This window comes from Ammospiza caudacuta, chromosome 2, assembly GCF_027887145.1.
Source record: "Ammospiza caudacuta isolate bAmmCau1 chromosome 2, bAmmCau1.pri, whole genome shotgun sequence".
NCBI lineage: Eukaryota > Metazoa > Chordata > Aves > Passeriformes > Passerellidae > Ammospiza > Ammospiza caudacuta.
In genome coordinates this window covers 113,603,536-113,675,410 of record NC_080594.1, presented here as the reverse complement: position 1 = coordinate 113,675,410, position 71,875 = coordinate 113,603,536, and the positions used below count along the sequence as shown (strand labels likewise).

Genomic DNA, 71,875 nt, shown 5'->3' with positions numbered 1-71,875 from the left:
TGAAATTCTGTTTTTCTAGCTCTGGGTTATGTGGAGTTTCAGACAAAAGTGTGGCAGACTTGTGACAGGCTGTCTCAACCTGAGAGAAAGGGAGTGAGAGATTTATTAGGGGAATCTCCTTTACCTCAAACACAGCTTTCTTTGAGGGCTGATCCCTCGCTTCTTCCTGGTGCTACCTCCAAGGGCTCTAATTCCCCAAGTGACAGCAACAGAACAAAACTCACCCTGTGTCTGTCACCATCTTTGTCACCAGTGTGGACTTAGCCCATTGCTTCCTGAAACTGCCCTGGACTGTCCAAACACAAATGACCATCTCAGATCCTACCTGAGCTGCTTCACTGGCCATGCTGGCTGAGCTGCTGTTCCATTTGCTGGCAGAGGTCAACCCCAGCTGGGTCTCACATCCTTTAAAAGCAACTGCTCCAGCACAGGATAGAGGAGCACTGAGCAGGAAGCCTTGTCTTGCTAATGCATGGGGAGTGACTTTACTCTGGAATCAATTCCTCTGGAATGAAGGCATGCAGGACAAGGCTTTCTGTGATCACCAGCTTGGTTTTGAAAAGCAGAGGAGAAATAGCACACGAGAGGCCACCCTCAGAATGGAACTGGCTGCTTCAAATTCCTTCGGTGTGAGTCCTGCCTTTCCTTAGAGCCCATGGAGTTCTGCCAGTGATTGCTCCCTTTGTGTAGCATCCAGCAAAGCATGATCTCCACATCAACCCAGAAGATGGCACAGCACTGATTTCTAGTCTGAAAGAGCACACAGAGGTACTCTGAATATGTACCTTATTCTTAACTTTCACGGTCTGTGACAGCTACTTTTAGTTATGTCATACCCTGCACAGCAAACCTCTCTTCTTGTAACACCCAAAGGCAAACAAAGGCTTGTTGTTTCTCTGGAATACTAGACCTACTCTTAATTTCCATCCAGAAAAGCCCTTCCAACATTAATTCCGTCCAGAAAGCGATCATACATGACAGTAGGTGAAACACTGACTGATATTTTAAAAAGTTTGTCCGCTGCTCTTCTAGCAGAGGAGCCAGGAAGGGCTAAAATTCTAAATAACTAAATAACTAAACTGAATAACTAAAGTTCTTGAGTCTTACTAGGTACCCCTAATGCCTAAAAAGTCCTTGGGATGTATATTTTTTAAAATTATTAGATATTTAAATTAAAATTATCAGATTTCAGTCTACTCACATGCCTATATAACATGCCCAGCCACCATCAGTGCTGTTCCATACTGAGTCTAGAATATAATTCAGGACAAAAATCAAGCACTCAGCTGAGCAAGGGCATTTAACAAGGTCCTCGGCTGTCTTCTCTGGTGGGGAAGGAGGGTTTGTGCAGTATGTGATTCGTCTCTTTGGTGTCTTTTGAGCAGGGTGTGAGCAAGGATCCGTCTGTCCATCTGGGGCATTCTCTGGCAGGGCTGGCAGCTCTTGCACAGCAGCTTCTCCATCTGGGAAAGCAGAGCCCCCACTCTTGGTGCCAGGCTGTCAGTCTGCTTGGAGTTTTGCAGTCTGGGCTCACACTCCTGGATAGGTGGGTGAATAACATGAAGAACTTTATTAAAAACTAGGCCTAGGCTCATCAGTACACACCAATATAATTTTTTGGGGGGCACATGACCATTCAAAATGTGTCATCCTGCATTTGGCACTGCCTTAGGTTCCAGTCTGTGGAAGTTCCAGTCTGGGAGGTGGGTCCAGGGCAGCTGCTGCCCCTGCGCCAGGTCCTGCTGCCAGCTGGATCCTTGGCACTGAGGTCCCAGGGCACCTCCCTGGCCTTGGACATGCCATGCCAGGGGAGTAGGTGGCATAATTCTGGAAACCTCCCCCTTATCTCAATTCCACAGGTTGTGGCAGGAAGTTTAATTAACATTTGCCACTGTGGTTTGACCAACAAACCGAAGTGTTTCCAGTGGCCCCTCACCTTTAAGGAGGATTGGAAGAGTGATGTAGAGAGTTTGGGTTGTAGGCAGCTCCTTCTGTCCTTTCAAAAAGAGGATTCTGGATTTGGATGGCAAATACTTGACTTCAGGCAGGTTTAACCACAATATCTTCCCAACTCCAGTTCTTTGCTGCAGGCATCAGATATATGACTTTGCTACTCTTTTCAGGCTCACTCTGTTTTGGTTTTTAATATTACCACATACATTTCTGGGTGAATTGTTTAATATTTATTTCTGAGAAGAAAGTTTGTTTTTATAATGCATAGATGCATATAGCAAACTAAACTGGTAAATTAAAACTAGCATCATCTCATCCAAGTAAAGAGACTACACCACAGGGCAGCTGTATTGCAAAAGTGCCTTGTAATGCCCATTTCATTCTTGTAAACAATGCATCTCTGTAAATGTGGACTGCAAAAATCACACACAATGCTTTGGTTCAGAAATCCGCTGGCTGATTTTCTGAATCACTGTTTTTAATATAGGGGATGTGGGCGTCTGAAAAGCCTTCTATATATAATTCTGAAGAGCCATCTCATTCTGTTTCTGCAACTTATTTTTACCAGTTTCTCCTGATTCATTTTTTAGTGAATGCTGAGCATTTTAAGAGTAGAGACTGAGCAAAAATGCTCTACATAGATCATCACAGTTTGCAGCTCCGTGACTTCCCAAGAGGTTATTATAGCTCAAGCAGTGAGAAACAGCTCTCACTGCGTAAGAAATGATTCCATTGTGTAGTATTATTCAAGCAATTAGAAATCCTACTGTGTACAAAATACTGTATCTCTAGGTAGCAATTTTGGGTGTTGTACCATGCCTACTTAAGTGTGCAGCTACAGCAAAAGAAGTACTATGTTAACAATACAACCCTTTCTAAATCAAAAGACTAACAAATTCATAAAAACAGCAATATGCTGTCATTGAAATGCATTTTTTTATTTGCTTTAGACATCAAAATTCCCAGTTCCAGAGTGTTCTGGATTCTTGATTTCTCTACCATTTATAAATTCCTTATCTGGCCAAGGAGAGTGAGCAATATTTTATAGAATGGAGAAGATGTTCACAGGAAACAAGAGGTAACTTCCCTTTCCTTCCACAGCACTCCTGACTCTTAACTGCTCCAAGACACCCAAAACCTGGTTTTGCATTTTTCTTGGCTGGCACAACATACTGCCATAAGACTAAGCAGAACATTTTTAAGAATTTCTGAAGACCTGTAGTCAGCCTTTTTCTTTAGAAAATTAGATTGTGTCAGCATATTAACTTGAAGCATCATGTTAAACACAGCTTTGAAAATTATATAGATGTGGGCTAAGAGGGCCAGAGGTTACCAATTACCCAGCTCTTAGGGTAGATTTCTTTTATAGACAGAGGCAGAAAAAAGACTAATTTATTTTTTAAGTCAGCTAGGATACTTTTATTGATATTGGCTTCATTTGATAAGCTCCAAGGTACATTACAGTGATATTGATGAAAAAAAAGTGGCACAACATGCCAGTGAGGTATGGAGGTGCAAAACCATGATTAATACCTACCTAAAATTCACAGTCAGTGCCAGATGTGACCACAGGAGGAAGAGCTCCCATCTTGGATGTGGCATGAGGCTGCTTAAAGAGGAAATGTTTTGTGCAAAGAAGCAGGGGATGTGTGCTGGTCCAGAGCTTGGAAACCCCCCCCAGCTCCTGTCAGAGAGCCCACCACCAAACTCTGAGCTCAGGACCCCCCACTCCATGGCTGTAACTCCCTGCATCCCTGGGGAGGCTGAAGGCATGATGAGTTAGCTCTTGGTGCTCCTTCTCCACAGCTGTGACCTTCAGGTATTGCTGAAGGACTCCCCACCCCTGCCTGGAATGGCCAGACACTCACAGGAGCTCCTGTGACAGCTGGGAGGATCTCTGCGGGGCTGAGGATCCAGGCTGAGGGCACCCTGCAGCAGGCACTGCCCCAGGCATCCCAGGGCTGAGCATCCAGGCTGAGGGCACCCTGCAGCAGGCACAGCCCCAGGCCCAAGGCTTTGGGATCCAGGGCTGAGGGCACCCTGCAGCAGGCACAGCCCCAGGCCCAAGGCTTTGGGATCCAGGCTGAGGGCACCCTGCAGCAGGCACAGCCCCAGGCCCAAGGCTTTGGGATCCAGGGTGAGGGCACCCTGCAGCAGGCACAGCCCCAGGCCCAAGGCTTTGGGATCCAGGGTGAGGGCACCCTGCAGCAGGCACAGCCCCAGGCCCAAGGCTTTGGGATCCAGGGTGAGGGCACCCTGCAGCAGGCACTGCCCCGGGCATCCCAAGGCTTTGGGATCCAGGGCTGAGGGCACCCTGCAGCAGGCACAGCCCCAGGCCCAAGGCTTTGGGATCTGTTCAAGCTGTTGGCTGACTCTGGGCCTCCTCACTATTCAACCATCCATAAAAGCCCCAGGGCTGGGGGGAAGGAAAGAGTGAGTGTGAGAGAGGCAGGAAAGCACAAACACCTCTGTATGTGATGTCTGCATTTCATAAGGCTTTCTGTTTCCATGGCAATGAGCAGGGTATAAATACCCAGCCAGATGTCCCTTGTGGCAGTGCGTTCTGCTGCTCCCATGCTGCAGGGCCAGTCTGTGTGCAGACATTTTGATGGGCATCTGCAAACCCTCCCTGGTAAAACTGTCAATGATTTTATTCAATCTCAAGCCTATAGTTCGCTGAGCAAAAGTGCCCTTTCCACTTCATTCACCTCAACTTACTTTCTGGCTCCTACAACCAAGCAAATAAATTATTTCAAAACATAAAAAATGGAGTATTGCATCCTTATTAATTTCTATTTAGGCTAAGTAATCTATAGGAAGAACAAACATTTTAGTTGCTTTTGTTATATTTGGAGTCAAACTCACCACAAGCATTTCCAATAACAATTTAGTGTGATGAAAACTGCTAATGCTGTTGAATTTTGAGTTGTAATTGAGTTATAACAGATCCATGTTAGCCAGTCACAGAGAAGCATAGCCTTAAGCTGAGTGCAATAATTAAAAAATAAGTGCCCATGTTTCATAACACAGAAACACTTCAATTGATTTTTCCAGGATGGGTGCAGTCTTGCGTGAGATGCAGACAGAAATAGGTGGATTTTGTTATAAAAATCAAGCATGATCCTATGTACAGAATTAAAATATCTTATTTTAAAAGGTTCACTGCCCCCTAATTAATTTACAGGTATGGTAATGGCAGTGACCAGATTTGCCAAGACATCTCCTTCCCATTCACCCCCTGCTTTTGGAGTGTACAATTGAAAAGAGGAAAATGAAATGGCAGAAGAACAGAATATATGTTCCTTTATATCACATCTATGCAGGAGGGCAAACTACTTCACAAGGGGAAAAAAAATGTCTTCATTTGGAAATGAGGTTTGCTTTTATGCTGAGAAAACTCAGTCAAACTCAAATTCAAGAGTGCTGGTATTTTCCACATAAACTAGCTGGGTAAATTACATATGGGAATCCCACATAGGTTAACCCAACCTGTTGTGTGGAGAACAAAATAAAAATGTCAAGCTGCCTGATTTTATCTTATGGCAGTTAACAGAGGATCAAGCCAAAATGCAAATGAGAGAAATATGCCTTGAAAGAAATCCATACTGGGATTAATTTCTTCCTGTATCCTTCCTGGTAAGAAGCATGTAATATGGAAACAAATGGGGCTGGCAGCAGGAGGAGAGCCATGGAAAAGCCAGGGTTGAAAGAACCCTTCCTGCTACCAACACTGTGTCACTTCTGACAAGCTGAAATTTTCCAGAGCAGCACTTACCCTCCCTTTAGGTTCTGAATAATACAAAGAGCCCAAATGTGAGGGAGAAGCAAAAAAAGAGTGTTAGCATAATACTCCTTAGCATAACTGGGATGGGTTGTAGTTGAAACCATGAAGAGTAATTATTTTTAATCCCAATTCCTGACCCTCTTAAAATGAGTCTCTGCTTCTTCCCCCAGTGAAAGTATAGTTTCCTCCATGTCTTCACTTTTTATTTCTAAGCCAAACAATTAAAAATAACAAGGGAGAGCTAGAGAGAGCACTAAAGGAGTTTGGAAAAGGAAAATCTGTGTTGGCAGTGAGAGCCAGTCAAGATGTGCATTAATCACATTTTGTAATAGAGACAGTTCTAATAGAATTGTACAGTAATCCCATGTTAAACTGAATCAGAGCTCATACAACTCTTCACACTAAATAATGTCACGATCCTGCGGTACTTTTAAATTGAAAACTCTTCCAAGAACTGGGAAATTGGTTTGACCTTTCCTTGGACACAGGTGAGGTGATTCATGTAAGGACTGGAGGGGGAAGGGGACACTGCATGAGTCACTTCTGTTTGTTATATGACAAGCACTTTCTCCTAACTGTTTACTTCACCAACTTTCATTTCCATCTGCTGCCCTTTGACCATGACAGAACATGTCATCCCCAAGATGTGGCTTACACTTGCTTCTTAGAGCTGAAATAGATCACAGAGGCCATTCAGTGGACCCAACCAACTTGAACAGAACAGGAAATTCTTGCTTGTACTGAAAAAAACCACTTCTCAGCTACTGGCATGATTCTCATCTGGGACCTGTCACTGTGGCTGAAGCCAATGGAGGTGAAAAAAATGCATGAAAAATGGTTTCCTGATTAGCATTAACCACTTCTTATAAAAAATATCCCAAAATAACAAATATCACCACTCCTAATAACAAATATCCCACTCAGTTAGACCTGTAGTCTATCTAGCTCAACAACTCTTTATCCAATAGGGGCCAAACCCAGATGCCTAGAAGAGTTTAGAAGCAGAGGGCAAGTATTTTCCTTAATTTCCCTGCTTCTAGAAGTCCATAGCTCAAGGACTTGCCTGTACAAAGATTCCTGGGACAGATTTCCTGTGCCATGAGGATTCATTTTTTTACAAGGACAAATATCTGCCTGCAAGGATTAGAATGCCCTGTATCACTTTCCCATGCTGTCCTGAGGATCAGAGACAGCTCTTGCCAAAGGTGAATGCTGCTCTGTAACTCCAAGTGTTCAACAAGTGCTCCCAAGTGATTTGTGGGGACTTCCCCAAGCCATTTGCCTGATGACAGAGAGAGGGCTAATGGAGAAAAAAACACCAAAAGTCAACATTTTAAAAAAATTTTAGTCAAATATTACAATTTCAAAAGTGTACATTTGGTGAATGATAAATAGAGAATACTAGGAATGGGCTGAAGGGTTACTTTTCAACATTTTCCTTCCATGTGAGCAGAATGATAATTGTGTCCTTGATGTGTCAATATCAGTCACACACTGAGAGAATTGTTTTAAGATGGTTTTATAAATTCTTAAATCAGAACACATGCACCAAGGTGAACATGCTGTGGAGGCAGGAATATTGTCACTTCCCTAAGAGTGACAGCATCACCACTGTCTATCAGTGACACACTGTAAAAAGGCACAATCTTCCATAAAAGCCTTTCCAGTAATTTTGGGAAGCTGCAGGCAGGAAATCCTCTGATGCCACAGACTCTGATGTGCCATCATCAAGAGCATAACCCCCAGGATGTCCCAGATATGGCCCTGTGTTGGCCTGGAAGCTGGACAGGGTTACAATCTGCAGGCTTTGCACCTCTATCAGAAAAGGAGCCCTGGAGTGTGTTACAGACAGGTTCATAAAGAGAGACAGAGATGCAAGTCTTTCCTTTTCTCTATTCAATTTCAGGGCTGTGGGTGAGTTGGGCATGCCTTGCCAATGTTCTTTACAGTGAATAAAGGCATTTTTTCTTCTGTTGTTATCACCAAGAGGTGATATCCATGTGCCTGCTCTGCATTCAGCTGGCACCTCTGACAGTCTGGCCTGCACTCTGTCCACCAGCACTTGACAGTGGGCTGTAACCTCAGATTAAAGGATGCCTCTGAGTGCCTGTGCATGCTGCTGCCCATGGATGGCTGCTCCATGCCTGCAGGAAGGCTGTGGGAGCCAAGGAGAGAATTCCTACAGGTAGATAAGCATATTCAGGTGCTGCATGCTCTGACATGCAGCAGAGCATCTGCAGCAAACTAGGACTACACTGATGGGGATTAATAAGAAAAACATTTTGCCTAATGCCAGAGGAGATTTTAAATTGGACAGAGAGGGGAAAAAAAAGAGAAATATTTTTGCGAGATACTAAAACCTCAAAAAAAAAAAAAATAGCAATGATTCTTTTGCAATTGGATCCATAAAAATATACTCCATAATCCATGGAAATCTGCCACAGTTCTCTGCTTACTGTGGCATTACATCCCTTGGTATTAACTGGAAAGGCAGCAGTGTATGTGTGCATATGAGTGAGTGTGACAGCACTCAGGAGGATGAGAACGAAGCTTTTTTCTGTTTGACTGCCTTTTAATGAATGAAAAATGAAAAATTCAAAGCTTTGCCACGTGATACTCATCTCCACATTTGGCATCTGGGATTAATTCTGCAGGCTTGCTGTGTGTGGATGCCCCTGCACATGTCCAGCATAGAGACACGGAGTGCAGCATCCAGCCCAGGGTGCTGCTGTGTCCCTGCTCCCTGGGGATATTGTCTCATCACAACCAGGAAGAAAAACAAAACAGAAATCCAAGCAGGCAACTGCAGAATTGGCTTATAGACTTAACATTCAGGATAGGTTACAGCAACACCTGACTACCAAACTATTGCATTTGCTAAATATTTCAGCAGACAATGCAAATAATTGCAGCTAAAACCATTTCTTTGTGAGAAAAGAATATGGAGAGACAGGCCAGGATCCTGTTTGGCTTATGCTGGGCATATTAAATGAATCTTAGCTGGTGTTGATAAATCTGTCAATCCACAAGAGGAGAAAAAATGCCTTAAAGGAAATAAGCAGAGCAGGAAGAAGGAAATCTGTATTCAGGACAGTGCTCTGGGTACTGGATTGCAGCAGTGATGGAGAGAGTGGAGGTGAAAGGGAGAAGCACACACTATTCCATATGCTGTCCTGATTATCAGGCAAGCTGGCTGAGGCACTGAGTTATCTGACTGGGAATAGGTGTGTAAATAGCAAGCAAATGTTATCTCTGATCCTTTTAAGATTTTTAATAGCTTTTTTAGATTCAAATGCTGAGAAACATACAAGGAAGCTGACAAGGGTATGCCTGGAAAAGGGTGGAGAGCAGCCACCTCTGTAGTTTCCATGGATGCTGTCTTCACCAAGGGACAATCCTTACCCAAAGGAGTGCAGGGCACTGGCAGGGTGCTGTGCTAACACCACTTCTTTTGCTGAATAAGGGAGCATTTGAAAAAGCATTCAAGTGCAGTTCTGGTTGAGAAGCCAAATGTCTGAGTTAAATCCATGTAGTGCCAGACTTACCATCCCCTGCTGAGAGGCAGGGCCATGTTTGCATGATTGTACAGGCTCCTGCACTGCAGCTGGACAGGAACACTTACTTCAGAGTTACTAAATGCTGTACAAAGGTAAATATTTAGACATCTCTGCATACAAATGCACATTTGATAGTTTTACAAATGTGCTTATGTAGTTAGACACCTGCTCTCAAATCAGTGTGAACCTTCAGTAACGAAATCCTTCTGGAAATCCCACCAAGTGTGGTGTTTTGTCTTCCCCTTTCCATTCTATAGGATCCAGCCCACTGACTGTCACTGAGGCTTTATGTACCTTTGTGTCTCAGTTCCCCCTGAAGATGGAATGGAGGCTTCTGCATCATGTAGATAACTTTCAATTTCTATTGTTTTCAGCCACGTGAAAAAGAAATCAAATAGAAGATAAGGCACAGAATCTCTAACAGGGCAGCCCTTGTCTGGCTGCCCACATCAGCCTATGGCCACAACTCCCTTCCTCATCCATTGCTTTAGGACTTTACACTGTGAGGATGGACAGAAGATGTCCAAGGCCAGGAAGGATCCAGAAAGGTGGTGGCATTCCCAGGGTGACAAGGAGCACAGCTCCTGCATCACTCCTGTCACAGGCTCCAAACCACTTGGAAGGGCTGGACTTGTCCTGCCCAGCCCTGGCACAAAGCAAGCTCATGCAGTTTGCCAGTGATGCTGACCCATCAGGTCCTACAGGGAGCAGTATTATGTGGAGGAATGGGGGGCAATAATGCTTGACCTGACAGGGATGTTCATTCTGGAGGCTCCCAGATTCACAATAATGAGGTTTCTGGTGCAGCTGATCACATTTCCCTTTGAATTTTCTCCTTCTTGTTGAGTTAACTTAGGTAACCTTGGGCTTACACATATGGAACAAGCTCCAGCCTCAGTCAGTGGACTGGCTGTCAGCCACAGTCAGGTGACATCCTGGCCTACTTTGTATGTGAGCAGCATCTCACAGCTGAATAAATGGCTGATGCTGAGCAATCTCTGTAGAAATCTGTGGAGACTGTTCTACCTGTGGCTGATGGGCTCACTGTGCCTTCCTCACCACCCGAGGGATTTGCACTTGACCAAAGTTATAAGTGTATTTATGAATTCCAAACTTTGTTATTGTAATTCCCTAGTCCTGCATATACAATTGCCAAGTTTAAAGAGGAAATCGATTTAGAACATCACATCTTCCCAAAAGCACAGCGTGCAACCAACAATACCTCATCCTCTATACCCTATTCTCAATTCTGTTGCTACCCTGAATACTGAAAAAGAAACTGAAAAATCCTGTGTTCCTTTCCTGGGCTCTTCAGGGGAGTGCAAAATGTCCCCAAGGGCTGGCTGCACTGCGTGTCATTTGGATCTCCCACAACACCTCAAGTGCTCAGCTGTAGAGTTTGTGGCACAGCAAACTTTTAGAAGAGAACAGGAACAAGCCACACTTTACTTGAAGAGAAATTCAAGACAATTTCTTTAGTTCTAATACAGCTACTTATCATTTAGGAGGGATACCTAGACTCCTGTGATGAGTGCTAAAGAGACACATATTTTAAAAAGGTGAGAGGAAAATGTACATATACAAAACCCACAGGCATGGACACACATTTCCAAGCATTCTTTAAAATGCTGCTCTTCCTACCTCATACCATAATACAACCTTATCCTCTGGACATATCACACAGAGGTCTGAACTCCTCAGAAACAAAAAGGGAGGATTGCTGCAAGGTCAGGAGCACTGAGTACTTACTGCAGACACCACTGATAATTAAAACACTTTTTTTTTTTGGTCAGAATTTGTCCATTTAATAATACCTTGCCTTTCTGCAATCAGTTGAATTCCAGCTGTAAATGCCTCATTGTGAAGAGCAAAGCTATCAGCATAATGGGCACATTTCATCCCTGGGGTGAGATGTGGCAAATCTCAAAGGAGCATCAAAATCCCTCCTCAACTGCAGAGTTCACCTCATGATCCCATACAGAAAAGTCCCAGGGCTCAGTGGTGTGGCAAGGGGCCAGTGGCTCAGCAAGTGTCTTCCATGGAGCTAAAAGTCATACCTGAGAGGATCCAACCAATATAAACTCTGAAATTACCCTTCCAGACTTGCTCTTGCAAAAGGGAAGTTTTTCCTGCCTTACATTATCTGAATCCCAGAAACTCAGCTGCACAGGGCCTTGAGGGTCCATTGATTGTTTTAAAAGGCTCCATGAAAGGCAATTACCAAAAGATTCATTATGGGGAAAAAATCCTTAGGGATCTGAAAACTGAAAAAAACAAAGGATAAAAGCTACAGGTTTAGTCTTCTGCCTTCTTCATCCTTCCTGGAAGCCTCTACTGGCATGGTCTGGAAATGCTTTTGATTATCTCCAAAAATGAAGAAGATGAAGGCACTCAGCACCTTGCACAATCAGGTACTTAATGTCCCTACCCTCCCTGGGGCTCTGCTGCTGACAGCAAATGAACTGATAGCTCCTGCTGCTCCCACCAGCCTGGCTCTCTGTGTCATCCACCTACACACCCACACATTCATTCTCTCCCTCATGATTTATTCATTCAATTTATTTATTTTTGTAGGTCATTTTCAGTAGTAGTTTTACAAACAATGGCAAGAAGTGAAAAGAGAGCAAGAGAGAAACAAAGTTAAGGAGAGAGCTGGTGACAGGCAGGGGATGGCGGGGGTGGGGGGCTCTGCTGTGCTGAAAACAAGGTGTGTGCCAAGGAGCGCTCCTGATTTCCTCCTCAGGCAGAGCCTGAGCAAATTCCAAGCGACACCAGCTTCACCAGCCTTTGCTGCACTCTGACTGCCACAGCCAACCCACCTGGGCTCATGCCCTGCTCCCTGGCCCTGCAGGGTCCTTCTGACTGCACTTGAGGCCTTCTGGAGCTCTCTGAAGGCACTTCTCCATGTAGAGACAACTGTTTCATTTTTCCAGGCATTTAGTCACTAACTGTGTTTTAAAGCTTTGCTCACAGGGGTCTTTGCAGTAAAGAACAGGCCTATTTATATTGCCTAACCTGTGTGCCTAAATTAGATTATTTCCCTTTATTTCCTTTTTATCCAGCCTCAAAAGAAACTCCCTTTTCTACACTGAACCCACAGGAATTCCAGGGAAATCACCTTCCTAAGGATATAATCAGCCATGGTAAGCTGATTTTAAGGCTTTCTGTCCCTGAAAGAAGCAGTCTTGTTCCTTCACCTTGTGTGCTTTTTCCTGTCTTCCTCCTCTTCCTTCCCCTAATTCTACCTGTTTCCCACCCATGCTTCCTTAATTTTGACACTTCCCTGACCCCTGGCTGAGCAGATTCAGCTCATTGAACTGACAGAAAATAAATCCAGAGACGTAAAAAGAAAAAAAAAAAAAGGCCAGTTTTCTGATGGGTTAATGAGCTGCATCAGCTCAATGAATATGAAAGCCAGCCCAAGGGTGAGTCAGGATCATGTAGGAGGGAGTGTGAAGAGCAAGGAAGATTGACCCTTTTCACAGTGGAAAGTGATCAAAAGAGCTCAGTTTGTCTCCACTAATGGTATCCTTATGTGGGAATATAAAGTAGATGCCTGGAAACAGACAGAATTTATCCTTGCTGTTCTGTCTCTGCAGTAATGAATTTATATTTCATTTTCTTTCCTTTCTATGCTCATCTGGCATGTTCTACCACAATTCATAGCCTGAGAGTGTTAGAGACCCCCTTCAAGCACCGCATCTCTACACTGCTAAGAAAATCTGTCTCTCAGATGCTTCACAAATACAAGAAGCACTGGAAAACATTAGGTGTCAACTATGACCTGCCCTGTTATGGAATCTAGTGGAGAACCACATAAGGGGAGCTCAGAGCAGCACAGCTGTCAGACTGTGAAAGTCAAACTGTGGCAATGAAATGAAACCTTGGCTGCTCCATTTTTTGATACCTTCATGTCACAGACATGTTTTCTGAAAAATCCCTTTCCTTAGGATTTTTTCTGCTGAGAAGCTGAGAGGCCTCAGGAACAAAATGTAAACAATGATTATCTGCTGCTGTGGAATGCAACAGGTGCATCTGTGATTGGTCTCATGTAGTTGTTTCTAATTAATGGCCAATCACAGTCAGCTGGCTCGGACTCTCTGAGTCACAAGCCTTTGTTATCATTCCTTCTTTTTCTATTCTTAGCTAGCCTTCTGAAGAAATCCTTTCTTCTATTCTTTTAGTATAGTTTTAATATAATATATATAATAAAATAACAAATCATCCTTCTGAAACATGGAGTCAGATCCTCATCACTTCCCTCATCCTCAGACCCCTGTGAACACGGTCACACCTTCACACCCAGACTGGGCACTTTCTTCATGGCACACTGTGCCAAGCATAAGGAACATAACATGTTCCTCTCAGCAACAATGTCAGTTCATTGAAACTGAAGGTTCTGTGATATATTGAAGGTCAAAGAAAATAATCTTATATTCCATAAATCTGTAAAGCAATGATTACACAATGGGGAAAAAAAATACACCAAAGCAAGACTTTTTACTTAATGAGCACAACCAACTCCCATTGTTCTTCCAAAACAAAGAGGATTTCTCCCTATGTCCTTCAATTTGGATTAGTAATCCTTATCTAACAGGAGGAGAGCTCCTTTTCTTTTGATCTGTGGACATGAGCACCAAACCAGCAATTACAGCAATTGCAGGTGTCTTCTCTGTTTTTAGAAAAGTAATTTTTGAATGCACATGGGGCATCTCAGCATTCTCCTAGCAATGTTCTGGAAATGCTTTTGTCACTTCTACTTCTCCCACGGTGTAAGAAATTATGTGCTCTGCCCCAGACTTTCCTGCTCAGGCTGTGATAGAAGCACAAAGCAGAACATGCATCAAAGGGTTAAATACCACGTGGAGACCTTCAAGGCCCTGAAAATGTAATCTCTATTCTGAATGCAAAATCTGCAGAAGATATTTTATTTCAACAGGGCTCTCAGCCTCTCTTCATGGGTTAAGGAGAAATATTTTCATTTCCTATCTTCATTATCATTTTTTACATTCAGAACGCATGCAGACAAATCCAGTCTGAACTACAGACATTAAACAGGTGGGTGCCTGCCCTGGCAATAATCTGTAAGGCTTTTTTTAAGGAGTCTTTCTGTAAGACTCCTTGAATCAGAGTCCTCCAGTGGTCTAACCAGTATCCTAGTTAGCTTTCATCCCCATCATGACAAGTTATGGATTGCATTTCTCCTGCCTCTATTTAAAACTAGTCTGGCTTCCTACGGTTCCTTCATTTCTCTAACCTTCTCCCTTTTTCCTATGACTAACATTTGTTTTTCTGAGTTAAAATTTGTGACAGGTTCCTACCCATGGCCCAGGACTAGTGTAAATAGTGACTCTGTTCTGTAGCAAGTTGGTTTCCTGTTGCAACATCACCCACACTGAGGAAACCACATCTGTTCAGACACTGACCCATTTTAAGAACAGTTATTTTTAGGCTGTAGAAGATTGAGACAAAGGGCTCAGGTGAGTCCTTAAAAAAATAGGAGAGTAGGGAAAGCCTTCTGATATACTGAGATACTGGAGGCAGATGGGAGAAATACCATTTGCAGGTTGCTCTGCTTAGGAGAATTAAATTAATTATTATTTCAAGATAGTTAGAGAATTTTTGTGTTTGAAAATGAAACAGTGCTCTGACAGGAAGTACTAAACAGACTAATGGGTGAAATTGTTGTGGGCTACAAGACAGGCTTTTCTACTTCGGTGTGGGCAGGGAGGATGACATCCCCCATCTTCAGTGCTCTTTGCCACTCCTCCTGCATGTTCTCAATACTGTGATTTATGGCTCTTATCACAGGAGAGATTAATGCCCTGGCCAGGTTGATCCCTGCCTGCTGCTGTGCTGTGCACACAGATGGACACCTCCAATGCCCGAGTGTGTGCACAGGGGCTCCTGTCACCTCTGCCCCTTTGGATGCAGCTCACAGCATGGCAAGAGTCCCAGTCCTCCCAGGTAAAACACCCAGAGCTGATAAACTCCTGCCCTGTCCTTCACTTGTCCCTGCTCACCCCTCTCCAAGATGTGGGGATACATTTTGCCAGCACAGTGAGGCCCTGGACACAATTTCCTCATGCACTGTAATGTTACAAACATGGAGGTGATGCGATACCTAAGGTGGGAACCTCTTCAACAGGGAAACTTTGGGGTGAAATGAAGGGACAGCTTGATAAGAGCTCAGACTCAGCACTCCCTGGGGAAGCCTTCATTGTTTTCCTGTCACATTTCAGACTGATAAATACCTCTTGTGCATAGAGATTTGTTGCTCTTTTCTGGCTGGATTAACTGCAATTAAGATAGACTTTCTTTGCATGGAGAAAAGGCTCTGCCCAGCTATTCTGGCTGCAGACATTTTGCACTACAGAACAACGTGGTCTCTTTTTACCTATTAGAAACAGATTAACCTCCACTGCAGAAGGACACTGTTTGTACAGTATTAAAGGATCTATCCAGGGAAAGGTGCAGAATAATCAGCTTTTAAGTACATATTTCACTGATTTTCAGCAGCTTTCCCATGTACACAAACCCATCCCTAGAAATGTTAGGTTTCTTATCTACATTCTAGCAAGTCAAAGGAACAGGAATTGGTTTTAGTTTTCATTCCTTCTTTTATTCCAGAAAATGTCAGTTTTTATCTCCTGATGTACTGGTATTTTATGTACTGTACCTCTGAGTAGGGCTCTACAAGATCTAAAGAGAAGGGGGATTTTTTTATATCTGTCTTTGTAAGAAAACATATTATACATTTATGAAAAAAAAAATCATCAAAAAGACCGCTCTGTATTTCTGTCTGCTCCAAAGCAGCCTTAACACAAACCACTGATAAGTCCTGTTCATATGCTTGTGCAGGGAACAGGTTTCCAAAGTCCTGTTCCAGAGAGCCCTGATTAGATAACACAACAGAGAGAAACCACGGGCTAGAGGACTTTGTTTTCATTTGCAGCTCATTAGAGGCAGCCCAGAGCTAACCTAAGCCTCCTGGCTGGGAGATACTGGATCAGGATAAAACCAGGCACAGACAAAATAGCACTGTTTACACTTGATACAGCTGTACCCTGAGTTCCCACAAAACCAAAAAATAATAAGCCACCAAAGGAAGAGGCACTGTCTTCAAAAGCCTCAAAATCCATGCACTCAATTGCTGCAGTCCTGTACTGGTGGGGGTTCTTGCACTATAAAGGTGGCCAAGAAAAGCACCCTTAGCCTATGGAGGTGACTTTACCCTCCTACAGTTTCAGATAGGAAATTAGACCAAACTCTCCTCCTGCTGCAGAGGATGAGACAGGCAAGTGGTGGAGGCAGGTCTCAACCAGTTCCACCTAGACTCGACATAGGGCTCCCTTAAACCAAACTATGAATGCCACCTTAGAGGTGGGGAGAAATAAGAATGTCTAATATAATTTCTAAATTCATTTAGTTAAATCAGTATGTGTTATGTGAGCAAGGCTTATTGTCAGAAAGCTAATTCTTATAAAATGAGAAATAGAGTGGTGTCACCTATTACAAAGGAGACTTGGGCTGGAACTACAGCTGAATTGCATGATGCCTTCTAAAAATACCAGAATGCAAGGATTAGGTACAAGAGAGTTAATAAGGTGTTGCATTCTGAAGGCTGCTCAAAATTAGCTGTGAATGTGCTTTTGCTTATCCTAAATGCATTGCACAAAGACAGATGTTTTTTTTTCTTCTCTTTCAGTCTTCCTTTGAGCTGTCATACTCTGGAAGTCTGGGTCTGTAGGCACTAGAGGGAGAGATATTGCTCTGTTGTTGCTCTTCTTTCCAATCTTGCTCTCAGGCCTGAAGGAATCAGTTCCAGTAAGTGACATTCTGAGGTGAAGCACAGTCATTTCCCCACACAATTTGTTTTGTTTGCACTATGGTGCCATTGGGCAGTGCTGTGCTTTCTGGTGAAAGCACATATTCACAAAAAGTGCCCACTTTCAGGATCAAATAATTTCCTATAAACCAAACAAACAAAATATAGAAAGGGGGATAGAAGGGGCTACAGTTCTCCTGGCTGAACCCCAACTGAAAATAAAACATTGCCAGGATTTACTGAGATTCTACTGTGTCTTCTGCATTCTACAGCTGTGCAGAAAGGTTACAGTTTGTAGCATTTTGCACAGCGCTGCAACTAGCCACAGGCTATTAATTACTTCTGCAATCAGTAGGGCAGGGAATCTTCCAGGCTCAACTGTAAGCAGCATGAACTGTGGGCTACATGCAGTTCTCAGGATGTGGTCTGTGCTCCACAAAAATCTCTGAACCATCTCTCAGCCAGGTGCTGCCTGGCCCCACGCAAAGCATTTCCTGTCCCTCTGCCACAACAGGCTGTGTTTGGGTAGGTTGAGAAGTTGGTGCTTCCAGGTGAAATACAATCCTTGAAGAGAGCCGATTCCACCCTCAACCTACAATTTCTGATCTTCCAAAACTGGCACTGGCCAAAACTGCTGCCTGCGTGGAAGCCCCTATAGCATCTGAGAGCAACCTGCACCTATAACCTACTAGAGAACCATTATTCCTGCACTGCTGCAGATATGAGTTTGCCTTTTTACTGTACTCTTCAATTTTAAGGGACAGTGAATTGTTGCTGGAGTTCACTGAGTCAACCAAGTTTTCAGTCACAGTTAAACACATAATCAGCTCTTGAGCCTGGAGCCAAACCTGTTCTGGCATTCCCCGTTGTCAGAGCTGGCATCTTGGAGCTTTGTGACACAGGCAGTGCTTAGATAAGATTCTAACTGCTACAAAAAATGCTGGTGTATCCCTTCTGGGGAAAAAAATATCCCAGTCTAGAAGCTGTGCAAGAAGGAAATTTCTTGGACAGCATCTTAGCCCAGAAACTTCCTTCACATCCAAAGTCTCAGTGGAGGATGGCAGCTCAGACACAATCCTGCATGTCCTTACTCCTGAGAGGGAGGGTCAGCATTTAAACCTCATCTGAGCACAGCTGAGATCTACAAAGAATTTGCAATTAAGCGTGTTCTGGTACCCACCTTTGTCTTTAGAGGAGCGTGAGAGTTTGCACTGTCTGAATGTATCAGGCAGCAGCAGTTAAACACAATCGAGCTGTCTACTCCTAAGGTCAGGGCAGAATCCTTCACAGCTGCAGGCCTGCTCCCACTGGGTATGACTAATCACATCCACTTCCCTGACATTCTCTCCATCTCTTTTAGGTGTTTGCACAGATAAATTCTTTCTGCCCCAAAGTGCTTTCATGTTGAAATAAGGGCTCACTTTGTATTTTTTCAGCACACATGTATCTTTTTCAAATACTGAGTAACACCCAGGGATGGTCAGACGGGGAGGAATCACAGGGTTTGGAAGGTATTGTCAAATTGTCCAAGTCCATGACTGAAGAGTGCAATTCATCACTTTACCCCCTTGTGCCAGATTGCCAGATCAGGGGCTCTTTCTTCTTTTCAAATATGTGGGGTTCAGAAAGGATGTCACTGTTTTGCTCCCGTTTCAGAATTACTTGTGAACAAAGCATTTTTTTATACACAGAAAAAAAATGCATCTTCTATGGTTAAAATAGTAAATTGAGTTGTAATTAACTTAATGGCAATAATAATGAAAATACAGTCTTTTGAGGATAGCAAGGTCTTTAGCTGGCTTTAGTTCCAGCCTGACAGAAATAAATCAAATTAAAATTTACACTGGATATCAACATTGTTAGTAAAAAAGCCTCAAAAGAAGCTCAAAGTAATACAGCTATGTTCAGTATTAAAAAAAAACATCCATTTTGCCTTATAATAAGAAAGAGGACTTTTGTAAATTGAAGTAAAATCAAAGATTCTATTTTATGGCTTGGAGAATGTTGCTTTTCTTAAGTTGTTCACAACACATAATTAGAACTGGGGTGTACTTTACTACACACCACACAAGAGATTCTCTGTCTCACTAACCAGAGTGACTGATGGAGAACTCTCAATCTGTTACTATAGGTCTCATCATTCAAAAAAAATAGTTGTCAAACTTAATCCCACAGACAAAGCAGATAAAAAAAGAGACATAAAATTATAATTTCAATGCAATAAATTGGAGGCTTTTTATTTTTTTAGTTGGTTCCCTTTGTGACCCTTTTAATAAACAGAAAAAAAGCAGAGCACCTGCAATAACCAGCTACAAACCCTCTTCCTTTAACACACACACACAAAATTTTGCAAAGAATGCTTTATTTTTGGTGCAGCAAGCCCTGCACAAATCACAAAACAGTGATTTGTGGCTTGAGGTACAGGACTGTCAAAAAATTAATTAATTTTAAAAGTACTTTTAATTAAAAAATAATAGCTAATAAAGATACAGGACATACAATAATTTGTGTTTAAAAGGTCACTGATATTTTTCTACTGGACTTTCAGCATAACATTATAGAAAAAGTCTTACATTCATGCAAGTGTTATAATAGAAAAATCTAATATTTTTTCAGTATTGGTGTTTGATTTAATAGTGACACATGAAATCTCATTAGAATTTAAATATATATCTTCACTTTTATTGAATCATAAGCTCTGTAAGTTTATAATATGTAGCACTGCAATTACTGATACAGTATGTGGGAGCTCTCCCACACTATATCTGATTCTCTCATGTCTTCTAAAATGAATGAAAGATATGAGACTCTTATTACTCATAATTTATATGGGCATTTGGATATAACATCCCAACACTGTATTAATTAAATGATTAACAAGAAATCTTTGCAGTATATTTGCATAGTATTATTTTTTATTATTTTAAAAAATACTTAAATGTCAAGTCCAGGAGGTGCCTGTGTCATTAAACATTTCTCTTATTTAAAAGCCTGACAGAGAAATGGAATGCCCACGCTCTGAGCCGCACAAACACAGGACAGCTCAGAGCTGCCTTGTAGAGCACAAAAAGGTCTGGGCTCCCTCACACTGAACATTCGCCCCAGGGCTCCAAGAACAGTAAATGTTTAACTTCCCTGGAAACAGAAAGTCACCTGCTGTGCTTCCCATTAACTCTGTAACCCTGTCAGCTCCACAGTTAATAGCAACAGGTTCTGATCAACCAACAAATCCCCATCTGATGTCAGGCTTCTGGGCTCCTCAGTAGGGCTTTTTACATACAGAGGGGTGCAGTGACTAGAATCATGGAATCACAGAATAAGTCAAGCTGGAAGAGACCCACCAGGATCATCAAGTCCAACTCCTGGCCCAGCACAGGACACCCCGAGAGTCACACCATGTGCCTGACAGCATTGCCCAAACACTTCTGGAGCTCTGTCAGGTTTGGTGCTGTGACCACTGCCCTGGGGAGTCTGTTCCAGGGCCCTGCCACCCTCTGGGGGAAGAACCTTTTTCTAATACCCAGCCTTAACCTCCCCTAACACAGCTTCAGGCCATTCCCTTGGGTCCTGTCACTGGTCATGAGAGAGAAGAGATCTGTACCTGCATCTCTGCCCCTCATGAGGAAGCTGTAACTGCAGTGAGGTCTCCCCTCAGTCTCCTCTCCTCCAGGCTGAACAGACCAAATGTCCTCAGCTGCTCCTCACACGGCTTCCCCTCCAGACCCCTCACCATCCTGATGCCACACAGTGGGGCACACACAGGAGCTGGCCAGGCTGATCCAGAGGCTGGCTGCAATGCTGGGCCATCTCCCTGTGTCCCTACCACACCCTCCTGCCAGGCAATCCACTCCTTCCCCTACAGCTCTAAGGCTCTGTCTGTGCTCCATGACAGAGCCAGGCAGAGCTGCTCATCAAGATGGCTGCTTTTCTGTGAGGCCCTGCCACAGGGTGACCAGAGAAACCGTGGATGCCCCATCCCTGGAAGCGTTCAAAACCAGGCTGGATGGAATTCTGAGCAACGTGCTGTAGTGATTGAAGGATGTCCCTGCCCATGGCAGGGGGATTGGAACAAGATGATTTTTAAGGTCCCTTCCAACCCAAGCCATTCTATGATGGGTTGAGGATTGTGCCTAAATTCACAACTTCAGCTTGAACGAATTGGAAGTACCTTCTAGAAATCTCTTGGGGTGGAGAAATGTACATTCATTGCACGTATGGGCCAGCCAAGCCTGCACATCAGGTCACTGGGCAGGACCCAGTGCCACTCTGAGTGTCTGTGTGAGGGGCTGTTTGTCTGCAGGAAAGCCTCAAGTCAGAGCCAATGCTTGTGTGAGACTTACCAGGCCTGTTATCTTCCCATTGCTATGAGAACATTTGTCACCAGGTTTAAATGGCAGAAGTTGGAATCTGATGAATGAAGAGAATAAACACACATGAAAATACAGTAGCCTTTGCAAGGAGCTCTCTCTACCCAGAAGTCTTGCTACTCTTTCCAGCAACCCCACTGGCCCAGCTTTCTCCTTCATGTAGTTTTGCTTTTTCCCACCCCAACAGATTTCTGGAACCTACTTCCAGTTCCTTCAAGCTGAAGTTTTGAATTTAGGCACAATGTTCATCCTTCCTCAAAGTACTTGTGTCAAAGAATGGTAGCACTGCCAACCTCAGAAAGGCAACAAGAAGCAGGAAACTGAAATATTTCTTTTTCACTACTGTTATGTAGGCCAAACAATTGGTTTTGAAGTCCTAATGCTCATCTCCATCAGTTAAAAAAACTGATCTTGCCAAGTCTCCCAACAGCACAATTGTTGTGGGCACAAAACTGTAATCCTTGACCTCCTGAAATTTCTCTGTAGCTATTCTTCCTTTCTTTGAAAACAGTATCAAGAGCTTCTCTACTATGCAGCCATGTGAGAGGAGAGCTCAGCACAATCTGTGCCACAGCACTGATTAACTTCTCTCCAAGAGGAATGGAGCAAGGCAGACACAGAGGACATCCATCCCTCCAACCAATGCTGAAAACTTCACCAAGACCAGGAAGGATTCAGCAGCAAAGTTAAGCTGCATCAGTATTTCCCACCTGCTTTTTCATTAACAAAGTCTGAGCTTGTGCCACTGAAATCAATGGGAACTTTATTACAGACTAAATCAGAAGAGAAGAGATGGGAATAAGGAGGGAAAACAATTAAAAATCCTGTATTTCTATGTTACAGTTCTTATAAAGAGCCTAATGAGATTCCTGTGTAAGTCAGTATTTTCTTCATGTGCAGCTAGCTGGCTGTAAAAAGGAGTACACTGCATTTATTCATGCATGTAGAGTGAAAAAAATAAAAGATTTTCATACATTTGGAAAGAAAAATCTTTAAATGGGCAGACAAGAACTTAAAATACATTAAGTCAATAACCTTGATCATAATATGATCCAGAAAGTATTTATCATTCTATCCTTTAGAGATTAATTTATATAAACAGAACGAATATTTCTTTCATCTGTATTGAAAACAAAAACAAACCCTCTCAACTAATCCAACCCCCCCCCAAAAAAAACCTGATAAAAAACACCACAATCAAAACAAAAAACCAACAAAGGTTAGGTATAAATACATTTTAATGATTTTAGGAGTAAAAAATTCCCAGCCAACAATCATCATCCAGCCCCAGCTCAAAGGTTCATCTTGCTGTGACTGAGGCAGCCCACAAACCTTGCATGGCTCACAGCTGCAGCAGTACTGCCCTTCCTCCCTGGATGGGTTATTGCTATTGTTATTATTGTTAAACTGATTACACACTTCTCAGGTTGAAAAATGTTTCCTTTAATATTTAACTTTCCTGGAAAAATATGTGTAAGAGGAGAGGTTTTTAAAATCTGCACTTCATATAAAACAAATAGGACCTCTCCTTCTTTTTAGTAAACCTGGAGGAGTTTGGGTATTTATTATGCTCATTTCAGGGGTTTCTTTGTAATCATAAGGCAAGCATTTATGATTTAACACTTGACTGAATCATGACACAAACCACCCAGGATTTATAGTTTCCTTACACAGTTCCCTTTGGTAACCAGTACACAACACATCAATCTTCAGCTGTTTGCAGACCTCCCCTCTCCCTCCCTTCAGTAGTGCCAGTTGATCTGTAAGGCAGAAATATGAAGAAGTTCCCAACGGTTTGTGTTTATCCCCGAATCCCACTGGATGTTCTGCTGCTCATGGCTCCCTTTTCTCTCTTTAACAATGATCTCAAAGGATGGTGAGTGCTTCTCACTGGATACCCCTCACGAATGCATCATCAGGAAGGGACTGGCCAACCTGGAGTCCAGCAGAGCCCACTGCTCCTTGACAGCCCCAAGAGCTGCATCAAAGGCACTGTTATAAATGACCAAATCTTGAGCCAAAATTTTCAAAAACTTAGCAAAGATTTATTAATTTGTCTGTGAGACCCAAGTTTGGTCATCGAAACCACCACAGCCAAAGAGTCAGCGTCGAGCCCGGGATCGGCGCCGGGTGAACACGGATCTGACCTCCAAGGGTCAGAGTCTGCCCCGTTCACGCTCGCGGCTTGGCGCAGCGAGGTTTTGCAGTTTATTCTGCCCAGGAAAAGATGACCGAATGTTCTTTGTGTCTCTTCACATGCATCGCTGTTGCTTTCCATGTGCAAAGGTGGACAAAAGCCTCGTCTAGGTGTGTCGTTGGTGTCAGTCGACTCCGGAGAAGCCGTGTATTCAGGTGTATCAGGGTGGCGCTATCTCTACAGATGCAATCGGCAGGGCGATAATAGCTTTCGGGTGGTACCCGACAACTCGGAGAAACCAACGATTATCACCCTGGAAGCTTCTATTCTTACCTTAAAGCGTCGATGTTTATCTTCACCTGCGGTCCGGGAACTAGATGTATATGAATAAGACAGCTGCTCCCGGCCAGGGTAGTCGAAAAGACATGGTTTGGATTTTACAATATTTTATACCATACATTAATTGCATGAATTATCACTACCATATACCACAGCACTTTTGAGTCTATAATCGGGTTCTCCTTCACCCTGGATTTCAGTAACATCAGCAGATACAGGGGCAGGGAGGGGATCCTGTGCCTCTGCTCAGCCCTGGTGGGGATCGCCTGGAGTGCTGTGCCCAGTTCTGGGCTCCTCAGGACAGGACAGACATGGAGCTCCTGGAACTGATCCAGTGAAGGGTGACAAAGATGATGGAGGGACTGGAGCATCTCACTGAGGACAGGCTGAGGGAGCTGGGCCTGTCCAGCCCCGAGAAGGGAGGGCAGAGAGGGGCCCTGATCCCTGTCAGTGTCTGCAGGGAGGCTCAGGGCATGGACCAGGCTCTGCTCCGTGGGGTCCAACAATGGGACAGGAGGAACAGGCAGATTGATGCATAGAAGTTCCATCTGAACATGAGGAAGAATTCCTTCACTGTGCAGTGACCGAGCACTGGGACAGACTGCCCAGAGAGGGTCTGGAGTCTCCCTCACTGGAGATATTCCAGAACGGTCCGGACACAATCCTGGCCATGTGCTGTGGGATGGCCCCGCTTGACCAGGGAGGTGGGACCAGACGGCGCACTGTGGTCCCTTCCAGCCTGACCCATCCCGGGACCGAACGGTCCCGTGGCGCACGGGCAGCGCCATCCACACGTCCCGTCTGTGTGTCCCTCTGTCCATGCGTATCCCTGTGTCCGTGCGTCCCGCCTCCGTCCCCCCGTCCCGCTGCCCCCGCCCCGCCCCGCCCGCTCTTCCCGGAAAAGTTCCCCGTTCGCTTCCGGTTCCGTGCCCCATCATGGCGGCGGCCCCTGCGCCCGGCGGGCTCTGAGCGCTGCGGAGCCGCCCCGCTCCCGCCGCCCCTTCCCCGCTCCGTCCGTGCGGGGCGAGCCGGGCGCGGTGCCGGCGCCACCGGGAGCCGTTCCCGGGCTGCCGCGCGGCTCCTGCCCGGGGCCGAGGCGCCGCCGCCGCCATGGCGCCGGTGCAGCTGGAGAGCGCCCAGCTGGTGCCGGCCGGCCCCGCGTCAGCCCCGGCCCCGCCGGCCCCCGGTGCCGTGACAGCCGCCGCCAGCCCCGGCTACCGCCTCAGCACCCTCATCGAGTTCCTCCTGCACCGCACCTACGCCGAGCTCACCGTGCTGGCCGACCTGTGAGTGCCGCGGATCGCTCCGTGCCCGGCTGGCCGTGCCGCCTCGCAGCATCCCGGGAGGATGCGGAGGCCTGGCCGGGATCCGTCCCGGAGCTCATCCGGGGCTGGAGTGGGGGGAGGTGGCCGCGATTTCCCATTCATAAAATGGTTTGGTTTTGAAGGGACCATATAGGTCACCCAGTTCCAGCCCCCTGCATGGGCAGGGACACTTTCCCCTAGCCCAGGTTGCTCAGAGTCCCATCCATTCTGCCCTTGCACGTGCCAGGGATGGGGCATCCACAGCTTCTCTGGGCAGCCTGTGCCAGGGCCTCACCAGCCGAACAGGGAAGAATTTTTTTCTATATCTAACCTAAACTTACTGTTTTTCCATTTAAACCCATTCCCCGTTGTCCTGCTCTCATAAATACCCTTGTCCATCCTCCCACCCGGGCAGATGCCTGTGCAGGCACGCTGGTCTCTGCATCAGGCTGTCCAGAGCACAGTGAAAGCTGCTGAGTGCTCTGTCATAAACAGAGAAAATGACTCTGAGAACTGAGAGCAGCTGCAGATTGGCTGCTTAAATGCTTAAGTCTGTCCCCAAGTTACTGCCAAAAAACCCCAAGTGGAGTACTGGTACTGATATCAATGTGTGAAACTGGAATGTCTAAAACCGAGATATTTTCAGATGCTGCAACTCCTTGACTTACCTCTGTAGTTTTTAAAATATCATTTGATTATTTTTGGGAAATAAGTTATTTTCATTTACTTAATGATTTGCTATGTTGGTGTTGTTGCGTTTGAACTGGCAAAACAAAGGGATGGTTTTGGGCCAAGAAAAACTTCACTTAAAACATTTGGACTCTGAATAAACCTGTTTCCCCTCTTACTTTGTGGGGAAGCTGTGTGTTTCAAGAAGTGACATACAGAACAAATGGGAACAGATAGGTATAGCTGTTGTACAGTACCATGTCTGGTGAGGGTGCAAACAGAATTTTGCCTGGTGTGAGTTAAAGAATGTTCAAACTCTGGAAAGGATAAGGAATTTTAGAGTTTTAGTTTGCTTTGAAAAAACTTCCAATATATCAGTCAAGAAGTCCTTCCTGTATGTTTATGGCACATGTAGAGTAACTGATCTCAGCAGCCTCCATCAAACTTTTCAGTTAATTTGAATAGTTCCAGTGTTTTAGTTACAGGTGACCCATGGTGTTATTTTTTTATGTACTTTGTAGTTGTGTAGAATTTCCTGTAACTGAAAGTGTCCAACAAAATTTCTGGAATGTAATAGAATGATATATAATATGTCTTCTTTTTTCCCCCTCTCTTTCATATAGATTACCAAGAAAGACTGATATGGAAAGGTGAGTTATGATAAGAGAATCTGTAATACATATTAAAATATAGAACTTCTTTAGGATTTTAATATTGATATACTGTTGTTTAAATGAAATCTTTTTCACGTAATTTTAGATTTTATGCAAGAAAATAAGCTTTGTCTGTCTTGCTGTCCCTACATAGTTTCAAGATTTTACTCAGCATCCTGACAATATTGGGGTTTGTTGGTGTTTGGATTTATAGATTTTTGGGGTTTTGTTTTGTTGCTGTTAAAGTAGGTGAACTGTTAAGGGTGTTTTTCTCTTCATGAATCTTGAAGCAATGAATTGACAGTAAAGCTGACATGAAAGGGAACTTTAGAATTTATACAGATTCTAGTTAGTGTAATAAAGAAACGTTTTGTTCAGAAGAAAGAGTTCAACAATGACAACAAGGTAAAAACCTCTTTTCTGCATTTTTCCATGGTTACCTGGTCTTTCTTATCATGAACAGTTTTCTGCTCCTATTCTATGTGGTTTTGAAGTTTGAAAATTATTAGAGAGCAAATGTAAGAGACCAGAACAGCATCCTGCTGAGATGAAAAGAATCCATTTACTTTTCTGTTTCTCATAATAAATGTTATGAAACTTGTCAGAATATTGTTCCCTTTATTTGACATGTTAACTGACCTAAATTTCTTCACAGAGATATAGGAGCTATGATATTTCTAAGAATCTTAATAAGAAATTCTGTGTACCAGGGTGATCATTAATTGTTATCTCAAACCTTCCCAAACTCTCATAAAATGTGGAATTAATCCCATTTTCATGGAATCATAACCTGGAATGATTACTTGTACCTATTTTCCTTCTGCTTAGTGTTTTATTAAGAGAAACAGTGTGGGTTTTGATTTGGTTTAGTGTGAGTTTTTAATTATCACAGTATTTACTGAAGAAATTACTTCTGACCTGGGTCCAGAGCTCCCTTGTACTCATGGGAAGGCTTTTCCCATCTAGATATTTAGCATTTCTAGGTAAAGTTGGATTCTACTTTGTTGGGCAACAACAAAGGGTGTGGGGCAACAACTTAAATCCTACTGGATTAGAGAAAATAAAATAAGACAACTTTCAATGTACAAAAAATGTCCTTCGACTGAAATTGTCTGGAAATTAAATGTTCACATCCTTGTTGACTTTAACTCAGAACTTCTTTTGGTGGAATGGATTTCCTGCTCTTGGAGGAGCTCATCTGTAGGAATGTGGCTTAATTATCCATATTTTCTCTAGCTTTGAGACTCTGATGGATTCTCTAATTGGGCTTCAAGCTGTTTCTTGCAGCTAGAGCCTGGTCACATGGCACATATACTTTGGTGAATATGTGATGGTGTTATCCTCTAATAAAGTTCACATAAAATATAAATTCTGTACTACAACACCTATTTAAAAGATGCTGGGATAAGAAAAACTGATGAGAAATTATATGTCATGATGCTTTTTTTCAGGGTCATTTATTAGTTATCAATTATAGGAATAAATAAGTCTTACATGAACGTGGTTGGATTAAAAAAGCATTAGTACTGTGGTGGAAAATTAATAGTGCTGAGTTGTGGGGGAAATCCAGGGGCTTTCTTCTGGGTAATGGACTATTGTTATCTTTCTATGGATGACCTACTTCAGTCTTTGACCACATCACTGTGTTTGTTTCTTTTCCTCACATCTAACTAGTTTTTCACTGGTTTAGTTTGTAGCTGTTGTACCTTGGCCTTTTGCACTTCTGAAAAGTGTCTGATTCCATCTTCTCTACAATACCCCTGTAGGTACTTGAAGATGTCAGTAGGATCTTGCCACACAGCCTGTTCTTCCCAAGCAGAAGCAAATTCAGCTTCCTCAGCCCATCCTTGTATTCCACATGTTTTCTGGAAATGTAAATCCATCTTTTGATCTCCCATTGACCACAGAGCAGTTCATCCTGTAGAAGGCAATCTGTTGATCAGGGGTGGTTTGCCCTCAGCAGATTTTGGTGATTGTTTCCAGGTTAATTACATGCTTGGTGTTTATCAGGACATAGCTTAGAGAAAGATTTGTCCTATGAGATTTTTTTCTGAACTGAACTTAGGCCAAGTGACCTATAGATCCCAAGATCCTCCTTTGCCCTCTTGAAGAAGGACATGGTGCTTGCCTTTTTGCTGTCATCAAGACCTTTGATCACTGTGGGTTTTGAAAATGATAGAGAGCATCTTTACAGTGGCATGGATCAGCTCCCTCAGAATCCTTGAATGCAGCCCATCTATCCAGTGGACTTTTTTTTGTCAAGCTTGCTTAAGTGGTCCTTAACTTGATTTAATTCTACTGTAGCTAATGCTTTACTCCCCAGACTCAGCCATTAGTCTGAAGGATCTTAAACCTGAGATCCAAATTTAGCAGTGAAGACCAAGGGTAAAAAATGCAGTGAGCAACATGGTTGTTAGAAAGATTTTTAATCTTTGTTTCTTGTTCTTCTTTCCTTAAGTTTCATCTTCCTTGAATGTAAAATTTTGTGTAGCCCAGCAGGAGGTTATGTACCTATAATGAAAGGCAATGTAGCAAATTTGAAGGCCTTTATGTTTTATTAGAGAAGTAGCTTCCCCATGCAGTTGTCAGTCAGGGATGATGGAGGTGGTTCTGGAAGCAGGATTCTGTCAAATCAAAGTAACAAGTCTTCTCTAACTTCATTTAAGTGGTATTAATGGAACAGTTACCAGAATTCTCTGTCTAGATTTGTCAATCATTTTCATTATTAAATTGTTGTGCTTTTTGGGAGCTGGTTTTTTAAATTTCTTCTCAGTCACAGAACATCAATTTGAATTTTTCCTGCTATCGTGCTGCTTTCACTGTAGATGTTTGACATAACTTGTACCAATGTCTATGTGGAGTTCATCTGAGAGATTAGATTGCTGGCTTTCTAAAGTCTCATTGTAGTCATCTTTCAAATCTCATAAAGTTTTCCTGAATCTTTCAAAATTCTCAACATGTCGTTTTCATAGTGTGGTTACTGTTAGAGCACTGTGTATGTGTAGCAGTTTGACCACCACTTGAAATCTTAATATCAGGCTGAATGCCATTCCAAAACATGTGCTCTAGAACACAGAGGCATTACTGGCTTAATGCCTAAGTTCTTGGATGAGGTACACAGTATGTAATGGAAGAAACAGGACCAGATGGTATTAGTTGTGCTTCTGGCCTTACATGTTCATCTGCTACATGCAGATAATGCTTGCACAGAAGAGTTAACCTCATTACAACCAGCCCTCTCAGCAGAATCAGGCTCTTTTTGTGTCATGAGTTTGTGTTTTACAGATTGGGATCAGAAGGAAACCCATATCAGGAAAACAGCTTAGGTTTGGGGTTTTTTCCAAACTAAGTAGAAAACCATGGTGAAATTAGTAAATTGAACACATAGAAGGGGAGGAAAACCTCTATAAATTGTTGATGAGGTTGTATTTTGGAGTGTATGGTATTACAGGTCTACACAGTAGATCTGTGTCTTGTCTGATGCATCTCCCATGTAGATCTGTAATAAAGCATGAAAATCTGCATGTGCCCCTATTGCATTCTCTTTTACAAAAAATAGCTCTGAAGGCATGCAGACATACACTCCTTCATTTTGACTGTCTTCTACAAAAATGATGGGAGGAATACTGAGAGTCAGTAAGTTCTTACCTTAATTTCTTTGCAAGGCAGGAATGGAAAGCAAAGGTAAAGGATGGGGTTTTTGTGGTCTTCCCCACCACCACCCTATTTCCATATTGTAGCATACTGTGTAAAGATGTTGTAAAAATGCTAGAATTTTGTTTAGTGTATTATCTATCTATCTATCTATCTATCTATCTATCTATCTCTAGTGTACATAAGTGTATTGTTACTGTCAGGTCCTGTAATCCTTGGGTATGTTGCCTACTTCAAACTTAACCTTAAGCCTTGGGGAAATCCTATAAAAGCTGTAAAGATAATTCAGTTGAGCTCACTATGGAATTGTTTCTCTTACAGTCAGTAATTAATTCCTATTAATATGCTTTTTGTTTCACCAGACAGTCATGATTTGTTAGAATCCATGTATGTTGTTAAGTATTCAAAACAGAGACTTTTTTCCCTCTATGCTGTTAATCAAACAAGCCCCACTGCATATTACTGATGCCTGCATTAACACAATTAAAAGTTATCGTTATAGCTTTTTTTTTTTAATTGTCATACAGTTAAATTACAGCTTTATTATGTATCTGAACACTGGCTTAATGTGCCATTTATTTTTTTCCAGAAAAATAGAGATAGTGCAGTTTGCAAGTCGCACTCGCCAGCTGTTTGTTCGTTTGTTAGCCTTGGTCAAGTGGGCTAATAATGCTGGGAAGGTGGAAAAGTGTGCGGTAAGTTAGACACAGTCTGGCATGAAAAAGGCTCTGAGGGATATTGCTGCACCCTGACTTCTTACTACAACTACAGAAATTTAAAAAATATTCCTGTTTAGAAATTGTATAATCTTGTTATTTACAGGTCGTGTTCCCAAAAAGTCATCAGTGGCATCAAATGAAAGGCATGTCTGCACATAGTGTCAGAAATGATTTGGGTTAAGATAACAGGACAGGGAAGATGGTGATCTGAGTGTGTTAGTTCTTATTATCACTTTCATCCTGATGTTGGATAAATAAGAATAAAGTCCAGAATGTTGCAGAAAAACAAGCCCCTACTGATTACAAACAAGTATGGTTGCATTCCAGTAGCAATCAGCAGATAAAGAACTGGGTGCTGTACAGATCCCCCACAGCAGCAGGAAAGGCATGTGGATTTTAAGTGTCCTTGCATGTGAATGTAAGCCTTGGCCAGAATATTCATTCTTTCTTTGTTTTGTAAATGCAGTTACTTGAATAGGAAGTAACAGATAAACTAAATATAAAGGGCCATTGATTTGTGCATTTTTAAAATTTGCTTCTTTTTCTTTTTTAATTCCTTGTCGTCTACAGATGATATCCAGTTTCTTAGATCAGCAAGCCATCCTGTTTGTGGACACTGCTGATCGTCTGGCATCTCTGGCTCGAGATGCTTTGGTTCATGCCCGGCTGCCCAGCTTTGCCATCCCGTATGCAATTGATGTTCTGACAACTGGATCCTACCCTCGGCTGCCCACCTGCATTAGGGTGAGGAGCTGCCCTGCCTGGGGGGTGTGGGAATCCCCTGCATGGTATCAAATGCACAGTAATCAAACTAATTGTCCGTGTGCAGATGGAGCTGTAGCTCAATACAGGCCCAGTGCCAAGGCTCTGCAGTGTCAGTTTCTCATGCAGAACACTTCCTGTTTGAGCAAGTTGTGCTTTCCCAGTAAAGCATTCCCTCCATTTATTTAGTTCCGCCAAATTTAGTGATTTTATGCAGTGGTCAGTCTTGGGTAAAATGTAATGAGGTAGAAAGCAAATCTGAGTGTAAGATATAAACTTCACTGGGCAATGGCCTGTAGTATTTATATTTTCAGAGTTCTGGTCTGGCTGGTTTTCACAATTGCTGCTATCAATCTGTTATACATGTCTGAGGTACATAGACTTGCTTGTGTTTATTGCAACAGGATAAAATAATCCCTCCTGACCCAATAACAAAGAGTGAGAAGCAAACTACACTTCATCAGCTAAACCAGATCCTTCGCCATCGACTCGTGACTACAGATCTCCCTCCACAGCTGGCAAATCTTACAGTAGGTAAGAACTGCAATTATTTCTTGAAGGATACATTATTGCAGGCTGATATAAAAGTGCTGTTTTAACACTAAAGCAAAGCTAAATGATAGCTTAATTGAGATCATTAAGGAGCTTCATCTATTAATACTGGGATCCGGTCTTTGTATGACATCAAAACATGTGGTTTTCCCCCTGTTTGAAAAATGAGAGCACTGATAAAATTGCTGAAATATTATTTATTTTCAGGAAGAAATCCTGTGCAGGTAGTGCCAAAAAGTTTTAGACGTTGTCTTGCTCTTTCAGTAAATGTTCTGTGAAAGTCTTTGGGCTACTTCATCTTAATTAAATTTTATAATTAAACTGTTAGGTCTTTCTGCAGAAACTCTTTGAACTTGAGTTTAAACAAGTCACTCAGTGTTGCTTTTTTAAGCTGTTTTTATATTCATGTTCAGGCACAGAATTTATTCATATTTATGCATGCCTTTTGTTCAGTGGCTCACCACAGTACAGATCTCTTAAACTGTTTTGGGATCTGTTTTCATTTAGCCCAAACATTAAGACAAACTTTTGTATAGGAAGGATGGCTATAAACTGGACTAGGTTATTGCAGATTCACAGAGAACAGGGTGGGAATGGACCTAGTCCATGCTTTTAACCAAGACAAGGTTAGCCATTTGTAAACCATTCCCCACAGACCTAGATCAAAGATGTTCCTGAAGAATCTTAGTGCTAGTTTTCTCTAGTCCCTGTGTGAGTGCTTGCAGTATCAGTATCAGAGGTATTTTTGTCTAATGGAAGTATATATGAATGATATATGAATAATATGTCTGAGCTCTTAAGAGTTTTCAGTCAACTAAACATTTCAATAACTGTTATTTTCTGGTTTAGAGTGTGGTTTGTTTTAAGAGCGTGCCTGGGGTGCTCTTGAAAATGAAATTTCCTGAGTTAAATGGTTAAATGTTTTGCAGGAATATTGCTAAATGTCTTTAATTGTAAAGGTATATAACATAGTTTGTTAAATGATTGAGGTTGACGTGAATGTCAGAGTAAAGACTTGTACTTACTTGTTTGCTTTGCCTCTCATTCTTTTTATGACCTTGCTTGCAGTTTTAAAGTCCTTGCTCCCAATTTGTGAAACAGATAGCAGTGTTCACAGGTGTGAGGATGCACATGTCAATTAGATAAATAATGTGCATAAACTTTGCTTGTTGTGTATATTTAAATTATGGAAAATATTATCTTCCTCTCATGAAAATGGATTTAAAATATTCTAATATTAAATAATACTTTGCAGTGAGATGTGTTTTCAGGGCTGGATTTCAGCCTGGGCTGAGATCCATGTTCTGAATGTCATTTGAGTATTGCTGAAAGCATCCATTGTTGATAGTAGCAAAGAATAGGAATATTTCAGCCAGATGTTTTGTTTGTCAGGCTGGTAGTCAGCTCAGTGTTACTCTGTATTAGAGAAGCACAAGTGTTAACAAGTGATAAGATTTAACAAGTTACCCTCAGGACAGTTTGTACATCTCTCTGTGCTGCTTATTGACATTGGGTCTGTTGCAGACTGTAAAATGTTCACAGTTGCACAGAAACATAAGCAACAGAACAGAAATGATTGGGAAGTAATCCATTATGACTACCAGGAGCTACCACACTGTTATTTTTCAGGCATCTTAGGAGGCTGAGTGAAATAAAACATTCTTGTCTTCCTCAGCCAATGGCCGTGTGAAGTTCCGAGTTGAGGGTGAGTTTGAGGCCACCTTGACAGTGATGGGTGATGACCCTGACATCCCCTGGCGCCTTCTCAAGCTGGAAATTTTGGTTGAAGACAAAGAAACTGGTGGTAAAGAAAAAATTCAACCTTTACACTTTGTTTTTAACATGATATTAATCTCTGACACTGTATAAGTCTTGTTTATGCTGGGTTTTCTGCATATCACCACTTAAGAGAATGAAGTTAGATGTACTTGTCTTGTTTCGACCTTGCTTTATAGGCACTTAATACCTTAATAAAGCTGTACAGTGACTGTGTAGTAAAATGACTGAGTAAACCAAGAGTAAACCAAGAATTTCCAGAATAAACCAAGAATTTTGTTGTTTTGTTATAATACCTAGTATGGAAATTCCTTGGTACAGTTGTATCTTTTTTATTTTTAATTTATCAATTTACTGAATTAATTTGAATACCTACTTTCCTGATGGTTAATGTGCCTTATTTTTCATTTGCTAAAGATGGTCGAGCCTTGGTTCACAGCATGCAGATCAACTTCATCCATCAGCTGGTCCAGTCCAGGCTGTTTGCTGATGAGAAGCCCCTCCAGGACATGTACAACTGCCTACGTATCCTTCTGAAAGGGGCTTCTGGGTTAGGGGTCTAATGCAGCCTTGCTCTTGTTAGCTGGAAGTGAGGAAAGATGAATTCCCTGCTAAGCTTGGGGGAAATGTCTGGGCATGAAGTTATGGTGGCCTTGAAGTAAAGGATGGCCTTGGAAGCAATAATTCTCAGGTGCATGTCAAATTTAATTCTACACACTAAATCAGCAAAGGTGAGGGTGAGGTATTCAAGGCAGCAGGCTGTCTGCTAAGTCAGTGCAGCAGCAGCAGGTAATTTTGGAGATGAAATACAGAGCTGACTTGGAAGTTCTGGGAGCTAGCAGTTCTTGCTACCAAGAACAGCAGTAAAGTGCAGTTGATGAGGGTGTGTTAACTCTGTTGTATCTGTGTGAATAATGAGAGGAGATACAGGATGTGCAGTGATTTTCCACTTGGAAAGGGCAGATTGATCGACAGTGTGAAATGGATTTCAGTGAAAGTCTGTCTGCAAAAAGAGTCATGTTTTTTTAGGGTCACCATGGGAGTTTGGGTTAGTGGTAACTATAGGGTGGGTGGAATTTCTTTGTTAGTAATCATCTTTTCAGTAAAAGGTAGTGACAACCAGAAATCTGTAAAATTGGGCTGTGACTTTCTTGTCTATCAACCTGTGCTAGGTTAGAGTTTAGAAAACCACAGAAATAAACCCCTTTGAGAAATACTTGGTGCTGTTTATCTGTCTGTATCTCTGGATTAGTACATTTGCATGTTTTCAGACAGCATCTTATGTGACTTAGATGACAAAAGGGTTAATGCAGTATACAGAAACAGCTTTGTGTAGTACAGAGACTTCCTGGGCATCTTATATTTCCTTAGCTCCATGCATTAGACTCCTTCTGCCTGGCTCTGCAGCTGGAAGTGCTGCATTCCCAAACACTAATGCTGATCCGAGAGCGCTGGGGTGACCTCGTGCAAGTGGAGCGCTACCATGCAGGGAAATGTCTCTCACTCTCTGTTTGGAAGTAAGTTCATTTCAAAGGGATTGTTAACAAACAATTAATGAAATAACAGGAGGGATTATGTTTACCAAGCTTGGGGCATAATTTTCAGAATTGTACTTTCTTTTTGATGTGAGACTCCTAAATTTAAGTACTTACATGTGTTACATGATTTGCAAATTAATGTACAGAAGAGCACTAGATGCAGTTATAAATGAGTTTGTATTTACACAGATATCTAAAAATTTATTAGATCTCTGTCAGACTTCTACTGTATTTATTGCTTGGCTTGCACTAGATAAAATTTTAAAAAGCAATCCGAGTACACTTCTGACTGTGTTAAATTTGCAGTAATCTAAAATTCTTCATGTGGTTACAGTTTACCAACAGTTCAGCTTTAAAATGTCATCTGAAACAAATGCCTTTTTCAGTTCAGCTGGCATAATGTTGTTTTTAACCAGAGCACACAAAATCAAGGTTTAGCAAAAAAACATATTTCCTGTTCTTCCAGTTGCATGGTTTAATTATTCTATTTATTTTAAGTCAACAGGTACTTGGCAGGAAAACAGGGACTGCATCTGTCCATAAGGTCACTATAAAAATTGATGAAACTGATGTCTCAAAACCCTTACAAATATCTCATGAGCCTCCACTGCCAGCCTGTGATTCCAAACTGATGGAAAGAGCCATGAAGGTAAAGGTTTGCTTTGCAGGAGACATCTAATATTGTGAATCAAAAATTCAAGTGCTTTACACTGTCAATTTGTTCAACTTTGATTCCTTTAAAGGAGCTGTTTCTAAGATTTCTAGTAAGCAGTTACTTTGGGTTGTGTAATGTTTCTGTGAGGACTTCCAATTGTTATTACAATTTATTTGCCTTGACTTAATCTTAGAAATTGCACCTACTTCACAGTGCATTGTACCACTTGTGAGATGGAATGCTGAAGCTAGGGGGAAACAACAGCAACATATTAGTTATTATTAGGATTTGGCCTGAAATGCTTTATAGAGACACAGTTCTTCCCTTTCCTGTCTTGGAGCTCCTCTGAAAATCAGCTTCTCCTTATCACTGGAATTGGCTACCTAGCAGTGCTGTGCACTTTAGAAAATCTTGCATTATGATTTGGAAATCTTGTGCTGAAGAGCTCATGTGGTTTGTTTGTTACAAGTGTTAGGTGAAACTTGGTTTTACATTATAACTAACCAGATTATATCATGTGGCTTATCTCAATGTTCAAATTCCTGTATTTTAAAGGTGGGATTGTTGCAATGATCCAGAATGAGTAACTGCAGTTAACTTCCTACTTGGATCATGCTTCTCTGGGGATAATTCTAGATGTTGGTTAAAGATTATTAAGAAAAGCTGCATTCTGGGTATTATAATAAATCCTCTGTAAGTCCCTCAGCAGATGTGGCTGTGATACATCAGGATGTCTGTTTGTCATTATTTCTTTGGGTTTAGGAGAGTTAATAAACTGGAGTGAATGGTGTAGTCTTCACACTTTCAGTACAGTTTTTCCCCAGGGAGAAGCTCCCCAGCTCAGATCTTTCACCTGTCTCTACCTCCTGATGGTATCCTCCCCCTCCTGCACATACTTTGTGTTTCAGCCTCTTGGCCCATCGTGTTACCAGTGCTGACAGACAAGTCTGCATGGTGAATGTCAAGAACTACCAAGGTTTCAGCTACATGGGGGTGTGGGAAACCTAGTGAAGCATGGTAGCCTTCTACTCTCCTTCTAGAGTAGGAATTCTACTGTTAGTCTAGTAAATATATACTACATTTACTAATTTAGCTACTAAATATAGAGTTGATTTAGTGAAGGTGCTGTATTTATGTGTAAATCTAAGAACATACTCTTTATTTTCAGCATCTGCTGAAGATCCCCTGGAGCTGACACAGTCTAAGCTCACTGAATCAAGTCTGCAGCCTGTAAATTAAGATATGAGGCCACTGTAAATTTGAGATGTATCAAAGTTAATGCTGTCCCCCTTTATGAGGACTTGCTTAGCAAAATTATCAGCTGTGGTAAATACAGTGCTGTTGTAGTGTTTGAGGAATGATCTCAGCTGTAATGACGTAGATGGCACACTGGGTTTCTGTTTGTTTAAGATACTGTATAAAACAGTGGCACAAACAAACATGTTTATCTGAGCAGGTTGTTCTGCATTAACCTACTGAAAATTGGATGGAGCTAAAGAACATGTAGTCACTTAGAGGGGAAGATTTAACCCATTGCAGCTGCTAAGGTGAAATGTTGTAGTGGATAAAGGCATCCATTTTTAAGGCCTTGTCTTGCAAAGCTTGTCTTTAGGGGAAGGTCATTCTGGTATGCAAAAGCTTGCACCACATATATAATTCTCTTCTGCATTTATCTCCTGTGCTAGAATAAAATTTGAGTTTAATTCAGCTTGAACGGCTTTGAAAGCAATGTGATGTTACCTAGAAAAAAAGGTTTTGCTGTAATCTGGAGCTTTGCTTATGCAAAATATGTGAATAATGTGACTGGAATGTGAATGAATGTGATTGCAAATGCTTTAATTTAGATTGTACAAGTAAGTTACAGTGAATATAAGTATAAGTGGTGGCATGAGCTTCAGCACTGGCAGTGCAACAGAATGTAGATGCATGCCCCTAGATCCTTCTGTGTTCAGTAGAGTTGGCCATACTCAGTGTCTGTCACTGCACTGTTACCCTGTTAAACTTGTTGGATTTCATGTTACAGCTGCATTTGTGTTTGTGTAGAGGCAACCATATCCTAATGAATTGTTGCTTTGGGGTGTTTTGTGTTTGGTATATTTTTTCTTTAGCTTTAGCTAGTTACCAATGGCTGAGAAAAAATACTTAAGCTGAAAATGGACCAACCTTGATCCAGAACAAGTAGGTCTGCACAGGGAGTGGCAACAGCATAATTTGTAAACTGTCTTTTATACCTTCTGTTAATCTTAGCTCAAAACTCCTCCCACTGCCTGCACAGACAGAATCTCATGGTAGCTTGTTGTATTTTATAGTGCTCCAAATCCTCGAGTTAATAGTCAACGTGGCTCACCACAGTTCTAAGCAAATTATTTCTGAAGTGATTGTTCCATTAAGTACCTTTGTTCCAGTGTGCTAATGCAGAAAGTCTACACATCAAATATGAGCTTACTCAAGTATTTTTCTTTTTTACAGATTGACCACCTATCAATAGAAAAACTCCTAATAGACAGTGTCCATGCAAGATCTCATCAAAAACTCCAGGAGCTGAAAGCCATTCTTAAGAGCTACAATGTTAATGACAATTGTACGTGTTTTCTGATGAAGTTTTCTAGTTCATTTCCAGTTGTGTCTAGGGATGGTTTCCTTTTCTCTTGATGTTTCTTGTTTTCATTAATTTAGATTTAAAAAAATCAAGAGAAATGTGTTCAAAAATAACAAAACTTAGCTTTGAATTATTCTGCATTGATAATTGTAAAATAGCCATACATCTAAATGCAGTATAATAAATGAAGCTGGTAGAATATTGTAGTCTGGCTTGAAGGGTTAAAATTTGCCTACTGTAAAAGTTGTTTGTGTTCAGAATTGAAAGCAAATCTTTTAAACTACTTTTGGTTGAGACTTTCTTTAAATGCTGTTGAAACTTTTGGAATTTAGATTGATAATTGTGAAGCAGTGAGTTAAAGGATATTTGAGGATTAATAATCTTCAGTTTTGGTCTGCCTTTTCTCATTGGTTTGTCACTGAGAAATTCTTATATTCAGATTCCTCTCTATGTCAACACTATAATAATGTGCAAGTAAAGTTTGTTTCTCTAAAAACAAACAGGGTTTTTGATTATAATTGGCTAAGTTTTAATACAAGTTTGAATTTTGAGTGAAATTATTAACACCAATTTTTTTTTAGCGTTCATTGAGACAGCTCTTCCCACTCTTGTAATTCCAATTTTGGAGCCATGTGGTCGATCAGAGTGTCTGCATGTATTTGTTGATCTCCACTCTGGAATGTTCCAGCTGATGCTGTATGGTGTTGGTAAGTAGGCCCAAAACCAGGAGATATTTCATATCTTGCAAGAATCCTGTGCTATGAGGTAATTTTGTGGGAGCAATTCTGTGAGATCTGCAAAGTTTTGTGAGCAAATGAACCCCACACTTGGGTCAAAATCTAGGTATTGGAGTTTGAGGAATAGAAAAGAGGATCTTAGTGCTTAAGTGTCACAGTTCAGTTAAGATTACTTTAAGAGGACAACAGATAATTATTGCTGGGGGTCAATGCACTTTATATTCTTTATGACTCATGATTCCTGGCTTGTGCTGTTAATGGATGGGGTCATTTCATGTGGACCTGAGAATTGTATGATGTGACCTTATACACTTTGAGTTACTTTTGTTCAAGTCTTAGCTTCAGGTTTCCCCTTGCTTAAGAAAAGAAAGGAAGTTATTTTAGTTTATTTGGTTAATAACATCCTGCTGTGGTCTTAAAAGCATTATGGATCATCTGCTGGTACAAGGGACAACAGTTACAAGTTGCATCAGAAGTTTAATCTCAATATGAGAAAGCAATTCTTTACAGAAAAATCAGACAACACTCTGAGAGTTTTGGTGGAGTCTGTATCACTGGGAGGTGTTGAAGATGCAGTTAGATCATCTCATCTCTGCTCCCTTCCCCACAAAAGGTTGGACCAGAAGGTCCCCTTTGAAGCCTGAACCTGGGCTGTTAAATGATTATGAGATCAGTTAGATGAGACACTTTCAGTGAGAATTTGAAGTTTTGTTTGAAGGACTGATGCTAAGACCATTCTCCCACCTGATGTTCTTGCAGATCAGCTGACTCTTGATGACATAGAGAAGTCTGTTAATGATGATATGAAGCGAATCATTCCTTGGCTTCAGCAGCTCAAGTGAGTGACTTGTACAATTCACTTTGTTTGCATGGAATGAATCACCACATTTGTATTCTGGATGAGGACACTTGCATGGCTTTGGGTTGTACCACACCAGGGGTTATACTTTCTCACTATTGTAAGCAACCTTGAGTATTTGTCATCTCTTCTAAGCAGTGAAGGAAAGTCTGGTTTTATTTGGAATTGATTCCATAGCCCTGCTTTAATTTTCTTCCTTACAGGTAGCCTCATGCATTGCCATATGCACACTTTGCTTGAACTCTTTTCACTTTGAAGTAGCAGACCACTTGCTTCCTGAGAATCTCTTTTTCTGTTCATCTTCTATGTCCTTTATTGCACTCTGTTTCTACAGCTGAGCTCTGCTTGTTTCTCAACAAGAATGATCTCACTTCTCACAATACAGAGGAAAAACCAGGAAGTGGCCTAGGATGATTTAAATAATACCTGTTTATCTTCTTGCACTTCAGCCCTTGCTGGTTTAAGTCTCTAATCTTCCTTCCATAAAGCCCTGAGATATAAGCACAAGATACATTTGGCTCCCATAAGAGGTTGTAGCAAATAATACAAACACAGTTTGCATCTGCATGAGAACTGAGTTCCACCTGCTCTGTCATTTTGGAAATTCCCAGTGCTCTGAGTTAATTGCAGGGTGAAATCTCTATTTGAGGAATTCTGCTTCTAAAAGAAGCTTGATGATGCATGAAGCACTGGCACCCTGGAGAAACTAATCAACCTCCCTTTGTTATAAATAATGTACTTGAGATAATGGCTTGGGTAGTGCTGCAGTTTCTGAGCAAGCTCAGCAGTCCACAGAATGTCTTTTAGGACTGCTGTATCTGACATGTAGTGTTGTGATGGAGAGGTGCTGAGCACCCCCACTTCCCACTGCTGTTGTCAGTGGAAGTTTAATGAATACCCAAGCCATGCATTTGTGAGCCCTTTCAAGCCTAGCTGGTCTCCCTGGCCTTGCCACTATAGGCAAAATCCATTGGAGTAGGACAAAGTTAAATTCTAAACATGAGACTAAATTTGGTGTCTTCATCTCCAAACTTATTCAGGTGAATGAGTTTGTTTATAACATAGCTCAGAGTGACATCCAGCTTCAGTGACTTTCTTTTACTGTATTGTTTAACAGCATATGTGAGCAAAGATTTTCCTTTCTATACCAAAATGTAATTGAAGATTCCAGATTGTCAAGTGACTGCAATCTGCATATTTTTTAATGTTTTCCTTCTATGTTTTATAATGTTTGTAATTTCATATTGTAGTATATAAAAATTTATTCAGCAAATTATTTCAGGGCTTTTCTTCTTGAACTAACAGCTGTCTGTTAAGCTGAAGACAAGATGTAAAGCTAGTGATAAGGAAATATAAAGTAATGACATTTTCAATGTGATTTTTCATTATTTAACTTGTGCTTCAGTGATAGATGTTGGCTTAGAATATGACTAGCTCCTAATTTGACACTAATGCTCTAATACACTGCAGTGTATTAGAATCATGAAACCATCTCAGGGTACTAATACCTTTATTTCCATGCAAGGTTCTGGCTTGGACAGCAGCGCTGCAAACAGTCTATAAAACATCTGCCTACAGTGAGCAATGAAACTCTTCAGCTAGCTAATTATGCCAGCCACCCAGTGGGAAACCTTTCCAAACACAAACTGTTCATCAAACTCACTCGCCTTCCCCAGTACTACATTGTAAGTAACTGAAAAGTGCTTCTGTCTTTTGCTTCCTGTCATGGATATCCCAGGCAGTCTGTTGTACTGTTAGCTCTTAACATTAGCAGCCAAATGGTTGATGTAATGTTTAATTCCCTCCTCTCCCTCTCTTCTCCTGTGGGTTTGTTAAGCACTCGGGTTCACAGAGAAGAAGGCAAATACAGATTTATTACTCAGCAACCTTCCCATTCTCTGTGTTTCCTGGAAGGTTTGGTCTTTCTTCTCTTCTTGGTTACCTTTCCTAGCCATAGTAATAATACATTGAAAAAACTAATGTCTGTTCTTTGAAGAGGAAAGGATGGGAACTGAATTAGACTTACTCGTAGCCTGAGAACCTTCTCGATTTGTTTTGTTTAAATACAGGTTGTAGAAATGTTTGATGTTCCTGGCAACCCCACAGAACTAGAGTACAAGTACCATTTTCTGTCTGTGAGCTATGCTGAAGGAGATGACAGCCCTGCCACTGCAGTTTTACTACAGCAGTTCAAACCAAACATTGAAGAGTTGGTACTGGACACAAAAAGTGGCAAACAAATGAAAAGTGGTGTCAAGCGCAAGGTACGTGTTCCAAAAGCCACGGGGGTGGTTACAGAGCATGAAAGCTCAGCACAGGTTCTGAGCATCAATTCCAGCTCCAGTAGCCATGTTTCCAGTGTTTATATGGCTGACATCTTACTTTGGACTGCTTCCCTAGGGAGGTGCTGGGAAAGTGTTTAGTAACAGTTGTCCTTCAGTTCATGCCAGGCCTGCTCTGCTGCTCTCAGAGCCAAGGCAGAGCTCTGTGCAGAGGAGTGTGTAAATATTGTAGAGTGCTGCTATCTGTGTGATACACTTTGGGCCATGTGTGGATTTTGAAGGACTTGCAGGGGCTGATAAGAGTTATTTCTTGGGGCCAGGCTGACATGGCTTAGTGATCTCTTAAGTACTGTTTTAAGGACAGGCTTTAACTGAATTGTTTCAGTCCTGAAGTGGATCCTTCCAGGAGTTTGTGCTCAGGGTGTGATTCATTTAACACTTAGATGAATGAGGTCATTCTGTGACATCTCTTCAAAGTGTTTACTCCAAATATGCAAGTACATTGGTTTTTATTTTAATTCTAGTTATCTGGAGATCCATGTTCCATAGAGCCCAAGAAGCCAAAACGGTCAGGAGAAATGTGTGCCTTCAATAAAGTGCTAGCTCATATTGTAGCCATGTGTGATACAAATATGCCCTTTATAGGGCTTCGGATAGAGGTAGGTATTAAAAAATATTTTTTTCCTTCTTCCCCTCCCCTGCTGCTGATTCTGGTGTCTAGATGTGACTCTTGTGGTCATGTGCTCACTCTGGAGTTCCCCTGCCAGCTGAGCCCTGGTGACTCAGTCTTCTGCACTGTGTTGCTCTAGTCTGACTTGTTAGAGCTGCTTCTCTTAGTACCAAGCACTGCAAAAAGCTTGAAAAGTTGAGGGAAAAGGGAAAATGAGGATGAAAGATGCACTTGTGGGAAGGGTTGGGAAACAACTTTATACCAGATTTGCACAGACTGTTTTTTGGCTTTCCAGTGCTTGAGGATGTGAAACATCTGTCACCCTCAGGGGGAAATAAAAAAGTCCTTGAAAATGTTGCAAGTTCTTTGCTTGCCTTTTTACTTGGAATAACATTTTTCTTGTTCACTCCTAGTTATCCAATATGGACATTCCTCACCAGGGAGTACAAGTAGAAGGAGATGGCTTCAGCCATGCAATACGTTTATTAAAGTAAGAGGATATTCTCTGTGTTTCATTTTATTACTGTAGATACACTTGAGAGGAAAAAAAAAGACTTGTTTGGAGATAACAATAAGAATATCAGGACAGGGACAGGATTTTTGTTTGGGGTTTTTTTTTTCCTTTTATTTTTTGGAGGGATGTTAATACTGTCTGTCTTCTACTTGCATGTGAAGCACTGCTAGAGAAAGGGGAAAATTACAGTAGACTAAGAGCCAACTACAGGTTTTTCACTTCATTAGCCTAAACTGAGGGACTCTGAAAACAGTTTGACAGTCCTCCATCCTTAAATCCAGGCAGTGCTAAGGAAGAAGTGGTGATGATTCATGCTTCATGCAATTTTAGATCAGATCAGAGGCCTGTATACTCCATATGCTATTTGACAATTATGTGAAACTGCAGAGGAAAATGCCAGGAATCCCAGAAAAGACAATTGCATGGTAAAGAGGTTGTAGAGGAAATATCTGAGAATCATACAGTAATTTAATAGGTTATTTAGGCCCAAGTGCAGGACTTGGTATTTGTTTTCATGGAATTCCTAAGATTCCTGTTAACTTGTTCCTCCAGCCATCTGTGATCTCTCTGAAGGGCAGCCCTGACCTCCACCATGTTAAGTGCTCCCTTCAGTTTGTCATCATCTGCAAATTTACTATTCTTCTGTATCATATAGGTACTGAAATAGTTAAATTGAAATTCTTAATAGCAGGCCAATAGTATCTGCCTCTGTTTTAACCCTGAGGAATCCAGCCACAAGCAGCCACTAACTGGATCTGCAACGAATAAAGTTTAAAGCAGAAAACCACAAACCCCAAAGACACCTCCTAGAGTAAAACCTTCATAATTCCTTTTCTGCTGCAGAAATCTACAGTGACATAAAGGCAGCAGTGTCCAAATGCATCAGCCCTACCTTTTTAACTTGGCATATGAGCAGAGAACTTGTGAGCTGAAGTTAAGGGTAGAACATGAGATTTCTGGCTAGATCCTCAAGGAATTTGAAAAAGAGTTTGGCATGTATTTACTTAAGCTTTATTTAGTCTGTCCCCTGAGCTCAATTCACACATTGGGATACGAATAAATTAGTGAGTACTAAGGGAACTGCCAGGTTGTTCATTGCATGTAGAGCAAGCTTGTTCTACAAGGCAAATGAATTCATATTGCCACAGAACTTAGTTATTTTCATCTTTTTTGGCTTATTCCTCTGTATAAGAGCGTTATATTGGAGAGCTCTTAGTTCACCAGGAGATAAGGGCAATTCAGCAGATCTTTTAACAGTCTGTAATTTGCAGGTGTTGAATCCATATAAAAAGTGGTCTTAGCTCAGAGTGTTTTTGTGACACACTTATTACAGTCCTTGAAGAGGAACAGGTTATCTCACTGCGCAGTCCAGCTGTCTCTGCTGTTGACTTGTTCATTCTTTCATGTGCAGACTTGGGAGTCCTTCAGGAAATATTAAAAGGCAGTGTTGTTACTTGTGGAACTGCACTGTGTCTAATGGAGATTTTGTTTTTGTCATGTATAGAATTCCTCCCTGTAAAGGTGTAAATGAGGAAACGCAGAAGGCTCTGGACCGATCTCTTCTTGATTGCACTTTCCGACTACAAGGTAGAAATAATCGCACGTGGGTGGCTGAGCTGGTGTTTGCAAACTGCCCTCTGAACAGCACTTCATCCAGGGAACAAGGCAAGTTTCACTGAGGAACACTGGTAAATTTTGTTTCTTTGTAGTTTACGTTGTCTGGTCTGGTAGTTTTAGTGTCTTGGTGTAACTGGACAGCTGTCTGCTCCTAAGATTTCAAATAGACAGCAGTGTACTTTAATCAAAATTCTGACTGCTGAGTTAGTGCATTTTTATTATTTCAGTGTGCTTCCTGGTCATTTGCCACATTTCACTCACAGTCTGTAAACCACAGCTCAGGAACCATGGGGTTGCTCAGTATTTCCCATCTCCTCACACTGCAGGACCAACCCGCCATGTTTACCTGACGTATGAGAACCAGTTGTCTGAGCCAGTTGGAGGGCGCAAGGTGGTCGAGATGTTCCTCAATGACTGGAGCAGTATTGCTCGGCTGTACGAGTGTGTCCTGGAGTTTGCACGGTCCTTACCAGGTACAGAATCACCTCCTTTTTGTCAAAGTGATGGGCTCACAGATGACTTGTGATTTTCTCACTCTAACTCCCTTCCCTCCTCTCTCCGCAGACATCCCCAACCACTTAAACGTTTTCTCAGAAGTTCGGATCTACAACTACCGAAAGCTTATCCTTTGTTATGGAACTACCAAGGGGAGCTCAGTGAGTAACTCCTAAATGCATTTCAAATGTATGACTGAAAACAAAATGGGTAGGCTTAGACTTCTCAGAATTTTGCTGCACAATTTTTCTTTGTAGTGGAATTAATATAGATGAATGTAGAAAAGACAGAGGGTGCCACATTGCTGATTTGCTGGGTTGCTAGAAGTTCAGTGTTTTTGAGAATTTCTATTAGATGCTTTATATTGTGGGAAGGACAGTTGTGTGCTTCTGACTGACAAAGGCTGGTGTGGCATCCTTTTTCTGAAAAACTTTTTGTAATGTTGTTACTGCTCACTGCTGTACTGGGATATATGGATGGATATGTGTAAGCTGAATGCCTAATTATGCCTTAAAAGAGAGGACTCTAACAAAGTTTTAAATGTGTGCTTTCAATATGGTGTTTATTGATTATTTTGTAGCAGTGCTGTTCTCTTGTTCAGAACTCTAGCTTCTTCTGTAGTATTTGAATTTTCAACTTTTAATTACTTAAATAACTGAGTACTTGCTCACGTCTTTGTGTTAAGTACAAGGTAGAGGAGGAAGTAAGTGCACATTTGTTTCAGATTAAGAATATAGTTTTGTCTGTAACTGATGTGAAGTAGCTTGATACACTTGCAATTTGCTTCCCGGGACCTTTGTGTGTTCATTTTCTATGCTGAATTTTATAAGAGTATTTTTATGTGCATTTTTGTGGGAAGTGTGTGTAAATAAATATATATATATATGTATACATAAATACATACATATGTATGTTATATGTATGTAAGTAGCCAGAGCAGCAGTATGGACTTTGCATTTAACTTCCTTACATATTATCTAGTACTCATTTTTGTGTAATGTAACTTAGGAAAACCAGTCCAGCTCCAACAACTCACTAATCAATTTTCCACACCACAAATCTCTCAAAGTTCAGTTTTCTCTCTCTCACTTTGGCAGAAAAGATTCTTTTGCTTTTTGGTTGAGTTGCTGATATAAGCACCCAGTTCTTTGGTTGCTAACAATCCAGGCAGCTAAATGGGTGTTAAACCTGAGGGTGCCTTTTTTTTTTTCTTCACAGCCTCAGCAGCTTTTGAAGAAGGTGAATTATGAATCTGTTGAGGTTTGATAGAAAATGAGGGGAAGATTAAATCTGACCAACTTTCTTGCTATAATCTCTTACTATAACCTCGTTATTACAACCTACTTGTTCTAGCTTCCAAGACCATTTTATGTTTGTGGCATTGCAGATCAGCATTCAGTGGAACTCCATCCTCCAGAAGTTCCATATTTCACTGGGAACAGTTGGCCCAAACTCAGGTTGCAGTAACTGTCACAACACAATTCTGCACCAGCTCCAGGAGATGTTTAATAAGACGCCAAACGTGGTGCAGTTGTTACAGGTAATGTTCTAAAATCTTCTATCAAGACAATTGCAATACACTAGGGAGCTGAATTCAGATTAAACTGTTCTCTTCAAGGGTGTTATGATTGTTTATGAATCTCATTGCCAGAAAGCAATTTTCCCTGCTATGCCTCATTTTCCCTGACCTTTCCTTTTAGATGAGCTACCTGACCTCTCACTCTCCGCTCTCTCCCAGGTTTTGTTTGACACTCAGGCTCCACTAAACGCCATCAACAAGCTCCCAACCGTGCCCATGCTGGGGCTGACACAGCGCACCAACACTGCCTACCAGTGCTTCTCCATCCTGCCCCAGTCCCCCACGCACATCAGGCTGGCCTTCAGGAACATGTACTGCATCGACATCTACTGCCGCAGCCGCGGCGTGGTGGCCATCCGCGACGGCGCCTACAGCCTCTTCGACAACAGCAAAATTGTGGAAGGGTTTTACCCCGCCCCTGGGCTAAAGGTGAGCACCCCTCTGTTCTCTGGCAGCTTGTAAAGAAATGAATAAAATGAATTCTCACTTGGAAGTGTGAATGTGAGGTGAAGAGCTTGGTGAAGGTTTTCTTTGTGGAGGTCTGCGGTCCTTCCAAAATTCTGAGTGTAGAAGGAAGTTTTTGATTTGTAGATCTGTTAATTAGTTTGAATTAAAACATTTCCTTTTTAAAAAATAGCATCAAGTGCTAGGCTTTTTTTTTTCTTCTTATCTGTGTATTCAGGCATCCTTTTGTTGAAACTTATGTCTAGGCTAGGTGTGTGGTCCAGGATTAGCAGCAGCTGCTCCTCACAGACTGTTCTGTGTGGCAGTACAGTGCTCATAAGTTGCAGGTGGGACAATACTCCATGTCAGATGATTCTAGACAGAAACTTCTCTTTTAAAACAGTTCCCATCAGCATGTGGCAGGAGCCTGTGTCTTTCCTTCTAAATGCAGTGCTGATTCACTCTTCCTTAAAAAGGAATCTGTGCACACTGACAGAATACCTGTACCAGGTATTATACCTGTACCAGTGCTAGTTATACTGAAATACTGGAAAATGGCACCCTTTAAAAAACAGATTAATTTGCTAATTTTTTTTTCCTGACAGTTGCATCTGAATATTGATTTTCTTATATTGCATTTAACTGATCCTGAACATCTGCCTCTTTAACAAATGCCAAATGAAAGGCTAATGGAAAGAAGGAGATTGTAGATACCAGTGTAAAGTGGTAGAAGAGAATGTAAATGGGAAAGTAGAGGAGGAACTAATTAAATAAAGTTGGCAGATTACTCTGGGTAGAAGAGAATGCTGTGGAGCAGGTGACTTAGATGTTCTTAACCAAACAGGGCAGTTGCAGGTGTGATACAACAGCCCTGTAGGTTCTGTGGAACAGGTATTTTTAAGTGTAGACTTTTCCTTATCTTTAAGGAGAGAATAAAAATGTTGGTATTTCAATTTACTGGAAATATTTCTTGTTACAGAGCCAGGTGTCTGCTTATTAATTGATATCTTTTGCAGACTAATTACACTGTAATTAATGAATGCCCACTTTAGTTCCAGAGACTTGCCTGTCTCCTATGTGCTGTAGCTGATAAAGGTAGTTTTAAAGCTTAGCAAATACTGCCTTCATTTGTATAGTAAAATTTAAATGGGCAAACTGCTAACAAAAGTGCTTTTCCCACAGACATTCCTGAACATGTTTGTTGACAGCAACCAGGATGCACGGAGACGATCTGTAAATGAAGATGACAACCCACCCTCTCCCATTGGAGGAGACATGATGGATTCTTTGATATCACAGCTCCAACCCCAGCAGCCACCACAGCAGCCACAACAACAGGTACCCTTCAGGCAAAATAAATGCTTATTGTCTTCCACAACAGTAGATTTCTAAGAACTTCATGTTCTAAAGGGATTAGCAATAACAAAATGGAAAGGGAGACTATAAACCCACTCTGCTGTAGAATTCCCCTTCAGGCAAAATGTATTAATTTATTTTGCATTTCTCATTCCAGTGTAAACAGCCCATAGCATATGAACAGCAGCTTTGGAAGGTCACATGAGACTTGCTGCCTAGAAGCAAAGGACTGAGGGAGGGAAAACAACTGTTTAAGATAAAAGATGGGAGGGAGAGTCACGAGGCTTTGCTGTTGCAGGGTGACAGATAAAAGGAGAGAGGTACAGAGGTATTATGTCTTTAGAAGAAACTGAAAAGAACAGTGAGCACTAAACAAGATAGTCTAGAAAATCACACAACTGTGTGGATGAACCTGTAAGACCAAAGCCTCATTACTATTCTCCTGCATATACTTAATTTTTGTTTTGGTACAAAATGATCAAAAGTTTTTATTATCCTGTGTTGACAATTTCAGCCATTTGCAAAACAGGCAGGAGCCTCTGGAGCATATCCTCTCACCTCACCACCCACCTCCTACCACAACACCGTGACACCCTCCCCGTCCATGATGCACACACAGTCACCAGGTAGGATGGCTGGGTCCTGTCCTAGAAAAATAAGTCTTTGTGCTTGCATGTTTTTTCTATTATTTGAGCTGTGTTTAGCCCCAGATTAGCCAAGAGAATGCACCTTACAGTGTGGGGAAAAAAAGCAGGGTCCTGCCATGCGTGTTTTAGAAAGTATATTTTGAAGCTAAAAAATCCCATTAAGTAAAACTGCTGTCTTTAGTTGTGTAATAATGGGGTCATTTCATCATTACTGTTTATAACTTGCTAAGACATAAACCTGTTAATTTTCAATACCTGCTTTTTCAGAAAAGCTTTTCATCACCAAAGTTCTGCTTTCTGCTCCCAGCTGTTGTAGAACAACAGCTGAAAATATTTAAATTTGAGGAAGGGCTGGGCAGGGGGGAAATGCCATTCTTCAAGCCAGATATAATGGGAAGTTTCCTTTGTGTGGTAAATCAATCTGAAAAATATAACAGTCATGCATGTACAAAATAAAGTCATTGAGTGCAAAAACGAGTTCTCCTGAATCTTGTTTGCTGTCTCCCTAAAAATGAGGGAGCAGTTGATAGAAAAAAATTAGAACAGAAAGATGGGAAAGGTGTATGTTAAAAGATGTGATGTCTTTGATCAGGAAATTTGCATGCTGCAAGCTCTCCTAGTGGGGCTTTAAGAGCACCATCACCAGCATCCTTTGGTCCAACTCCTTCACCTTCCTCTCTTGGAATCACAATGGGACAAACAGCTAACTTTGCAAGCCCACATGGTGAGTTCTTTACTGGCAAATGTAAATGTACTGACAGGGAGGGCAGATTTGCTTCTTAAAATTAAGTCTTCCAGAGCCGATCTCGTTAATTGAGAAAAAGTCATTGGCTCAAGTAGCTGTTTTCATATATGTGAGTGTTAATTGTTAACAGTAGTCAAAAGTAGCTGCATGGCATGTTGAGGTGTTCCTAACATGTTAAAAATGGGCTCTCAGTCACTCCTTTCTGCTTACTAATGTAGGGAAATTCAGTGTGGTCTTGTAGCTGTCTTGTAGAACAGTGGCTGCAGCTTTTAATGAGCATTTTCTTTTGTTAGATTAGTTAGTGGATTTTCCCTACTTACATTTCCTGGAAAAATAATTGGAACAGGTTAGAAATCCATATATTTGCAATGTGAAAATGTTGTCAAAGTCTGGCTGGTTTGACATATCTGTACGTGAGCAACATGCCTTTTCGTTGTTTCCTTTATTAATTTAGTTGGGTTTTTTGGAAAGCTGCCAAAACAATCCTTTGTGTAATCGCAGTGCATTGGAAACTGTTCTATAGATCACAACAAATGAGCAGTTCAGATGGTAATTTCCACACATCAACAGTTTGACTGTTGAGATGAACAAAGTGAGAGAGATGTACCACAGGGTAGGTTTAAGGTTCTGATCAGTCTGTAGAGCAGAGATACCTTTGCAGCAATAACTGTAAGATACTGAATAAATAAGGAACTGTCAGGCTGAGCCTTCCTTTGCTAAGGAGCAGTAGAAGTCCAAGTCTGTAGGCAAGAGCTCCTTTTGGTTTAGAACCCATTACTTGTTGAACGTGACTATTTTCCTTAATATTCTACTTTTTAAAAAACACAGCCTGGAAACCCTTGAAGTCTGTATCTTGATTTTTACTCTCTGCCCCCACTCGTGTGTTTTGTGTGGTTGTAAAAAGTAGTCTGAAAGCTTGCAGGCACTTTCATGCCTTACAGATTTTGGTAAGCCTCTTTTAGATGTTTCTATTAGAAAGCCTTTTACTTTTTAAAGAAATAATAATGGTCTTGTAACATCTGTAGGTACCATAGACCCAAGCTCACCCTACACCATGATGTCACCCAGTCAGCGTGCAGGGAACTGGCCGGGATCTCCGCAGGTCTCTGGTCCATCACCAGCAGCACGGATGCCTGGAATGTCACCAGCCAACCCTTCACTTCATTCACCTATCCCTGATGCCTCTCATTCCCCACGAGCTGGAACAAGTAGGCTTCTTTATCAGTGTTATAACTGTGAAACACTCATGTTAAATATTTCTAGTTGTGTTCTTTTTGGTAGTTCTTATGTAAGTCTAACAGTCCTTACTGTCCTTGTGCAGTAAAATGTCTAAGGAAATTAAGCCTTGATTCTGTCCTACTTCAAATCTTCAATAACAAATTGGAAAAGTGACCTAAAGCATACAGCATAAATGTCAGCAGGATTGATGATAGCTTTTCTTGCAGTGCAGAAATCAGTCTGAAACTATTGAACTCCATGACTAAGAGAAAAGTCTTCAGAGTGAGAGCAATGATAGGCACATTTGCCAACCCAAATACTAACTTTTCACATCATAGATTTGTGATGCTGCTCTTGCACGACTGATTTAGCCATCTTTACATCCCATTGAGTTTGTTGTGCAAACTTGCTGTCTGCTGGCATGCTGCAGAAAGAGGAAAAGGGAGGAGGGTTTTAATGTTACTGAGACTCTTTGCATGGGGTCAGGGTCAAAACTAATTCCTTGTCTGTCTGATGCCTATCACTAGGCAGGCAAATTCTAAAATAAGAAGGATTGGGCTTTGGTCCAGAGGGTTTATGAATAGAGATAATTGAAGTGAACATATATCTAATGTTTCAGCTTAAATCCTCCCTTACTGCAAGTCCTTGTGTCCCCCCAGGTTCCCAAATCATGCCAACAAGCATGCCTCCCCCTCGGAAACTACCTCAGCGCTCTTGGGCTGCATCCATTCCTACAATCCTCACCCACAGTGCCTTGAATATTCTGCTCTTGCCCTCTCCTACCCCTGGGCTTGTGCCAGGACTAGCTGGCAGCTATCTGTGCTCCCCTCTTGAGCGATTCCTTGGGTCAGTGATCATGAGGAGGCATCTTCAGAGGATCATTCAGCAGGAAACGGTATGGTTTCAGTTTGAATGGACCTGTGGGTATGTGACTGCTCTGTGTCCTTCAAATCACACACAAACTGAAATGCTTCCAATAAAATAACTGTTTGCTGTTAGACTTGTGCTGTACTTTTCTGATTTTTGCCATCTAAAGCGTCAAAATTTAGAGAAATCTTTTATTTCCACTTCTTTTCCACACGAATTAGATTTGGTCAGGTGATATTTGGTAATTGTTAAAATAGCAAGTCTATGACCAAGTTTCAGATCTAAGTCTATGACCAAGTATATGATCTAAGTTTCAGATGCTGTGGGTTTTTTGGGTTTAGCATGTCCATTGGGAGTTTACTAGAAAAGCCACGGGGTTACTGTGGATAGCACTCCTTGGCAGGATTTCCAGAGAAGTGAGTTACTAGTTAATGTTAATACTCAGTTGAGAATGTTGCTTTAGGGTTTGGAACAGACAAATGTGCCTCTTCACTTCTGTGGTGTGGATTCAGTGACAGAGAAAGAAGCCAAATCTGGCATAAGCTTAATTCTCAAGACAAATTTACCTGTATTAAAATATCACATGTTTCTTTCTGGAAAGGGAGGTTGATCACTACAATTTGGGGAGGGAGTGAGAGAGTGTGTCTGTCTGTGTGTGTGTGTGTCTGTCTGTGTGTGTGAGTTTATGCCATTTAATGAATGACTAATTGACTGTCTATCTCCTTTTTATTCAGCTACAGTTAATAAACTCCAATGAACCAGGTGTCATAATGTTTAAGACGGAGGCACTGAAATGCAGGGTTGCTCTCAATCCCAAAACCAACCAGACCCTGCAGCTGAAAGTAACGCCTGAAAATACAGGACAGTGGAAATCAGAGGAGTTACAAGTTTTGGAGAAGTTCTTTGAAACAAGGGTATGTACTCAAATCAAGCATGTTGATGTTTTCATGTTTTGCTTTTAATCTCTGGTGTTGTTTTGAGTAGTCCTGTTGAGTTTCACTGGCATGTGTAAGAGCTGCAAAAGATAAAACTAACAGCTGTGCATGCTGCTTGCATATTTATTATCTAAATAGGTACTACTAAATAGTGTCTTTCTTTAGGTTGCAGGACCACCTTTTAAAGCAAACACCCTGATAGCCTTCACAAAGTTACTAGGGGCTCCCACACACATCCTCAGGGACTGTGTACACATCATGAAACTGGAGCTGGTAAGTCATCTGTTCTATTTATTTAATTCACCCAACTTTGGTTGTTATATTTTTGAAAAAAAGCTGATGTATCTTTATCTACAAATACACAAATTACTCTAAATTTATATGTAAGTTATTTAATGTTATTGGAGAAGTTTTCATTTTGCTGCTAGCTTTCCTGGAAACGCTCAAAATTTCCTCATTTAAACTGATGATTTTAAGGAACTGCAGACATGTTACAACAGGCACATGCATAGACTGACCAGAATCTTTCTGATTGTGTTACTGTGCTCAGTTCTTTCAGAGTTACTCTGATTTCTCTAAACCTGGCAACATCTGCAGGTTTAGCTAAAGAGGCACATTGTACTTTGTGGTGCTTCCCTGTTTCATAGCTGTGTATGTCACTGACATGAGAACTTTGCTGTTCTTTCTCTGTGCTGCTCTCTCTCTGAGCAGTTCCCTGACCAGGCAAGTCAGCTGAAATGGAACGTGCAGTTTTGTTTAACAATCCCTCCCAGCGCTCCACCAATTGCGCCTCCAGGAACGCCTGCTGTTGTGCTGAAATCCAAAATGTTGTTTTTCGTAAGTAGAGCTATCTCTTTTAAAATTCTAACCCTGCATGTCTCTGAGATCATCACGAGTTCATAGCAAAACATGAACCCACTGTATCTGACAGCTGTAATAGCTGAAAGTGTTGTGCTGTTTGGAATCCTCGATTTGCTTCGATCTCTTTTGTAATGAGTTCGGTTTGTATTCCTACTCTCCTTCCTACTAAAGCACAGCAGCTCCTCGTGTTTCGTGTTCTTGGAGAGATGTTGACAGTATATAAAGTTCAGCTCCCTCTGGGCTGCATTTTCAAGTGCTCCCCTTGTGGGTGTTTAGTTGTTCTTCGAGGCACGAACCACCTAGATGGGTGAAGTGCACATTAGTGGTGCTGGGAGAGGAGAGAGGGATGAGATGTTCAGAACAAATCTACATTAGTGCTGTGCCCGAGGCAATGCTCACTGTGGGGTGCTTTTCAGAAGACAATAGTCTCCACCTGACTGATAATTTCTCTGTTACAGAATTGATGTTTGAAAACAGGGGTGGGAGTACATGCTGTCTGTAGGCCTGGAGTGTTTATCTGTATCAGAAGTTGCACTGAAGTACATGGTCATTTCATTTAACACACTTTTTGGGTTGTTTCCCCACAGCTTCAGCTAACACAGAAAACAACAGTCCCACAGGAAGCTGTTAGTATTATTGTCCCAATTATTTATGATATGGCTTCGGGTACAACGCAACAGGCTGACATTCCCAGGCAGCAGAACTCTTCTGTTGCTGCTCCAATGATGGTTAGCAATATTCTAAAGAGGTTTGCTGAACTGAATTCACCACGACCAGGTACTGTACATGTCCAGTAGATATATCAGACATCTGTGACAAATCTCCAGTGTAAAACTAAACTTCTCTTAAGTCTGAATTCTTCTTGGTTTCTATCTTACTTCTTTAGTGATTACAAACTCCTGATGTGACAGGCAATACATAATTAATAGGAAGTACTGGCAACACAGCAGAAGGTTGCACTGATGATTCAGGCCGGGTTTTGCTGTTCTGCCCAAGTGATAGAATGCATCCACCTCTTGTTGGCCCAACTCTTGCTGCTCAGTAAGAGTCACACTTTTTGACAAATGGGCCTAGAATGAGTCACAAGAAATATGCTATGGCCAAGTGTCAGTTTTCATGGTTAATTATGAAGTTACTCAGCTTAACAGTAGCATGTAAAGGGATATTAAAATAGTTACCAGAACTTGTCCACGTGCTGTGAATGATTTAAAAGTAATTGCAGTGGTTGTATACTCCTTTGTCAGTGTGCCCACTAGCAGAGGTGCATACAGTTCTGTCCACCAGATGTGCTGTGAAGTGTTTGAGCTAGGTTGTTCTGAGTGTTCATTGGCCTGTAGGTAGTGCACTGTGAGCAGCGTTGTGCTTTGCTTTCCCTCTTGTTTGTCATACCTTTTATTTTTCTTTTATTATCTAAAACATGGAAGAACAGCAGCAGGTTCTTTGGGCAGCATGTTGTCTGTTAGCAGTGGTTTGGGGTCCTAGTACACAGATGGCTCATAAGAACAGTAACTTTCAGTTCTGATGAAGAACATAATTTTTCCAGTAATCCAGTGAATAGATTGAAGTTGTGAATCCAGAGGTTGACTCTTACTTCTCTTTTGTATAATTACTCATCTCGTTGTTATGCAGTAATTTTAACTATGCTTGATGGATTCTTTTGATTGGTAGAACATGAGCAATGTTTACCTTAAATTGGTGTGGCTATCAAGACATTTCTGAAGCTTGTGATGGGATTTAAATTAATATGCACTTTCTGTTTAACATGTAGTAATAGTGTAGGTAAATAGGAGAGAAGGTAACCTTGAGAGCATGTGGAGTTTCCTGTAGGAGTTTTGTATGTGGAAAAGAGCTGTTGTTTGTATGACACTTTTATTCCAAAATACATTAACTAAACTTCAGGTGTTGCTTTTGGAAGGTGCTTCCCTACAGATTTCCCCTGGTGTGGGGAGGGGTAGGTTCTTGCTTTGCTGTTTGTTATTGCCCTGAGTTGTGCTTTAAAGTAAACCCTCCACAAAATACCATAAAATACCACAGGCAGAGCAAGTAACTGTCAAAGCTGCTCTGGAGATGTGTGGTGAGATGTTTTCTGATGGTCACTAGATAGATCAAAATGGACAATTTTTGTTTGTTGTGCAAGTTTTGAAGCAGTTTTAGAATCCAGTACAGGGAGCAAAGTATAGATGGGGGAAAAAAGCATAGGAAAAGCATTGGAGCCACAAGCAGAACCGGCCCAGGCAAAGGAAAATGTAGCTGGCTGAGCAGAGGAAATTTCTAGTAGTCCTTCCTCTAACTTCCAAAAGAAAGAATGAGTGTGTATGATTTTATTTATTTCCACCATCACCCAGCAAAAGTAGGATCTTCCCTGAGGATACTTGAAACACAATTTCCTCTGGTTTTATTGTCGAAACATAAATTATTATAGCTGATCAAAGAGAAGAAGAATACCTTCTTTTCTTGACCATTGAAAGGTGATAGGAGAGCCAGCAGATAAAGGTAGATAGCTGGGAGACTTCTCTTAAAACAGCAGGACATGGGAGATCCCAGATGTGTGTCCTTTGTTGTCTGATGCTCCTCTGTCTTCTGCTGCTCCTGTGCTGTACCCAGGATTTTCCTGACTTTCCTACCTGTTAGTTCTCTGCTGCACTAATTGCAATCTGCTTGGTTAATAAGGGAATTTTTCACTGTTTGAGTCAGGAAGGAGCAGGGCCTCCCATCGTGCACAGCTGATGTTACTGGCACTGTTGTTGTAACCTGGAATCAGTGTTGCCTTGTTCTGGCTGTATCTTTTTTACCTTTCTCTCTTTGTGAGAAAGTATTTTGTATTCAGCTTAATTTTCCTCTTAATAAAATGGTAGTGCCTGAAAAGTAAGTTCTTTTGAAAGAGTTTTCTTTTCAGATCTGTGGGCAAACACATTCTGCTGTGTTTAACAGTAAAGTGTTGACTCATTGTGAGTACACATTGTCTAAAACCACTTTACCTATGCCTCCATGGGAGAAAAGACTTTACTTTGGGGAAATGCTTGTATGAACTGAGAGAAAATCAATGCCCCGCAATAAAAAGCTTAAACTTGAGTTGTAAGTCCAAAACCTACAGTATGTAATGGACATCAATCTGGTAAGGAAATTAAAGTCCCTATGGATGCTGGAGGTGACCCTTAGAGAGGAGCTCAAAGGACTTGTGATGATTCTTAAAGCACTTCACAACTAAACATTTTTCAGTGTCTGTTTTTCAGTGATGCAGTGGATGGTATTTAGCCCAGATTTGTAGCTTTGATATGATAATGACTTGTCCAAAATAATCTTGGGAATCCCTAGTCTGGCAGTTAAGATTAATGCATCCCAACAGGCTCTGCTCTTATCTCTCTGCTCACACTGTTGCTCCTTCAGCAGCAAAATTCAATGTCTTCTCATTGATATTTCTTGAAATATGCAGGAAAAATTCAGCCCACAGTGACCAGGTTTCAACAGTGGCTACTAATTGTATTCTCTTAGCAGGAAATAGTAGATGAAAATCACAGCTGCCTGTTGCTTCATCTTTTGTTGTTCTTACTAACCCTTTCACTTCTATTGGTTTTAACTTCTTTAAGCTATTCAGAACGTGTGTGTTTTTGTCAACAAGTGCTATTTAAAACTTGGGGTAGCTGTGGCTGGTTTTTCCTCTCATTATTGAATCTCAGCTGTATGAAACAAAGTCCACCTGCTCTGTATTTTATTTTGCAGTTTGGATGTCAAGGGTAGAGCCAAAGCAATTTGGTTGAAAGAAACAGATTGCCCAGTCTTGGAATTAGAAATGTTTCCAAAACTAAGCTTAGGACAGAAAACATCTTCCAGCTGTTTCAGACTTGAGTCTTTCAAAATGTTTAATTTCTGCTTGTAGTCAATAGAAATAAAACTTGAAAAAGTTGGGTTATTTTTTTTGTAAGATGAGGTGCTCTTAATTAATAATATACAGAAAAAATCCGACCACAGTCCATGTCCAATCAGTTCTAGCATAGACTCAATCTGACATTCAAAAGCAGTTAAAAGTTAAGAGCTACTTGCAATTCCACCAGAAGCAAGAGCAGTTCTGGAAAAGCTGGAGCTCCTTCAGCTGGTAACTCCCACAAATCCCCGACGTCCCTGGAGGCTGCTGGGGTTTGGGAGTGGCAGCCTCTGCTCCCTGGGCTCTGCCCTGGAGGCTCAGTGAGGAAGGGCTGTGGGTGTGGGGCTAACCTGTCTCTTTTCCCTGCTCCAGAGTGAGGAAGGGCTGTCCGGGGCGCGGTGCTAACCTGTCTCTTTTCCCTGTTCCAGGTGAATGCACAATATTTGCAGCCGTTCGTGATTTGATGGTTAATCTTACGCTGCCCCCTGGGGGGCGTCCCTAGACACTTTTAAAAGAAGGCTGAAAGTGAGACAAAACAGCAAAAAAAATTAAAAAAAAATAAAATAAAGCCTTCAGTTAAAAGAGGACGTTTTAATTTTACCTTTTTTTCTAAGAGCTAACTATAAACTGGCAAACTTTCAGGGATGCACTTTCATCACATGAGTATCACCACGACTTTTGTATAGTGCTGTTGTATAGTGTGTTTTAATGGGAGACACTTCAGACTAGGTAATAGATTGAAGTATCAGCTTGCTGGTAATAGATTTAATATTCTGTTTTATACTATAAAGATTATGAAAATGCCAAACTTGTTTGTTTTTCTGTTTTTCTTATGTTTTGGTGTAATAGTCTTTTTTTAAGGCAGGTCTGTCATTTTTGAATACTGTAAAACTGTGACAAACTTTATATTGAAGCTGTATTTTAATATGACTGCTTTGAATCCTTAAACAATTTATTTGGGCTTGTTGTAAACATGTCCCCAAAAAGCAATATTTAATAAACTGGATTAAAAAATCTTAAACTGGATGTTGTATCATCTTAAACTTTATTCTTCTCTCCTGTAGCCACTGATCAGATCTCTTATGTTCACACTTCCTGCACTATCTCTTTATATGATCTTGGTTATACACACACACACACGGGCTGCTAACTTAAAAACCCAAACAAATCTTTATGTATTTATCCTCTGGGTTCCATTTGTTCCAAATCAGAGTAGAACAGAGTTTGTTCATTTTCCTGGTTGTAAAAATAATCAGTAACTACTTAAAATGGTGCTTCATTTCTTATACCAGGAGCTACATCTCTTCTGTCCCAAAAGTAAAGCTCAGTGGAAGAAAGAACCTTTTGTCATCTTCTATGTAATCTGTACTGACAGACTCTTGTCTTATTGCAGAGGCGGGTAAGGTAGAAGTTGGACCTGCTGCCACAAAATTGGAGAGGCTGATCCAAAAAAGAAACAGCCTCAGGCTTAACTTCCTGAATTGGATGTTTGTAGATAATTTTGTCAGTAACAACTGAAGGCTCTTGTAATTTAATAAAATGTCCATTCTTAGGAGTTAAAGTCATTTAACCATTTGTCCTCCTGGATCAGTATTCTGAAATTTTTATGCAGGTGGTTTTGTGACTTCCTACAACAGTGACTTTCAGCTGTGCTGCCTCCCTGCCCTTGCAGAGCTCTGGCAGCTCCCTGCTCAGCTGAAGGATGCTTTAAACTAATTTTAAATACCTTTAGGTGAATGTATTCCAGCCTGCCTTGCTGTCTTCAAGGCTGCCCATTGCTCCTGTGACTGTCACAGTGCTTCTTTCTCTGAACCTCTTGCTGCTAGAAATCACCTTTTGGTTGGTGCCCACCTCAGATTTCAGCCTTGGACCTGTGGTGTGACAGTGAGTTCTGTGTCCCTGCTGCTCTCACCTGTGTGGATCTAACAGATGGTTATACAGCTTCTGCTTCTGAACAGCAAAACCCATCCCCTGGAGTCAAAACCTGCAGTTTTTAAATGCTGCTGCTGCTCAGTTGGAAAGAGCCAATATTTTTGCTTTTTTACAGCTAAACTAATGTTTTAAAATTGAGAGCTATCACAAGGATGTCTGACAAACACTGGCTGTTGTTCTGGTCACTGGTCTGGTTTTGAGGTGGGAGCATTCCCATGCCCAAAATCAGCTTCCTGACACATGAGCAGTACCTGCTGCCCTGTGGGAAGGGACAGGGAATGTTGAGTGTGGTGGCAGCAGAGCTTCAGCACTTGGAAATAAAAGGGAGGGGAGAGGCCTCCCCACAGGGCAGAGAAAACAAACCATGTAGCTACTGCCAGATGGTTATGGACTGGCACTCCAGATGATGGGAAGGTTGAATTTTGTTTTATATTATACACAGCACTCAGAACATGCATCACATTTTAAACATTTCTCCTAAAAAATTAAATTCTTGAGGTAAGCACTACTAGTAAAAGGAAGCATTTCCCACTCACCAGAGACACTTGTTTCTTTCAAAACAATGACTGTATTTACAATTGCAGTTTTAAGTTTTGTTTTCCATGTGTATTTACAACTTCAGTTTTAAGTTTCATTTTCCATGTGTTCAGTCCCTTTTTCTGGCAGCCAGATGATGTGACCACCTGCTGCATTGGGACTATTTGTGGATTTCTTCCTTATGGTGGATTTCTTTGTCGATTTATTTCGCTGCAGTAACTCCACATCCTTCAGTATTCTAGAGGTTTCTAAGTTCCTGATCAACCCAGCTGTGGGACAAGGATGAGTTATTGAATGATGGAATTATAGAGAGGAAAAACAGTTGTTCTGAGCTGATCCAGAGCTCTAGCTTAGGAATGTTGGCCAGTGTCAGATGGAAACACATTTTATGTGTCCAGAAAGCCTATTCCCTATGGCAGCCATAGATTTTGTGGCTTTCCAGATAACAAATACTGATCCTATTAAAGTTTTCCTCAAGATAGAAAATAGACAAGATACTTTTTTGAGCCCTGCAAATACTGCAAGACAAGGAGTGGAGTCAAGGTGAGGTGATGGGGGTTTTGGTTTGAAACTTAAGTTTTAATTTTTGTTATCTTTCCACATTTGAGTGTTCCACAGGTTGCCTTTGAGTCTGCAGATGTTTTTTTTTTTTTAACTGAGTTTACAAAGGCTGTAGGGAAACAAGCTCTGATGATAAACTGCTGAGACAAAACAAAGCTCCATAAAACCAGAAGCTGTTTTTCTTTACGAGATGCAGTTTGTCTTTAGGCATGTGCTCGGTTTCATCTGTCAGTTGGAAGTTACTGTGGTTCACAGGCATTTTAAAGCAAAATTTTCTGTATGAAAAATAGACAACTAGGAGAGTATTTGGGTCATTTCAATCAGATCTTTGATTAGTCTGTCAAAGGTGTCACTTCAGAAGTTTCATCTGAAACTTCTGAAGCTCAAGTGGTTATAGTTGTTCGCCTGGCCCAAATTTTCCATCTACCACAGAATTTCAGAGCTTTTTAAGGTAAGAATGTATTTCGATAAATTAACTTGTAATTGAAATGTATTAACCATATGTAGCATCGAGGCTGTAATTACCGAGCAGTGACTCTGTGTAACCCCATAATAGCGATGTAATTGAGACTTTCACATTTAGATTAAATCATGCTGACTTCAAATACGCCACGCTTTTCCGGAGGTGCTCCAGCAGCCGCCGGGGGTTTGCTGCTCAGCGGGTGGATCATTATTTAGGAGAATGTTTTTAGGGCTGAACTTTGGCTCTGGGAGCAGGTGCTGAGCTGCCCCCTCACTGCGTACCGTGCTGTACTCCCAGCTCCTCACGTTCCTCCAGAGCAGGAATTAATTCTTTGGGAAATGACCCTGGTGGAGGCTCTGGCAGGAAGCGTGCGGCCTCTGCTCCGGGAGATAAGGCATGCTGAGAGGGAAGGGCTGGGTGAGGCTGTGCACGGCAGCACGGATGTGGCAGCTTCAGCCTGGGCAGCTTCAATCCCTGCTGTGAAAAACGCCAAACACTTGGTTTTAAAATTTTTAAAGTTTAATAGTAATAAAATGGTTATAAAAATAGCAATACAATTAGAGTAATAATAATTTGGACAAATTGAATTAGGACAATATGAGACAATAGAAACAAAGAGTTATGGATGTCCAGGTACCTTTTTCTGGGCAGCACGAGCCCAAAAAAGGACATCTGTTAACAGAGGATTAACACTTAAAAACAATAACCTGTTGCATATTCATATACTTCATACATGATGCATAAATTCCATTCAAACACAGGATTCTGTCTGGTCATCGTCAACTTCTTCCTCTGAATCCTAACAGCGCCTTTGAGGTGGGAAGAAGTTTCGTTTCTCCTGATAATGGGGCAATAAATTCTCTTTCATTGAAAGATTTAGGTGTCCTGTGGCTGCTATCTCAGTGCTAGTCCTTTCTTTAAAAAAAGTATCCTACATAGCATAGTTTCTATTTTAACATTTTTTATAACCTAAAACTATATTTAACACACTACTTAAGAGAATGAATACAGCATTACTTTCTAACACAACACATATCATATTCATTTTAATATTTGTGAAAAGCCAATCATAAAATACGCATTTTTCACAGTGCCCTAGGACAGGAGCTCGGAGGGGCCTCTGAAGCGCTGGAGGCACAGCCCCTGGAGCAGGGCTGCTGGAGAGCTCGGCTCACAGCCAATGTTTATTGGAATTTAATACCAATATAGCTGGACAGGACATGCCTGGGCTCGTCTGCACCTTGCTGCTTGACCAAGGGCAGCAGCTGTGGTGGTTTCACCCCACAGACACCTTTGGCCAGCTGGATGCTGCAGCTGGGTGCTTGGGACAAGTCCAGGCAAGCAGGAGCTCAGGTTTACCTCTGGCGGAGAGACTTTAGGTGAAGTGAAGGAAAAAGGAGTCGGTTCTGCTGGAGGGTTTCGATCCAGAGCTTTATTTCTGGCCCACAGGCCTCTGAATCCAGCAACAGCTCCAACAGAATTCCCCAACCATGTGATTGCTGGCTTTTAATCCCAGGGAGAGAAGGAGGGAAGGGGTAGGGATCCCACCAACCAGGTAAAGGGAGGGAGTCTCAGGGGACAAATGACACCTGGATGGCCCAATGTCCCCCAGGGCTGAGAGGCATCTTTTGAACTTCGTCAATCCAACTTGGAATGCCAAGATTGCCAGACAGCACTCAGCAGGGGCAAGGGAGGGGAAGGGAGAGGTGATTGGCATACCTGGGGAAGGAACCGGGATAACTGAGACAGGCTATTACATCACACCTCAACAAATGCTGCAGGAAAACGTGTCCCTGCCGGGCGGGACAGGGCTCCCACAGCGGGGAACGTGTGCTCAGCCTTGCCATGGGCCGGTTTTACTCCTCCTGCCATGTCCCAGCTCCACACGGGGCAGTGGAAGGGCTGCACTGAGGCTGCCAGAGCGCCGGGAGCGTCACCTGCACCTGCACTCTTGGAGGGCAGCGGCTGAAGGGGGAGCTCGTCAGAAATTACAAAAATGGGGCTGTGAAAGCTCCAGGGTGGGAAGGGGGCTGCTGACATCCCTGCCCGGTGTTAGGGCAGGCAGCTCCCTGGGCTCAGGGAGTTCAGGCAAGAAGGGGTCCCCTCCCTCTTCTGTGCCCCACACAGGGATGTGCCTCCCTCATGGATGTTGTGCCTCCCTCATGGATGTCCAACCTCCCTCAGGGTCATGGCAGCTGATCAGAAACAAACGAGGAGTCCTGCCCACCCTCGGGAAGCCTGCCCGTGGCTCTGAAGAGCTCAAATCTCCCCATTGTGATGAGCTGGTGTGTGTGGGCAGGGAGCCCCATCTCTCACCTGCAGCCCCCCGGGACCCCCGGCCTGCCCAGGGCGCTGCGGCCCTGCCTCACTGCACAATACTCCTTCCTGCACCTTCACTTTTGAGGCTTCCTCCGTGATGGGTACACCACTGAAAGCAGCTGGCAACCTGGCAAAGCAGCATTTAAAAGAGACAGAGAAAAGCACTCCTGTCCTTTGGAGCTGATTTTGCAGCAGAAGGAGGGACGGGACGGCTGGGGGGCTGCAGGCCAGGCTGGGCCTTGCTGTGCCTTCAGCATAGATCTCTGTGATGGCGATCCCAAAAAGCAGGGACAGATCCAGCCTGGCACAGTGCTGGGAGCTGTGCTGCTGCCTCTGGTGCTGCTCTGCACATGAGCTCTCACCTCACTGCTAGAGGTTACAGAGGAAGGATAGGATAGGATAGGATAGGATAGGATAGGATAGGATAGGATAGGATAGGATAGGAAAGGACTATTTCAGTTGGAGAGGACCTGCAAGGATCTTCTAGTCCAACTGCCTGACCAATTCAGGGCTGACCAAAATTTAAATCACGTTGTTAAGGGCATAATCCAAATGCCTCTTAAACATTGGCAGGCTCAAGGCATTGACCACCTTTGCAGGAAGCCTCTCCCAGTGTTTGACCATCCTCTCAGTAAAGAAATGCTTCCTGATGTCCAGTCTAAATGTCTCCTGACAGTGTGGGTTTGAACCATTCCCACGCATCCTGTCCCTGGATCCCAGGGAGAAGAGCTCAACACCTCCCTCTCCATTTCCCCTCCTCGGGAAGCTGCAGGGAGCAATGAAGGCACCTCTCAGCCTCTTCTTCTCCAAAGGAGACACGCCCAGAGTCCTCAGCCACTCTCCACAGGACATTCCTTCCAGCCTTTACACCGGCTTTGTTGCCATCCTCTGGGCACATTCAAAGATTTCAACATCCTTGTGAGACAGACAGGCCCAGCACAGAGTCCAGTGGGATAATCACTGCTGGCACCTCACTGTGCCATGGCTGGAGCACCCCGGGATGGGCTCTGCACTCCTGGCTGCTGGAGCAGCACTGACTCCCCCTGATCCCTTTCTGCAGAGCTGCCTCCAGCCACTCCTCTCCCCGCTACAAGGCCTCTGTTTGTGAAGTGCTGGGATATTGTAGGAACTTGTCAAGGTTTCCACACCCAGCTGGGGAACCACATTGTTCACCATGCATGTGCCCCCACAGAAGCTACTCCACAAGCTGACACTGGGATTATCCCACTGGTGCTGTGGAATTACACTCTGGCTTGCTGATCTGTGTAAACATCAGCTGGCAGGACAGATACATCTTGTTTACTTACATCTGTGCTCTGTCCTCCCATCAAAAGGAGGACAAGGACAAGGCAAAGAAAAGAGGTGTTTGTGCACATGTGCCATCAATGATCTTGAAGAAAAAAAAATAAGGAAAAATGGATGTATGCTTTAATTCCTTGGACAGCCTGTAAAGCTGACTGATACCTAGGGATTTAGCTATGTGAAAATAGCTGTTTTGACAACAGTACTGTGTGAGAACTGAAGTGTAACTCCAAATACTACTGAGACATCCTCCCCCCACACTGAAGCAGCTGCTTAAGCCTAGCTCAGTCCTGCTTGGCTGTCACCTCAGTGCCCAGAGGAGAGCTGCCAACTCCAAGCTGAAACCTAACCCATGTTTGAACCCAGCTCTACCCTCTCCACCTGCTTTGCACTCAGAGTTCAAGTTTTCCAGTTCAGCTCTCTATTAAGGTGTCAGGACACCACACCAGCAGCTGCTCAGTGGCTCTCCCAGCAGCACCAGCCCAGCAGCTGGAGGATGTGCCAGCACCAGGGCTGGGAGAGAGGCCACAGGGCAGGAGGGAAGAAGCAGCCAGGGGCTGTCCCCCTCTCCAGCCCTCTGCAGGACACTGGGCACCTCTGGGCCAGTGCCTGCTGCTCTCCTCCCTCTGCTCCCTCCACTCCTTAACTTTAACATCAGTCTTTGAAACAGCTGAGGCTCTTATTGTTATTGTTCTTTGTGCTAAAGAAAGAAGCAAGATGCTTCTAAAATCACAGCTGCCGTGGAGAAACAGCCCTTGTGTTCTCCAGCATCACAGAGCTCCAGCAGCCAGGCAGGGGTCGGCTGGGAACCCAAACTCAGACCTTGGCTTTTGCCAGGCGACCCTTGTCCCCTGCAGTGGTCCCACTGTTAAGTTTTCTGCTTGGCAGGAGTCTCCAAAGGGTGGTCTCTGTTTGGGTGTGTTTTCCTAAAGTGGATAAAGTGTATCAGGTTTGATTTGCTGTGCAGAAGCTGCAGGACAGCAAGATCCCTGGCCCTGTGTGGGACTGCTCCACGGAGATCTCTGCAAGCTGAATTGGCTCAGGGTGGGCGTGGAAGCGTTTGGGTGTGAGTCAGTCAGGGATGTTTGTCCCAAGGGCCCACATTGGGCTCTGTCCCTCTCACTCTGCAGTGTAGGCACAGTCCCTCCCTGTCACAAAGCTCCAGGGTGAATGTACAGGCCTAAGATGCACATTCAGGGTAGCTCTGGATGCTTGGAAACAATAAATTCCTTATGATTTCTGTGGGCTGGAATTTACCTTGGGAGCAACTGTTGAACTAGGTAGTGCCTTTCCTTTCATGGTACAGGGACCGGGGCAAGCTTTAGAAATAAATTATTTCTTTTCTATGCTCTAGGTGCCCAGATCCATCCATAGTTGGTCATAGTCAACTTCGATTCATTTTAGATTTGAAAACACACTTGGTAGCTGTGGAACAAGGTTTGTGAGTTGCTTTTCTTGACACACTTTTGCATTTGTTTTTCTGCTTTGTTTTGTTGCAGATGGGTGCCTTAAAAAACCCAGAGTTTGCCCACACACCTCCTGCCTCTTGCTCGCTGCACAGCTTGGCACAGCGTGGTACCATCCGTGTGCAGCTCTTACCCAAGAGTCAGCTGCTTAAACAGGGAAAGATTTCTGAAGATTTTCAGGGATAATGTTGAAGGAATGAACGTTTTATTCAAACACACTGTTGTTTGCAGCATGCAAATAGCACATCCTGGGCATCCTGGAAGAGGATTATTCCAGGTTGTTTAATTTAATTTCAAACTCCAGTGGCATTCATGGTGGGTAGTGCCTGCAGACAGAGCTTGCTGAGGCCCAAGGTGACCCATCAGCCTGGTGGGTTTTGCTGGGCAGATTTCCTTGGCTTGTGGGCAGATGAAAGGTTTGGGGCCAGTTTGGTGGAGCACAGCAGCTGTCCTCCATCCTTTGAACTTTTGGGACTACAGACATCAGCAAGAAAGTCACAGAGGTGACCCTGACCAGAGGATTTCCCAAGAGTGCTCTTTGCTTTCACAGCACACAGCCCCACACTGTGCAGGGTGTTTGGGGGCAGCAGTGCCAGAGCCTGAGCTCAGCACAGTCATGGCCCTGCAGGGGCACTGCTGCAGCTCTTCCCTTCTCCCCAGGGGACTGGAGACCTCAGTGAGCTGCAGTGTTCCTCAGAAAAGGGATTTTCTTCTTCCTCATGGCCAAAGGGATTTGGGAGGGACACAAGATTCACTGTGTGCAGTGCAGAAGGTGCCATGGCTCATACAGCTGTAAAAAGAAAAATAAAACAAGGGGTTCTGCTTTGGATTCCATAAGAAATGTAGGACTGGCAGTGCCCTCCTGTGTCTCCAAACCCAGATCCATTACAGGCAAATGTGCTGTAAAATGCTGTTTATAAACTTGGCAGGCTGTGTCTTAATTACAGGCTTTTGCCTAAACTCCCAAGGCCTCCCTGAATCCCCAGGGAGGGAGGCTCATGGAGATCCTCACTGCTCTGAGCTTTGTGGTGCACTACAGAGATGAAGTCAGCCAGAGAAAGCTGTGAGCATGAGGTGATATTTGTAAGAATCCAAGAAAAACCTGCCCTTTTCCCATCTTGTTTCAGTCTCTTTGGGCAGAGTTAGGAGCAGAGTCAGGCAGCTGCTCTAAAGTTGTGATTTTAGAGGCATCTTGCTTCTTTCTTTGGCACAAAGAACAACAACAAAATCCTCACAGCCTCAGCTGTTTCAAAGACTGATGTTAAAGTTAAGGAGTGGAGGGAGCAGAGGGAGGAGAGCAGCAGGGACTGGCCCAGAGGTGCCCAGTGTCCTGCAGAGGGCTGGAGAGAGGGACAGCACCTCCCTGGCTGCTTCTTCCCTCCTGCCCTGTGGCCTCTCTCCCAGCCCTGGTGCTGGCACATCCTCCCTGCAACTCAGAGGGAGCCAGAATATCCTTCCTGCATCACTGTTTTCCTTCAGTGCTTTCCATACCTTCATTTTTAACTAAAGAGATCAAAGTCTTACTCTGATTCTCTTTGCTTTTCCTAATTTTCCTCCCCATCTGCATTGCATGGGCATTCAAATAAATAAATAAAAGTATTTCTATTTTATACTCCTCCATCCCATCCCATCCCAAATCTTTGCCAGGGTGTCCCATGTTGCCGGTGCAGGCTCAGCTTAGTTCAGGGAGTGGCAGAGGGCGGCTTACAGCTGATGAAATGAAGTTCACCTGAGCTGTGCAGGAACAGGTCAGCCCTGGAGAATTCATTCATGTGTCCTCCTGAGTGAGGGATGTCCTGAGGAATAATGTCCTGTGTAGGAATAGTTAATTCCATCAGAATAGCAATAATGTCCTGTGTAGGAATAGTTAATTCCATCAGAATAGTCTTGTCCATTTGTGCTACTCCAACGCTGGCAAGAGGTGCAGATTATAAAGGACTTTTTGAAGGACTGGAGTGCAGAGCCTACAATGCTTCAAATAACAGAAACATGGCCAAAGCCAAATTTTATCAGACACCAGAGAAGAAGAGCTTAAGGAGAAAAAAAAAAAAAAAGGTGTTGAGAATGCATATGTGTTTATTTTCCAGCTAAGATTAAGCTGCACATTACAGGGAAATTCGTAAAGGAATTTGTCAGTATTTAAAGACTTCCGCTTTTTAGATTATTTTCCCCTCTGCCAAATAGTTAATTTAGGCTACAGTAACCAATTACTCCCACAAAGCGCTGGAAATGATGGCAAGTGGGACTGGTTTCACTGCTTCCAACAATCTGAATATTTCAGCAGCTGTGGAATTTTTAAAGAATCAGGTTTGCGGCGTGGAAGTGGCTGGACACAGGGTGGAAAGTAGAAATAAAGGTGATTCCTATGCTAGTGAATTCCTGGGGACCTATGGATTAATGGGAAAAAATCAAACAAAGAAACAAAGCAAAACAAAAAAGAACAAGAAAAATAAAATCAAAACAAAACAAAAAAAGGGGGGGAAAGGGAGCAGAGGAGGAAGCAAACTGCAGAGTGGTTGTTTGTGCTGCTCCAGTCTGGACGGTCTGTCCCAGACAGGAAGCTGGTCTCATGACAAGATCATGACTGCAGCTGTGACATGTCAGGGGCTGCTTTCCAGAGGGATGTTCCTGGGATGGAGTGGCTTGTCTGGCAGCTGTCCCCTCACCAGGAGCACAGGAGACTCCAGCTCTGCCCTGGGATGGCTGGGGAGGCAGAGCTGGAGGGAACACTGCCCTGAAATCGCTTTCTAAAATTTCAGGTTTCTCACTGCTGTTTGGGGCCTGGGGGAGTGAGGAGTCAGCCCTCTGACTCTCTGTGTCTCCCCTTTAGTGCTGACTCCTCCATTCCCTTGGATAAAATGCAGCACTTCAGGGACAGAGGTGAAATCAAAGTGACCCTTGTGCTGCAGGTTGGCACTGGGGCTGTTACAGTCCAACAGCACTATTTGTGTCCTGCTTATTTTCCTAATTCACTTGTGCTTATTTTTGATTGATTATTTTGTTTTTCTTGTGCTTATTTTTGATGGATTATTTTGTTTTTCAAAGACATCTTCTGGTCAGCATCACCTGTGGGATGATAGTGATATAGGCACAGTTTTCCTGCGGATTTTTTTTCCTGGACATCTTTTTTTAGATGGATGTATTCCTGTTCATCTTCTGAGTTTATAAATCCTCATTTTTAGAAAATATTGAGCATACTTTTTTTCCTTTTCAATTTCTGTTAAAATATGGAAATAGCTTAACAATATTTTCACTTTTTATTAAAAATGCTGTTTTTAATGGGGGGGAGGAAGCTTCTCCCAAGGTTTCATTTGTAAAGACCCATATAACACCATGTGTGTGCATGCAAACATGCAGGAAGGAGATCAAAACCATTTCATATATAGAGAAAGCTTATCTTAGTTTGTGCTTTTTCCAGTTAAGCCTCCTCACCCCATCTGCTTCCCTGCATGACTGACAGCTGATTGCACTTCCTATTTCTAGCCTGTTTTCCTGTCAGGTTATCCAGAGCTGCTGCCATTTGGGTGCCACCAGCTTTCCCTGGGGAACATGACCCCGTTCAGACATGGAGCTGAGCCTCTCTGCTCCCAAGGAATCCACCACAGCTTGGACACAGCTCCCTGGAGATTTCCAGAGGGGAGAGCAGCACATTCACCGTGGGGCAGAGGTGGTTCAGCTCATCTGTCCCCAAGGAGTCAGAGGTGCTCTGGAGCTGGCAGCTCTGCCATGGGTAGCACTGGCAGCAGGGTGTGGCTGCCTCTTGGCTCTGCAGACTGCAGAAAAGCTGGGATGGGCTCATGTGAAATAATTGGTACAGCTGTTTTTATTAATTTTTCCCTCCTTTTTTTTTTTTTTTTTCTACAGCAGAGTCTAAAAGTGACAGAAATAGTTAAGAGCTGATTTTTTTTTTTCTTTCCAAGCTGATGCTGTACCACAGTCAAGATTTTTATTGATCACCTGCTGTAGGGTATGGCTGGAGCTCCCATTTAGTTCTCCAGTGTTCCAAATGCTCTGACTGATCACTCAGGTCTTGCAGCAGACTTTTTAATATCAATTGCCTGGGTACTTGGACCATGCCATTGGAGAGAAGTATTTAAATAGAGGGGTTGATCAGGTGAGCAGATTGGCAGCACTGAAATTGTTCAACTCTGTGACTTTACAGTGCTTCCCATCAGCTAGCAGCTAAAATATTGTGAATTTATTTACCTTAGTCACTGCTTCTGTGTCCCTGGCTAGTGAAAAGCATATGCTCACTAGATTAAGGACATGTAAATTTGTCATCACAGATTCATGCACTGGAGCATAATTAAGTGGAATTTGACTGCCTTTGTGATTTTGTGCAACCAGCAATTTTGTTCCCTGTATGAAACATTTTAAACACTTTATGTTGTGTATCCATGCCAAGAACTTAGCTATTTTTGTTTATGTTGGGTGACATCAACAACAACACTAAATTTGACTGCCAGAGTCCTGTACTGTGCATCCATCCTTCAGCAACAGAGGAATTTCTGTAAACTCTGAAAGTACACAAGCATGGGGTTAGGTCTAGGTGCTGTCCTCAGCCACTGGAGAGTACAGATGCAGTATATGCCTTTTTGATCTGTTCTAGAAAATAATTCATGAGAGTTGTTACACAGATCCAGGAGAATCTCCACACTTCCAGAGCACTGGAAGTCCCATGCATTGCTGGTTTATACAGCCACACACAGACACCATCTGTAGCAGCTGCTTTTCCAGCAGTTCAGGTAGGAGAGGGCATTG

General features: G+C 42.4%; 1 protein-coding gene across 1 annotated transcript; it reads left to right on the top strand.

The window, feature by feature from the left end:
• Window positions 1-25,075: 25,075 nt before the first annotated feature.
• Window positions 25,076-59,534, top strand: MED14 (mediator complex subunit 14). Its single transcript, XM_058824758.1, has 31 exons — window positions 25,076-25,251; window positions 26,562-26,588; window positions 30,835-30,940; window positions 31,535-31,708; window positions 32,131-32,260; window positions 33,954-34,082; window positions 34,472-34,579; window positions 35,439-35,571; window positions 36,091-36,241; window positions 38,717-38,828; window positions 39,428-39,553; window positions 40,343-40,421; window positions 41,968-42,127; window positions 42,512-42,706; window positions 43,249-43,383; window positions 43,808-43,884; window positions 45,413-45,573; window positions 45,852-45,998; window positions 46,090-46,181; window positions 47,408-47,560; window positions 47,759-48,028; window positions 49,226-49,381; window positions 49,914-50,025; window positions 50,639-50,770; window positions 51,817-51,999; window positions 52,669-52,904; window positions 53,611-53,790; window positions 53,977-54,084; window positions 54,523-54,648; window positions 55,260-55,449; window positions 58,963-59,534. The coding sequence occupies exons 1-31, from the start codon at window positions 25,076-25,078 to the stop codon at window positions 59,034-59,036; spliced, it is 4,338 nt and encodes a 1,445-aa protein (XP_058680741.1). The 3' UTR covers window positions 59,037-59,534.
• The last annotated feature ends 12,341 nt before the right edge of the window (window positions 59,535-71,875 follow it).

Excerpts from the sequence above, each read along its gene's own strand:
- MED14 (XM_058824758.1), top strand. The coding sequence starts at position 25,076 with ATGGCGCCGGTGCAGCTGGAGAGCGCCCAGCTGGTGCCGGCCGGCCCC. Across the intron at positions 45,574-45,851 it reads CACTTCATCCAGGGAACAAG|GACCAACCCGCCATGTTTAC; the intron begins GCAAGTTTCACT and ends CTCACACTGCAG. Across the intron at positions 54,085-54,522 it reads ACATCATGAAACTGGAGCTG|TTCCCTGACCAGGCAAGTCA; the intron begins GTAAGTCATCTG and ends CTCTCTGAGCAG.